This window comes from Hordeum vulgare, chromosome 5H (genome assembly GCF_904849725.1).
Source record: "Hordeum vulgare subsp. vulgare chromosome 5H, MorexV3_pseudomolecules_assembly, whole genome shotgun sequence".
Taxonomy (NCBI): Eukaryota; Viridiplantae; Streptophyta; class Magnoliopsida; order Poales; family Poaceae; genus Hordeum; species Hordeum vulgare.
Window position 1 is genome coordinate 280909701 of NC_058522.1, and position 72089 is coordinate 280981789.

General features: G+C 48.2%; 1 protein-coding gene across 3 annotated transcripts; it reads right to left on the reverse strand.

Moving 5' to 3' along the window:
• Positions 1 to 6498: 6498 nt before the first annotated feature.
• On the reverse strand, positions 6499 to 42814 carry LOC123395782 (tryptophan decarboxylase 2). 3 transcript variants are annotated; one of them, XM_045090812.1, is made up of 13 exons: positions 42626 to 42809; positions 42380 to 42533; positions 29052 to 29124; positions 28706 to 28936; positions 27387 to 27550; positions 27058 to 27198; positions 25168 to 25227; positions 24451 to 24615; positions 24267 to 24323; positions 19045 to 19109; positions 7249 to 7372; positions 6970 to 7107; positions 6499 to 6880 (listed from the first exon to the last, which is right to left on the reverse strand). In XM_045090812.1, coding segments are annotated over exons 1-13 (1497 nt in total). In that variant the 5' UTR covers positions 42628 to 42809; the 3' UTR covers positions 6499 to 6757. The 3 variants fall into 3 exon arrangements, with proteins under 3 accessions (XP_044946747.1, XP_044946748.1, XP_044946749.1); XM_045090813.1 differs by lacking the exons at positions 42380 to 42533; positions 42626 to 42809 and adding an exon at positions 29588 to 29830; XM_045090814.1 differs by lacking the exons at positions 6499 to 6880; positions 6970 to 7107 and having other exon boundaries at positions 7259 to 7416; positions 42626 to 42814.
• Positions 42815 to 72089: the final 29275 nt, after the last annotated feature.

Consider the following 72089-nt stretch of genomic DNA (forward strand, 5'->3'; position numbering starts at 1 on the left):
AGCTCAAGAAACACATGCTTGAAGCCGTCCCTCCGAACGATCCTCCAGGGCATCTGCGAACTTATGATCTACGAAAGGAGTTTTGGCCTTAGATTTACCTTTTTTGTGGGAATAGCAGCAAATTGTATGGCTCTTTCAACATCAACCTGACAGTTGGTAGTAGCAGCAGCTTCCTCCAGGGTGCATCATAAGAGGCATCCAGCTGAGGCAACAAAAGCCTAGCAGTGGGCCTGCTAGAAGAATCTTCCCTCCAGTGGATCCAAGATAGAACCTGAATAGCATCAAATGCAAGTGCCCAGGTCCTTCTGGAAAGGATGACTGTGGACATAGGTTTAATGGACAAAGGCTTTGGCACTTCAAAAAACATCTCACCTTGAAGCAGTGTCTCAAACGTCCTCTTCCAAGCAAGTTGTGGTGGTAGTGGAGGCCCATAAACCAACCTGGCAGCTCCAACAAAGATTTGATGTTCATTAATCAGAGGCGATTGGTAGGGGACAATTGCCAACTGTTGTTCATCCTACAAATGCTCATCAAACTATTACACATCTTGAACTGGATCATCATGTACCTGATCATTCTGCGCTTGCTCCTCTTGCACTTGATCATTCGGAACTTGCAGATGATGCTCATTGAAGTTTTTCTCGAAAAGTGTGTCACATGGTTGATCAATCACTATCGACTCTTGGTCCTGAATAGGATGATCCTGTTCCTGTGGGTGTTGAGGTTCCTCAATTTCCGCATTGCCCCAGTGGCCATGACCCCAGTTGTTAGGATCAACCTGATGGTTCATGGGTGGTGGGACTGGGGGAAGATCATCCCATCCCAATGCAGTGTAAGGGGGAAGAGCAAAGTTGTGGTGCTCTGCAAACGTCACTCCTGGCAGGGAATGCGGGTTACCATTCACACGCATTGGATCTTCATCCTCAGGCATCTGATTGGCAAAGGTTGCCCCCAAGATATAACATGGGACAGTCCAACAGACTCTTGCTCCTCCTCTGGTAGCATAGTCACTAAGAACCACATAGCTAGGAACCAGAATATCCTCAGGAAATGAAGCAAAAAACAATGGTTCTGGCAAGGTATGGATCATCATTAACCCAATAGTAAAACATTCCAAAAGTGCTAACTACCGCATGCAGATGTTCAGTCGTGCGCAAATCAAGTGGTACTCCTAGGAACATCAGACAACCATCACGAAAGCCATGAGCCCCTCGGTATCCCTCTCCCTCGTCATGCTTCATGAACCTCACAAATTTGTCATCCCCCATAGCAAAAGGAGGGAGAGTTGAAGCAGAGTAAAACGCACTCCTGCATCGCGCAATCTAAACAAACCAACACCAGATATACATCGCTGTGCTGACATGACCTGGACACCCGTGTGCTCCAGCAACTGAACCACCGCTTCCCTCGAAAAACCTATCTCGTTTGGCGCAGGAAGCGGCATTAGCTCGGCAATGATGAACTCATGCCGCTGCTGAACTCCACATGGGAGCGTGACGAAGGTCAAAGAGAGTCTGAGGTCACCACCATTTGCTCTGGATGTTTTTCTGGCGACGGAGGAGGGGGGGTCTTCGGCGGAGGGCAAGATGGTGGTTGTGGCAGGCCAATGATGGGACTAGACGGGAAGAGCATGAAGCATCGCGAAGATGCCTTGTTGGAGTAATGGAAGTGGTCCCGCAAAATCTGGCTCCGGCGGTTTCTCCCTCCAAACAAGACCCAAGTCCCTAGCACGCGCCGCGCAACCCTTCCAATGGGGGCCTTCCTTCGAGCATGCCATGCAAATCAAAGTTGTAGAGCAATTACTTGCGAAGTGTCCCTCCTTGGAACAAACCTGACACGTTAAAACTTTGGAAGCCATATCAAAAATCAAATTATTAAAAGAATCCTCTGCTTCCTGGGTGTACGCAATAAAAACATCGTCAATAACAGATGTTTGGGCCGATTCAGAAGACCCAGACCCATCCTGGGGCCCAGTTCCCATTCGATGATTTAAAAATCCAACATTCCCGCCGAAGAAATCGGGCGTCACAGGTGCCACAAGATCCGGACCTACCAAAACCAGGGACGACATAGATCTCATCGCCACTGAACTCATCGGAGAGGCCACCGTCGCTAGAGATGCCACCGGCGCCGGAGAAGGCATCATAGGAGGGGAAACCGATCCAAACACGATATGTGGGTGGGAGATTGTCCAATTGATAGCTGGAGGAGGAGGACGAATTATCACCCATTCAATAGCAGATAAAGAATAGAATGCATCCTTAGAAAGAACATCAATTTCATTCTGAGTCGTCGCATATCTATAACCTCGGCAGACAGGATAATTATGAATGGTAGCGAACGATAACTTTTAATTCACAGAATCCAGCTTCTTAAAAGATGAATGCACCACAGGTTTATGCATAGCCAATAATCCCATAGCTGCACGTCGCTTGGAAGGACTTATGAAGATCCATTCGGCGTCACATTCTTTCTTCCAAATGCGGAATTCTCTGGCCGAATTAGGACCTCCATTCCCCCACAGATGAAAAAAAAACATTTGAAATCCGAACAAGAATATGAACACAGCCTAACAATTAGAAATCCAACCTGCTTGAAGGAGACATTAAATGAGAAGACTTTATCATGCACCTCTAGCACTCCAAGATTAATGGTCGAACCACCAATGGCTGATTCAAGAGCAACAAACATTGAGGCTTCGTTCAATCTGAAAGTGTGTCTACTGAAGGAGACGATCAATGTGAATGATCCAAAACCCTCCATATGATGCACGGAGAACCCAATAGATTTGTAGATCTCATCTGCAAAAGCCAACCCCTTGGAGAATTCCAAGCCAAGGGTAGAGCTGCCAGGAGAACCCATTGGAGATGGGTGAATCCAGAATCCCAAGAAGATGCCTCAGAAGATGATCGGAGCGGTGACCCTAGTTGATGGTCAGATCAGTAGATCGTCGGTAGGTGGTGGAGGCGGAGGTGGGAGGTGGGAGGTGGCCACATTACTACAGTTGTGAGTGACAATGTTATACTCCTTATACTCTAATATAGTCTGAATATCTTTATTTAATCCACCCATAAAACGTGTAAGCATAGCTTCATTTTCCTCAACAATACCACATCTAATCATGTTAGTTTGTAATTTCTGATAATATTCTTCTACGGAATTCTTTCCTTGTCTTAAACGCTGTAATTTTTGAAGTAATTCACGTTGATGGTGGAAACCAACGAATATGCATAGCAGTTTTCAAAGCAGCCCAAGTAGTTGGAATATAAGCATGATGTATTCTACAATGTTCAGAGCACCAAACACAAGCAAAACTAGTGAATGCACAAACAACAACAACACATATATCCGCAGGAAATTGTAAGCATGTAAAACGTTGTTCTGTTTCTAACTCCCAAGTAAGGTATATATCAGGAACATATCTACCATCAAATGTCGGAATATTCAATTTAAGTTTAGGGATATAGTCATGATCTCGTACCTAAGGGGGTGGAGGAGCCCTACCGTTGGGATTGTACCCATGTGGACAACCCGGTGCTTGTGGTGGTGGTTGCCCTTAGTGCTAATTTGGAGCAACCTCTCCCTCGTCATCGTAATAACCATCATAATCTTCATTCTGCTCAATAACAGTAGCAGCAACAGCCACAGAAGCCGTATCAGTAGCAACTACACCAGAATTGTGCCCTTGGTCGAGAGGTACACGTTGTGCTCGTTCCACGAAATTCGCGCGTTGTTGATGTTGATGTTGTTGTTGGAGAGGAACCGTAGCTGCAGCTGGTGGTGGTAGACTGTGAAGCGGCTCATTGAACTTGACGTCCATCTTGATGTCGAATGTCTTCTCCAAATCATCTAGCTTCTACATGGCCTCTCCAAGGCTGGTTACGAAGTCTTGTACCTGGTCAGCCATCATTTGCAGAAATTTATCATGGAGCTCCTTGATGGTCATACCCTCCCAGTCGATCTCGTCAGCTTGTAATCCTGGTATGGTTAGCAGCAATAGGAACAGACAAGAATATGAACCTACAGACTACTAGGAAGTTGTGGTGGTGGTGGTGGTGGTGAGGATGTGTCACAAATTTGTCAAGCAAATCTCAAATTCTTACCAGTTCTTATTCAACAACAGGCGGTAGTCGACAACCATTGTAGTCAAAACTCCCAAAGCATGGATAGAGTGATTGCGAGGTGGTACCAAACACACGACATAGATGTATGTGGAGCTGGGAAGGCTTATAATATGATGGCAAAAAGGATCAGCAATAATAAGCTTAGAGATGCAAAGTTGAAAAGACGCTCAATGAAGGTACCGTGCTGGTCCTAGGCTAGATCGTACTAGACACGAGAGCCTAGAACACCAACAAAATCACGACGCTACACGTAATCAAGGGAAAAGCACACTCTGGAAAAAATCTCTTTTTTGGCGCCTCTTTTTTTGCACTTTTTTTCTTCAGGAAATCACTATAATAACGAGTGTCTTAGAACTCTTCCCAAGGCATATAAACGGGATAGGCATAAAAAGATGACTAATTTTATTTTTATTTTTTAGAATGGTTCGGGCTGCGACGACCAAAAATTGCGACAAAAAATCATTATGGTGACGAGTGTCTCAAAACGCTCTGCAAAGCCTAAAAACGGGATGGGGAAAAAATATTTTCACCCACCAAATTTTTGACTGAAAAACTGTTCGGGGGTCTCGAGACCTTTTTTCAAATCCTACTCAGGCAAGGAAACACGAACATGAAAACAAGTGTATCTCAAAAACAAACCTGATATGGGATGTACTCGAATTGGTGACGAATATAAGGTGGTGATATATGGCAGGGGTGATGATGATGGTGGGTAATGCAGCGGTGATGACGATGATGGCTATGGCAGCGGTGTTGATGATGGTGGATATGACAGCGGTGTTGATGATGATGGTGGGTATGGCAGCGGTGATGATGATGGTGGTGGGTATGGTAGCGATGCTGCTGATGATGGTGGGTATGGCAATGGTGATGATAATGGTGGGTATGGCGGCATGACAACTTATGGAAAAAATCGAAACTCTAAAGGACTGGATGCTAAGAACAACAACTTGACACGACGATGCAACCGGAAGTTCAACAAAGCAAACATCAAACAGAAAATTGCAAAGGCTCAGATTGGTTCGGATATGAGGATCTAACCCTATTTTTTGTGTGTGGCTTTTCCATGGATTATAGGTATGAATAACAGATTCGATCTAAACTACGAAAATCTAGTAAAATCTCACCGAGCAACCTGGAAATTTGATACCACTTGATAGAGGGAAAGGCGACCGTCTTTCGATGAGATGGTGGCTATCGTTTATGATGGAGTAGACTATGACGATCCAACTACAAACGAGCGAGGACGTCGCGCCTTAGCAATCGCTAAACCAACTCCAAGAGGCTATTGGTCATGCCGGATCACAATCAACCTGACCACGAAGGTCTATTTCCTGCATGCAAACGAAGAACAAGCAAAAAAGATAAATATTGCAATCTGGATATTACGAATATAAGAGGAAAGCCTTATTGTTGAAAGTGGGGTTTTGTTAGATCTTAGTGTGGTCGTAGAACACAAACGAAGAACGTAAAGTTGCATCTATGGTAAACTTTTAATTTAAACAAAATCCGAGCCTAAACGACGGCCTAGGGGTTGTATATGTTGGGGAATAGAGGGCGAATTTGTGACCCCTTGGAGGAGGGGTCTGAAACCAACCCTAGCTCTGTTTTCCCACACATACGGACTCTAAAAACAGTCTATAAAGTGGTATTTCGAAATTACATGGGCCTGGCCCAAAAATAAGGTGTCACAACACCTATAATAGTCTATGGACGAAATTTATGAAGTGACAGCTTGTATATTTCGTCCAAGTCTTCATGCTCTTCTTATGGTGGCTTTAAAGTGCGAATATCACCACTGAAAACTCCATTGTTCTTTCCCGCGTGCGCACGTTCTCCTCCATGCTTGATCCCGCTCCAATGGTCATTCTTCTTGTTCATGATAGGTCCTTCATTCATAAATAGAACAAAAATATCTAATTTAGGCAGCATCATATGTTCATGAAACATTAGAAGGATTTCCAAGAAACGAAAGTACCGTATGTATTGCAATAGGGACTGTGGATGTCACAATGGTATTAATGTCCTCATCAGAACAAGGCCTTGGCCAAGCTTCTTGCTGATGAGAACAAGATCATGACTATGAACCACAATGAAATGAACGACATCACCAAAAAATGACATTGATATGACAAGGAGAGAAATCTTAAAGAGAAGGGTGATGGCCTCTAGGTCTGATGGCATTGGTGCCGATGGGGTAATGGATGGCGGTGGTGGAGAGTGATTACGTTGACAATGATAGTCACAGAGGTGATGGTGGCTTTTGCATGAGGTTCTTTTGCGATTGTGGACAGCAAGAACAATGACGAAGATAATGGTGAAGATGGTGGCAGATTTTGCATGACGTTTTTTCGCGTCTTGATAAAATCTATGGTTTAATTTGTGCGCAAACTGTGTTTGATTATTCAAATTTGCCGTCAATCATTGGAATTGATGTCAAATTGTCAAAAAAAAAATAGTATACGGGCTAGGGCCTGTGCAGCAGACCCCGCATCAGTAAAACCGAATATTCGCAAAATTTTCTATTTTACAGTTCTACAATGCGAGGTCTCTTTTGCCATGGCCTGCGCTAGCCCGTAAAAATCATTTTTTGCAACCCACGCGATATAAGGGTCTACTAGAGTTCTAATAGTCTACGCACTTCCTGAGAGCTTGGTGGCCTCATCTTGCAAGAGCTTCCAAGCGGCATCCACATGTTGCTCTTCTGTCAGCGGTGCTCCAACTGCAAATCGCAAGACAAATTTGCCAGCAAGAACCTGTTGAAATAGGAACCATAAAGAAAATCAGTGAATTATGCTTTCATGAATAGATATCCGGGTCATTGACAGATCTGCTAATAACCAACCGTATGTGAGATGAAGATCTTCCCACTTGAGTTAGCGGTGTCCATTAGGTCGTAGTTAAGTTGACGGCCACCGTCATGATCAGATGTTGGGGGCAGAAGGCGGAAACAAACAAGGGAAAAAATTCTCGGAGTCATAACCTGAATTAACAGTAAATAAGATATCTGTAAAATAAAGATTTCCATCTGAAGAGTAAAATATAATGTGCCTTCAAACTACAGCAGCAGAAAGTTTGATAATCTCATCAAATAGATATATTAATTGTTTTTTTCTTCTTTTACCTCAAATCTTGAGTCAGATAATACAAGTTGTTCAAAATGTTCAGCCAACTGTATGTGATTTCTGATATAACTCTGCAGATTTTCCACGCCATAAAGCCTCAAGACCATCCATAGCTTGAGTGATCTGAAACGAAATGTTCCACTTGGTAAGGAACTACCGCATATAACCTGAACAACAGTACGATGACTCATACTTGTTAGGAATAAGCAACTTGTATTCCCATGAGGCCATAGGCCGGTATATATACATGTACAGGTGATGGACTATATGCAGGAAACCCCTTATATATTTGGATAAATACAAAAGGGTACATGACTTATACTATAACTCTAACACCCCTTTCAAACTCATGGTGGATGAACAACACTGAGTTTGGAGAGATAAAGCCATGTTGTGCTCTAGTCTGGGCTTTCGTCAGGAATCCGCCAACTGTAACTCGGAAGGCACATACTGAAGAGCAACAACCTGATCCTGCACAGCAGCGCGCATATAGAAAGCATCAACACCAATATGCATGGTGAGCTCATGCTTCACAGGATCGCGTGCAATGCTAATAGTACCTGGACTGTCAGATAAGAGCAGAGTCGGTGTAGTGACAGAAACACCAAAATCCTGAAGTAACCACCGTAACCAAGTCACCTCTGCCGTCAAAAGAGCCATCGCTTGCAACTCAGCCTCTGCACTCGAACGGGAAACTGCAATTTGTTTCTTCGTCTTCCAGGCAATGAAAGAACCACCAAGAAAAACACAGTAAGCAGAAAGTGAACGGCGATCTGAAGGATCACTAGCCCACGTAGCATCCGAATAGGCCTGAAGCTGTAAAGAACTGGAGCGAGGATAGAATAGACGGTGAGAGATCGTGCCCCGAAGATATCGGAGAACACGGAGGAGATGACTATAGTGAACCGATGCGGGAGCAGAGACGAACTGACTCAGAATATGAACCGGATAAGAGATATCCGAACGAGTGACAGCTAGATAAACAAGACTGCCAACAAGTTGACGATAACGCGTCGAGTTAGGCAGGGGATCGCCATCAGTAGCAGAGAGGTGAACATTGAGCTCCATAGGAGTCTCAACAATGCGCTCATCAGTAAGAGCCGCACGAGCAAGAAGATCCTGGATGTACTTTTCCTGGGATATAAAGAAGCCATCAGAGGTAGAAGAGACTTCAATCCCAAGAAAGTAGCGAAGAGGTCCAAGATCAGACATAAGAAACTGCTCACTAAGGCGGGCCTTGACAAAGGCAATATACTCGGGGTCATCCCCAGTGATGACTATGTCATCAACATAGAGAAGAAGAAGAGTCCGACCACGAGGAGAAAGGTGAATAAACAATGCTGGATCATGAACACTGGGTGAAAAACCAGCGGCAGTCACCACAGAGGCAAAACGCTCAAACCATACGTGGGGGGCTTGCTTAAGGCCATAGAGAGAGCGACGAAGACGACATACCATGCCATCAGGAGCAGTATACCCAGGTGGTGGCTGCATGTACACCTCCTCACGCAGCTCACCATTAAGAAAAGCATTCTTAACATCAAGCTGAGAGATAGACCAGTGGCGTGTAGAGGCCACGACAAGAAGTGTACGAACAGTGGTCATATGAGCCACAGGAGCAAAAGTCTCGTCATAATCACGACCATGCTCCTGCTGAAAACCACGAGCCACAAGACGAGCTTTGTGACACTCAAGAGAACCATCAGAGCGAGTCTTAACCTTGTAGACCCACTTACAAGTGATGGGACGGACTCCGGGAGGAACGGAAACAAGATCCCACGTACCAGTACATTCAAGAGCAGCAATCTCCTCTGCCATCGCAAACTGCCATTCAGGATGGACAACAGCCTGATGATAAGTAGTCGGCTCGAGAACGGCAGCACCAGCGGTGGAAAATCCAAAGCGATCAACAGACGGACGATGACGAGAACGCAAGCCATAAGTAGGCTGAGACGAGGATGACGAGACATCCAGAGAGGCATCCACAGAACGTGAAAGACGAGTGTAACACTGAGGAAAAGATGGAACAATGGAAGGAGGAATCGCCAAGATAGAATCGGGGAGTGGCGACGAAGAAGTCACCGGAGATGAAGGTGTAGAATCTGGTGACATGCTAGGCGAGGAGACCGTGGAAGATGGTGGCGACAAATCGACTGGAGGTGGAGAAGCAGAGGGAGCGGAACGAAGAGGCAAAGGCTCGACGGGTGTGATAGGTGTGTCAGGAAAAGTGAGGAAAGAGATATCCTCCACTGAAAAAGTCGAGGAAGATGGGCGTGGATAGAAGGGGCGAGACTCATCAAAAGTCACATCCCGAGAGATACGCATCCGACGACCGATAGGATCCCAACAACGATAGCCCTTATGCTCATCACTATAGCCTAAGAAGACACACTCAACAGACTGAGCGGTCAGTTTGGTGCGTTCGCGGGGGCAAGAAGAACATAGCAAACACAACCAAACAAGTGAAGCATCGAATAATCGGGAGAACGATCAAAAAGACGCTCGAAAGGAACACCACCCTGTAGAGCAGCGAAAGGCTGGAAATTGATGAGATAGGTGGAGGTGGAGACGGCCTCAGCCCAAAAATGAGGCGGGAGAGAGGCAGCAATCATCAATGCACGAGCCGTCTCAAGAAGATGACGGTGCTTGCGCTCAGCCACGCCATTCTGAGCGTGAGCACCAGGACAAGAGAATTGAGAGAGAGTCCCTTGCTCAACAAGAACACCACGCAACATCTTAGAGATATACTCGCCAGCGGAGTCAGCACGGAACACACGAATGGGAGAAGAGAACTGAGTATGAACCATGGCAACAAAACGCTTATAAATGGACAACACCTCACTACGAGAAGTCATGAAATAAAGCCATGTGTAACGAGAGAAGTCATCTATGAAAATAATATAGTATTTATGACCCCCTTTTGAAGCGAAGGGAGCTGGACCCCATGCATCGGAATGAACTAAATCAAAAGGACGCTTAGACACTGACTCACTATGTGGATATGGTAACTGAATCTGCTTGCCAAGACGATAACCCTGTCACTCTAAAGAGGCATCTCCTGAGACAGACCCCAGAAGACCTCGACGAACTAACGACGACAAACGAGAACCACACAGATGACCAAGTCGATGATGCCACTGCTGGAAGGAACCAGTAGCCGAGGCGACCAAAGCGGAAGAACTGACGATAGAGTGGGCTATGGAAGGAACATGAAGCCAGTCCAACTCCCAAAGACCCTCAGAATCACGGCGGCAAGGACCAGCCCCAACCAGAGTATGCGTGCGACGGTCCTGACTGTGTAAAAGGTGGTTGCTCAGTGCGGGAAGCCTCAGTGACAGAACCAGCAGTACCCGTCGAGGAAGAACCTGAAGCAGCGAGCAGACGCTTAAGTCTCAGAATATCCTGCTCAGTCAAAGCGATGGCTGAAGCTGTCGAGGTAGATGACGAAGTCTCTGTAGATGATGATCGCGCCTTGCGCAAGTGTTTCTTCTTCGTGTAGAACTGGGACTCAATATGACCATCATTGTTGCAGTAGCCACAATGTGGACGGGGGCGACCTGAGCCTCCAGAAGGAGTGGGCAAGAGCAGCGGAGCACTCGAGCGAGAAGGTGTCGGTGCAGCAGGTGGCGTAGAAGGAGACCGAGCAGCGAGCACCGAGGGAACCTCCAGCAAACCAGCACCACGTAAGCGAGTCTCCTCGGCACGAATCTCAGAAAGCGCCTCCATGAGAGAAATACGGCCACGAGCAAACAACTGAGCACGCCGGGGCTCAAACTCCTTACGGAGCCGAGAGAGGAACTCGTAGACGCGATGAAACTCCAAGTTAGCCTGGACAGCCTGGCAACAGGGGCAAGTACGACAACCAACAGTGCGGAGAGAATCGAGCTGGCGCCAGATAGCAGAACTCTGTGCATAGAAGTCATCAACAGTAGAGTCACCCTGCTGAAGAGCATGCTCCTGACGAATCACGGAGAGGTATAAGGCATCACCAGAGGGCTGATAGCGCTGACGAAGGCGGGTCCACATCTCAGATACAGTAGGAAGGTCCAGAAACTCAGAAGCAAACTGAGGCAGAACACTAGCATTGAGAACAGCTGCAGCACGGGCATCATCATCAAGCCACTGGGTGTAAACAGTCAGAGCACCACGATACACCTCAAGAGCCTCCTCATAAGCCAAGACCTTCTCATCATAAGCACTCACAGCGGCCTCATCAGCAAGCTTAGCCGCATCCTTTGCGGTCTGAGGAGCATCCGCAGGAAGAGCCGGTGGGGTCGGCGGAGTGGGAGCCACGGGAGGAACCGGACATGACGGACAGCAGACCTCACCAGAAAGAACACCCCATAGACGGATGCCACGCATGTGAATGCGCATGAAGCCAATGAACTCGGTGTAGTTAGTGTCATCAAAGATCACTGGACAACGAGGAACGACAACGTAGCCGGATGCAGCAGACTTTTTTTTATCACGTCGAGACAGAAGAATCCGGTGAAATCCGACGAAGTCAGCAGCCGGGGGGCAACGAGATCGGGAGCTGGTGGCGACGGGAGCTAGCAGGCAGTAGTTTTATAGAACCGGCGGAGACCCAGGTGCTGTGAGCCGAGCCGGATGAGCTGACTGGTTTGACTCCAGATCAGGATTTAATCCAGCGGCGCAAGAGCTGACTGGTTTGACTCCAGATCGGGACAAAATCCAGCAACGGTGACCGAGTAAGCGATGGGGACGGGACCCACCAGGAAGCCTCGATCAGGAGCAACGCGGCCAGGAGCGTCTTCGGCCAGGAGCGGATCAGGGGTTGTCTCGATTTGGAGCAACGTGGCCAGGAACGTCTTCGGCCAGGAGCGGATCAGGGGTTGCCTCGATCTGGCAGGCAGCAAGGAGAGGTGGTAGCTGAATCCAGGCAGCCAGGAGCAACGCGGCGTTGAAGCGAGCGGCAGCCTCAGACGCCAGATGCGGACGAGACGGATGGCGACTACGGGGAGGCGAGATTGGATCGAAGCATGAGGTGCGCATGCGAGAAAAAACCCTAAGGCTCTAATACCATGTTAGGAATAAGCAACTTGTATTCCCATGAGGCCATAGGCCGGTATATATACATGTACAGGTGATGGACTATATGCAGGAAACCCCTTATATATTGGAATAAATACAAAAGGGTACATGACTTATATTATAACTCTAACAATACTGTCATAGTGACTGCATTTAGAAAGTCGAAGGTTAACCATATTGATATATGGTGTCGAACAACATAAATTGTAAGATTCTTCTTTCTATAACAGCCATATTGGTTCATGTTCTTTTGATAATATAGCCATATTGGATCGGCTTAGTGAACAAGTTGGATTGTTAATCATTAGAATGCATCCATGTTATGTCAGTTATGCATTTCCAGCATTATTTTAGTTACTAAAAATAAATGGCTTGGTCAGAGAAAAGATCTTGGTCAGAGAAAAGATCATGTATGACAACTCAATCCAATGACGTTAATACCATGGGATACCAATGAGAAAGCAATTGGATAAGATGCATAATTAGTTCAATTCGATTGCATAGATTAGAGTAAAATGCATCGGAGGTCCTAAAAGTATTTGAGTTGTTTTAGTTGCGTCCCATAAGTATGAGAATGCACATCTAGGTCCTAAATGTGGATAAGTGGTTCATCTCAGGTCCTATCCAGCTATGGCTTGCCTACATGCTATTAGAATTAATCCAAGTTACCCACTTGATCTAACGATCAAACGCACGAGACAAGACACCAAGATTCATTAACGAGGTCCATCAAATTCGGCTACATCCCTGGGGCGTGACTATGGATGCTCCTTCCCATGACACACCGTACCCCAGTCATCCGGGCGCCGGCACATGCCACCGGCTCCTCCTGCGTGCATGTGCTATTATGTTGGTACAGATTATATCATGTGTTCCCGCGTAGCATCCCAGGCGACTCGGGGTGAAAACCCTAGCCGCTGCAACTCTCATTCCCTCTTCCTCCTTGTCTCGCCGCCACCGGAGGGTGCCTCCTGGCAAAGCTCGGGCCGACCTCAAGGAAGGTGGCGGCGGGGCTCCGGTTTCCTCTTGCGCGTCGCGGTCTCGGCTTGGCGGTAGCATGGAGCGGCAGGCGTCGGCGCGCTCCTGGCGCGGGTCGGCGCGGCGGGGCTCGCTGGGGCGTTGCGGTGGTACGCAGGCGCGTCGCTGCCAGCGCATGGAGGTTCCTGGGGACGACAACATGTGGAGAGCTGTGGGCGGGCCCGATCTAGGCCGTAGCGGGCCGCAACTGGTCGTCGTCGCCCTGGAACGCTGCCGTGCTGTCGGCCAGGCGCTGGGGAGAGGGCCAGCATGAATCTACTGCGCCGTTGCCTCGCGTTGGCGCGGTGGCCGCCGTGGGCGCGTGGATCAGATCTGGGCCGTTGCTTGGGTCAGATCTCGACAGACGCAGGTTGGGGACTGGCGCTTGGAGGGTGCGTGTCAGTCCGGTGAAGGCTCAGTCAATGACTTGGCTGCAAGCGGGTGCATGGGTCTCCCAGACGGGATGGCGGACTGCGATGGTGCTGCTTGGGCAGGTCCTACGGATGTTCCTCGGCGTGCATCATCAGTAGTTCTCCAATCAACTACACGGTGCAGTGTGTGGTAGGTGTTGGCCCCGGTTCGATGGTGGTGTGCTAGAGATGTTGCCCCGGGCACAGATGTTCGGATATTCAGATGAAAGTCCGGCTCGACTTCGGTCCAGTTGGTGACGAACAACGCCTTCGGGTGTGGTTTTTTTGTTGGAGGCGTCATCGAAGAGATCCGACCCCTCCCTCGACCTCAAGCTTTCTACCGGTGAAAACCGTGTGTAATGGTGGCATCCATGATGTCATTACTTTGTTGAAAGAATTGCCTTGGAGTCATGTCTTGCGATGGGAGCACCGGGTTGCCGGTGATGTGGCTGATTAGGAGAGGGCAGTAATTTGGAGAGCTGGGAGTTGTTTTGGCGGTGCATCCGTCTGGGGTTGGTCGCTCGACCGACGTAGTCAGCAATACGAACACCCCCCACATGCAAGGAGCGCCAGGCAAGCTATGTTAGCCATTCTCGGAGGATCAGACGGAATAGGTTCGCTCTATCGGACATATCGTTCCTCTCCAATGTTGTCGAGAGCTGCTAATATGCTCGTGGCAGTCTGGATAATACGACGGTTTTCGGTGTGTACTCTGGTAGCGGCGGAAGCGCTCGAGTGCCCGGCCATGCGTGCTGTGGGGTGTTGGCCTTCTGGCGCCTTGTATGTGTTGTGGTGCTTTAGTCCTAGCCTAGCTAGGCGTTGCTTAGGTTTTTGCCCGGTTTTTCTTGAATAAACTGAGTTTTCCTTTCTTCTTTTTTGGCACTCGTCCTTTTGGGGTGCATTCCTTCTTGGAGGTGTTCTTGTAATACCTCTTTCTAATCAATGAATTTGACAGCTCTCCTACCAACATTCAAAAAAAAGATTATATCATGTGTTTACCCCTACATCAGATAGGAGGCATAGGATACAAATGTCCTACAAAGACACGATACCTTGTCTACACACCGTACGGTTCAAAGTCCAACTATAACCTACCTTGTACAAAATATTCAACACAACTCCAACAAACTCCATCAGGGTGAATATTCTCGCCATCTTGAATTCATGAATGTGTCAAACTTCCATGTACATTGGACTAGAGCTTATCACATGAGCATCGCTGCTACTCTCAGACTCCACATGACTCTACGTACTACTATAGTCTTCTCTTTTCTTGATCACAGCCAACACTCGAGTGAAAATTAAGTTTCTCTTTACTTTAGTTTGCTCTCCCAACTTCTAGAGTATGCGCTCAACGTCATCACACACTGATTGCAGATCTGCATGGAAGTGAACAACTGATATACTAGACCACACTGGACCACGTATAAGAGTTCCGCAAACTCAACATCCTCACTCTTCCATCGCCGTCTATCTGAAACTTGATGGAATTTCATCGTCATCATGTGTCGCCCTGAGTCAAATTCGCAGTCATTCCTACTTCTTTTCCATATAGTCTTTTAGATGTCCCACAACTAAAGCGCTCTGCCTCCTTCTGTGTTTGTCATCCACACTTCAGCATGTCTACTAAACACCACAGAATATACAACCATGCTCTCTTCAAGGTTTTGACATTTCATACTTTCCACCAGTTTCTCATATTCTTCATGGTTAACTCTGTTAGGGCATATTTATGCCTAAGTAATTTTGGTGATTGATGACAGTACCTTAAAGGACTAATCGCGTGCATTAAGCTTTCAGTTAATACATAACAACGGCACAAGACGATTCGGCACCCTCCGCGGAACAGAAGCACGGTGTCCTCTACGATTCTCTTTGGTGGTTTTTGAGTCGTAGGAACGCCGTACTATTAAGAGGGGATCCGTAGTGGAAAGGTTCGGATAGAATCAATTTTGCACGCACACACTTTATCTCCATCCCCTTTTCCTGCAACTTTGGAGCTGTTCCCATCTCTGGTTTATCTCATCTTGCAAAAAGGTCTCCTAGCGGTAGTACCGCTGGGCCTCGCGGTAGTACCGCTAGAGCCGGCGGTAGTACCGCTAGCCCTAGCGGTAGTACCGCTAGAGCTGGCAGTAGTACCGCTGGGCTAGCGGTAGTACCGCCCCTGGCCAGTGGTAGTACCGCTCCAGGACTTTAGTATCGCCTTCCTTGCGGCTGTACTTCGTCGGACTTTTTGTGAAGACTTTTTTGGCGGTGGTTGGCCCGGTAGTGTCTTTGCACTACCATGGGCTCAGCGGTAGTACCGCTGCAGCCAGCGGTAGTATCACTGGAGTGCTAGCGGTAGTACCTCTGCAGCCAGTGGTAGTACCGCTGGAGTGGCAGCGGTAGTACCACTGCAGCCAGCGGTAGTACCGTTGGGCTCGTGCTGTGAGTGGGAAAACGGTTGGATTTTTCCCCCCACTATATAAAGGGTTCTTCTTGCTCAAGAACCCTACCTTTGACCCTCCCAAGCTCCATTGTTGCTCCCTAAGCTCAAAAGTGCCCGATCTCTCTCCCTAGCCAATCAAACTTGTTGATTTCCTAGGGATTGGTTGAGAAGGCCTAGATCTACACTTCCACCAAGAGAAAATTGATTCCCCCCACTAATCCCTTGCGGATCTTGTTACTCTTGGGTGCTTGAGCACCCTAGACGGTTGAGGTCACCTCGGAGCCACATTCTATTGTGGTGAAGCTCCGTGGCCTTGTTGGGAGCCTCCAAGCTTTGTGTGCAGTTTGCCCCAACCTTGTTTGTAAAGGTTCGGTCGCCGCCTTCAAGGACACCTATAGTGGAATCACGGTACCTTGCATTGTGTGAGGGCGTGAGGAGAATACGGTGGCCCTAGTGGCTTATTGGGGAGCATTGTGCCTCCACACCGCTCCAACGGAGACGTACTTCCTGTCAAAGGGAAGGAACTTCGGTAACACATCCTCGTCTTCATTGGTTCCACTTGCGGTTATCTCTAACCTTTACATTGTGTATGCTTTTGTTGTTGACTATCTCTTACTTGCCTTAGTGCTTATAGTTGGTAGCATCATATAGGTTCACCTCTTGTTGTCATTTTAGAGAACCTTTATGTTGCTAACCCTAACTTGCTAAAATAAATTAAAAAGTGGTCGTTGCCTATTCAACCCCTCCCCCCCCTCTAGTCAACCATATCGATCCTTTCAAACTCCCATCCATCTCCTATTACCGATAGACCCAGTCACCAAACTGAATTTGGTATGTCGTTGTGTCCTGTACTTGCCGCACATCTCGCTGCTATCACTGCATTGAGACTACTGTCCCGATCGAGTCTCCTGGGTAGCTAGCACACACCACCTCAACCCTCACTACAGAGAATCACCGATCATCATCGACCAATGTCGAGTTTCACGTATTCCTCGGACCACTGAGCTCCGGCCTGAACAATATGTTGCTCACTTTTCTCACTGATATAGGCTTCGACCCTCCGTCAACTTACGCCATATCACCTCCTTAGCAACAATCGAAGTCGTCCCTAAGACTCCAGCTTCACCTCCAACATGACTCCATGGTGAATGATCAGTCCACCCTCACACCTCTGTCAACTCCAAGTTGTCAACTCCAAGCTCTCATGTGTACACCGTCTTCAATCAACCCCGCACGCTGACTATGTCAAAGCACATCAGCCCTCGGTCCTACGCCACGTGTTTTCATGCCTAAAAGTCGACCACCATCAACATCACGCTCCCATGTCATCGTCGCCGATATCACCATCGTGTTATTCCAACTGACATCCTATCGATCCGCCATACCATCAAGGCGGTCCGCCTTATGTGTCTAACCGCAGCCGAACTTGTGCGACTGCAATCATGCTTCATCACATGTCATGTCAGCCAATCATATTCATGCATTGCTCGACGCCGCTACAGAACATGATCCTCATGACGCGCTTGCACCTCCGCTGCCTGTCCACGTGTTTCAAGCTCTCAGCAAATTGACCCCCAAAAAATGGCGCAAGCTGCACAATATTATTTTCTTGTTTCTATTTGTTGTTGTAGCTTCTCCGTGCACTTTGTAGCAGAAAAGGAGCAAAATTGATCCAACCAAACTGCTCCTGTACACACACGTGGCCCTAGCTAAGCTCGGACATAAGAACCAAAGACCAAAGACAAGGCCCATAAATACCGGTCTTCATCTCCGGATGACCAAATAAACCAGATAAACCGAATTAGCACAACTTTCTACTCATGTTTATGGCACAATTAGGGCCAGTTCTTTTCCAGCTTATTGTCAAAATAAGCCAAAAGCCCAAAGAACTCGATTTGTATAAGCTAGCTTAACTTAATTTTTATAGAGTTCCCTTTGCAATGGAAAAAAGCTGGGGGTGAGAAACTTCCCGCAGAAGCTCACTTAGAAGCCAAGCGGGTATAGCCCATTGCCCCTGGTTTTCGCACTTATTACAATCAGTTTGCCACCGAGCCCAACCCCTCCGTCACACAGAAAACCGAATCGAGCCGCCCCTAGTCACCAGCCCCGGTCCTTCCGTCCGCCGCCGCCGCCCTTCCCTCCGCGCCGCCGCTCCCGGTCCTTCCCTCCACCGCCGCCCTTCCATCCGCCGCCGCCACTGCCGGCCCTTCTCTCTGCCGCCGCCGCTCCCGACCCTTCTCTCCATCGTTGCCGCTCCCGGCCCTTCCCTCGGTCGCCCTCGATTCTCCAGCTAGCCGCCGCCGTCGGGCCCCAGCTCCTCGACGCGGCCGTCTCCATTGACATGTCCGGCGGGTAGGCCTCCCACCGCTGCTCCTCTCCTCCCTCCGGCGCGACTCCGCCCTTCTCCGCGACTGATGCCACACATGCGCTATTTTGCAACAAAATTATCCACAAAATTATATCTTTGAATTTGAAGAAGCCTGGGGTCTCGTAAGTAGTAAGGAGGGAGCAGGCTGGCAACCTCATCCAGAGTGTGCAACAGAGGTAGCCGACCAGACACCGGTAGATACGTACAAGTACGCTGGTGTTGTGGTAAGCAGTGGGCGGCTGGGCCTTTAAAATTGGAATATAATATATATTTTCATGGTTTTTTTTTTTGGAAAACAGAGTGTATGTGGCCTCATTTTCATGCTTATAGGACCAAGCTGACACACCTCGAATACTCGGTTCTCTATGGAAAAAACAATTATAGCACAAATAACAAAAACATAGAAGTATGGTGAAATTAATTCCTTATCAAAATTGTAAGTACCAAACTATTAAATTTGTAAAAGAAAAACAGTACATTTAATAAACGGCGGTTATCAAAGTTGCCAAAAGGATTTCACCTAAAACGACGGCCAAGTGGAATTTGCCAATCCTTGAAATCAACAACAGAATTTGCTTGCGAAGCCTGAAAATGTAAAACAGTTATGTCACAATCGAAACATAATTTTACGTAAACTCATCAAAGCTGACTTATTTCCAAATTTAGAAACTCAGTAATGAGCTTTTCCATGTAATTATTTTGATCACACTGAAGGCATCAGACCATGTCATTTTCTTTCAACACAATCTTTTGTTCACTTGAAAATATATTCTTCAATTTGTCAAGTCAATCAATTAAAACTGCATCAGGTAATGTTTCTTCGTGGACTGAATACTCAAATGCTTTGCATAACATTGTTTGAAAAGAAACATCTTTTTTTAAAGGGGATTACCCCGGCCGTGCCAACTTTGTTACATCGTGGTTTGGGATAAAATGGCCAACCACACACCCGCACACGTAAACCTGAGAATAGTTTCATATTTAAACCATACTTGAACCATATCCATACATTTATCTCTCAAAACCATACGTAAACTATACCCGTTTGATGTCATTTTCAGCCCAACCAAAACTAAACCCATTATTTTTTCCACCCAAACCAATTTAAACCCAATACATAACCGTGGGTTTAAAACCAATACATAACTATGGGTTGCTTTAATGTACATATAATTACACAAATTGACAAGTTAAGAAGCAAATGAGATAGAAAAGGCATAAGTGCATCTACAACAGTTTGAGAACAAAGTTATCCTTGAGATACAATCAACACACAGCAAAAGGCAAAAAAAATGACCACGTCTGAATAGCTCACTAACAAGTGTATTAAAACAAAATTACTTAGTCAAAGCACAAGCAAACACTTCCGATTTTCATGTGGTATTTTCCCGTAATACATAATTACACGGTGCATTACAATATGCATGCGAATCAAAGATATTCGTTCTCGGTCATCGTTGGTTATTGCACATAACCAATGCCTAGAAACCGGTTTGGACCCATAGTTTATAACCGTTTATAACCAAACTGTTTAAACCCATAACCAACTATACCCAAACTGGTTTTTCCACATACCCAAACCAAAACCAAACTAAAAAAAGCTCAGCCCTCAGCCCAATAAACCTAAACCAGTCAAACCCAAAGTAATAACCGAACCGTTACACCCGGTTTTCTAATAACCATTCCCAGGTTTTTTACGCACACGGGGATAGGGTTTACTCTCTGGGAATAGCATCACCTAACACTTTGGCCGCTACCCTGGGTGATTCCCATCTGAAAGTGCATCTAGGCCACCAGGCTTTTGATATTTCATGACAACAAATAATTTACTCTAGCGATGATCAGCTTACATCCTAAAAGATGCTAGTTGGAAAATGGTTTTCGGCCCCTCAAAATCTTTGCAAAGAAATCAGCAAGATCAAGAACTTTTTAGACTTTTGTGATCCAGGATCACTTTGAGTCATTAATATGCCAATACTATCAAAAGGGGAATCTTGACCCTAGTGAGGAGAAGAAATTCTTGCTATGTCCTCAAACTCAAACCTTAAAAAACTCAATCAAATCTAAAAAATGCCATTCATAATATTCTTTGTGTTTTTCCTGATTGGAGCCACCAAGTGTTTTGTTCCTCCGAGTGAGTTCAGAGAGTTGCATCAGTGATACTATGTGCATTCGGAGATTCCAATCGAGGTGTTTGAACTAGCCAGGATGCCACGGAGGCTAATTTTTTTTCGAGAAAACGCAAAGACTCTACGTTTCATTTCATTGAAAAGGGAGATAGTTTAGCTATACATGCCTCCGAGCAGGAGGCTCACCGGGAAAAAAGAAAAACAGGAAACTAGTGAACATGTTAGCGGCAAGACCACCCCAAGTCCAACTGCCCCAGCCCTAGCCCAAAAGGCTGCCTCCTCTCTGATCCTAGTCGATAGCAGGGCAATGGAAGGCTACTCGCCGTCAAACACGCAAGAGTTGCGGTGCTTCCAGAGCATCCATGCCGTCAGGTGAGTGATCGTGGCCAACCCCTTGCGCATGGGCTTTGGCGTCTCCAGCTTGGTGTGCGTCCACCAGTCGTTCAGCGTGGCCTCCTGGTCCGGCGGCCGGCATGTCAACCGTAACCAAGCGAGTGTCTCATGCCACACCTGTCGCGAGAAGGGGCAGGTGACGAGCAGGTGGCGCATCGTCTCGGGCTCCTGGTCACAGAAGACGCAGCACGGGTGGTGTTGCAGGCCGCGACGGCGTAATCTGTCCGCTGTCCAGCACCTGTCCAGACTAACGAGCCAGAGGAAGAACTTCACGCGCGGCGGAGCCCAACTCCTCCATGTCAGTTGCCATGAGTCGCAGCTAGCGGAGCCGTGGAAGGTTGCCAAGTAGGCGCTGCGCGCAGAGTAAGATCCGCTCGAGGTCCATCTCCAGATAAGCTGGTCTGGCTGGTCGTTGAGGGCGACGCCTTCTGTTTCACGCCACAGCAGCAGGTATTGACCGATTTCGTGGATGCCCATGTCTCCGTGAATGTCTCGAGTCCATGCATAGTTCAGGAGGCCCTCCGCAATGGTGCGATGCTTGCGCCGGCGCTTGGGGATGCAAGCATAAAGCTGCGGTGCGATCTCTCTGATGGAGCGGCCATTGTTCCAGCGATCCTCCCAGAACTTGCCCGTTCTGCCGTCTCCCACGGTGAGCGAGGTGGAGGCGAAGAACAAGGCGTGCTCCTCCTTGGAGAACTGGAGGTCAAGGCCGTGCCAAGCACGACCCTCGTCGGTGCGGCTAAACCAGAGCCATCGCAGCCGCAGGGCGAGCCCAGCACGCTCCATGTCCTGGATTCCAAGGCCGCCAAGGGGAAGGGGCCGACAGATACGGCGCCAGTTGACGTGGCAGCTGCCTTCGTTAGCGGCGGCGCGACCTTCCCATAGGAATCCTCTCTCAATTTTCTCGATGAGCCTGATCGTCTTCTTCGGAGGGGCGAAGACGAGGATTTGGTGAATGGGGATGGCGTAGAGCACGGACCTGACAAGAGCTAGGCGGCCCGCTTTGTTCATGAGCCTGGACTTCTAGTTGGGTAGCATGCCGCCAACCGTGTCGACCAGGGGCTGCAGCTGGGCGCTCGTGGGCCGTCGAATGGTGAGAGGGATCCCAAGGTATGTGAGCGGCAGGTCCGTGATCTTGCACCCAAGGAGCTCCGAGATCAGCGCAGCGTCGCCCGGAGCGCAGTTGAGCATTGCGGCTGAGCTCTTGTCGTAGTTGACATGAAGGCCCGTGGCTTGCCCAAAGAGCTCCAGGATCGCCTTGATCGCGGCTAGGTCGCTCGGGGAGGGGTGGCAAAACAGCACCACGTCGTCCGCTTAGAGCGAGATGACCGGGATGGGGAGGCATGGGTGTAGGTGCTCCAGGATGCCCAGGGATTGCGATTGCAAAATGCATTATTTGAGGGCCGTCGATCACTGTCCACGGGCGCATCCACGGACGTATAGGGCTCCGGATTAGGCAATTCCGATTGTAGATGCTCTTAGGACTTAGATGTGCACACCACTTACCCACTTTTAGGACTTAGATGTGCATTTTCATACTTACATAACCTAGTTGACACACATCTGGAATACTTTTAGGAACTCCAATGCACTTAAGACGAAAAAGGCTTTCCCCCGCTTTATATTATAAAGCAACAACCAACAGATACAACCAGCTCGCTGGGGCCGCAGCACAAACAAGCCCAAAGAAAAAAAAAAGAAAGAGAAGAGAAAAAAATGCCAACGCCAGCAGCTCAACGAAGCGAGGATGACCGACAACCGCTGCACCCTCCGAAGAAGTACCACCGTATGCCAAGCACTTCGAAGCCTCGCGTACCAAGCAACACCTTCAGGAAGGAAAGTGATAACGACGCCGCTGCTGCCCAAACAAGTCCTAGGGTTTCCTCAGGTGCGCGGATGGCAGTGTGGAAGGGGTATCACCGACGCCCCACATGAAGGTTCAGCGACGCGCACGGGCGTAGCCGCGCCGATGGCGAACGAGCCGCCAGGGATTTCTCCCGCCCCGAAACCACCACCGCCGCCCCGGACAATCGGAAGTGCACCGCCCACCATGCCGCCCACCAGCCTATGCCACCACGGTCATCGCACCAACTTCACCGTCTCACTGAGGTCACCAACACAAGACCTGGAGGGAGGACGAGGAGATAACAGGCTCGGGGAAACCGCAACGTATCCGACTGGAGGGGACAACCTCCACCGCCGCGCGGAGCCGACCGGACGTAGCGATAGGGACTTGCCAGGCCATCACAGGCCCGGCCGAACCCCGACGGGTCCGGACAGTTCCAGCTGCCACGCTGCAGCAAGCCGGCCGCCGGAGCCATCACCACCGCAGCCACAGCCGCCTCGCCGCATCACCAGGGAGCCGCGTCGCCGCAACCCGAACCGCCGGCCCACCCCGACCTAGATGGGGCCCGAAAGGGCCCAGATCTGGGACGAGCGGGCACAGCGCTTTCTTGGTCAGGCATTGCACCGGATCTGAGGAGAAAAACGCCGGCCAGCCGCACACCGCACCGCCCCGCGACCAACGCCGCGCCGCCGAGTCAAGGGCGCCCATGACCCGCATGATCTCCACCGACGAGCCACACCGCCACCGTCAGAGGGCCCCCGCGCCTCCAGACACACGTGCGGGGAAAAGCCGACCCGCCGCCGCCGCATAGACAGGGCCGGGCGGACAACGCCGGAGGGAGGGGAGACCAGAGTCCGCCCGTCGCCCGCAGGGGGGGGGGGGGAGCGGACGGGACTTTTCGTAATGATCCCTTGCCAACTCCAGTGCATTTTACTAGCTCCCGGTAGAAAACAGGTTCAGTGATAACCAGCGGGGAAGCACTGGGATTTTGAAACTGGGGATCAGACAGTGGTGCAAAGTCCCAAAGGAGATTGCCTCAAGACGCTCGACCCCTGACCACTATAACAGCAGCAGTAGGGCAGTTGTACAGTTTTTTTATTTTTCGCTTGTTTCATTTGATTTCTACGTTTCTTTGCCTGGGTTTAGTTCTTTGTTAAATTTCGTTTTCTTTTTGTTGCTTTGAGTTATATAAGATGCGCATCGTTTCAACGCTTGCTCCTAATACAAAAAGACATGTGCTTTGATGCATGTACGAGAAAAAAAGATAAATGAACAAGCATTCATAATTCAGTTCAGAAAGTAGATTAAAGTCCACTTCCATGAAATGATGAAAATCTCCAAGAGAAAAACATAGGAAGGGAAGGAGATCTTAACCTTATTCTTAAGAAACTCTGGATATGTAGACAATGCTTCTACAAGATAACTCCTGTCCTGTTTGTTATGTGTGATGTCAGTTTGTGCATTACCAATATTGATATACTTAGAAAAAACAAGAAATCAACATTATTTAGATGCGCAAATCATGTTATCCCAATTGGAACATTATCACATGGCTTACCTTAACCCATAGCAAAGAACAGTCAAAGTTTGTGAGGAACCATTTGTGTGCATTCATATTGAATGAATCAGCTTTTTCCACTCCATCAAGGTGATGTCGATACTCTGGGCATATACAAGCACTTCCAGCATATGCAGCATCAATATGGAACCACATGTCATGGCCCTAACAAAAATTATAAACAGAAACAATTAGTGAAAGTACATTCATGAATAACAATATGTACAATTTGCAAAAGTCCTACGCAAACAAGGTTGCTAATGACAATGGGGATGCAACCAGCATCCCAAAACCATGCTCCAGAAAAATCCCAGACATAGGACAGTATAGGTTCCCACTAGAGAGCTGATAAATACTTAGTTTTAGCTCCACTGCAAATTTAGATTGATTAGGATTAACATATGGGGAAAAATCAATTTACAAGGATTATTTTTCAAGTTTCTGGTCCCATCTAAAATTTCTGGGAAACACTGTTACCGACCAGCTACCAGTTACTACCCATCAATGTGCAGACTTGTTCCTCAAAAGTGCACATAACTAGGTTCCAAACTAGCACCAACACAACTGTGTTCTATTCCTACCTGGCAGAAGATCGTCAATTTTTTGGAAAATACTTGCAGAAGATATAGCAAGAGAAAGTATCAAATACAGACAGATTAGATTACTTCATTATACAATTCTAATTTCCTAATTATCACAACCAATGGGCCTAAACACCTGTGCTATGTTTCCTAGTTCAGGCAAGGGGTCCACGGCAGATGAAGATGTTGTGCCTACCTGAAACAAATAAGAGCTGTCCTTAGAAAGTAAGCAAGGAGCAAAAATATGTGTTACCAGATAAAAAGCTAAGCTTATTACACACCAGAGAACACCATTCCAGTTTATCTTTTGTAACATCATCATGTAATCATGTTATAAAGAGTGGCTAGAGATAAGTATCTTAGTTACCTTTAGCAAGTAGGGATTTTACTATAATTAGTTTCCTGGTACGCAAGTTGGTAGTTCCTTAATTTTGTGGTAAAGCCGGGTACATAATGCTTTGGCTGTCTACCTAACAAATGTCAGCAAGAAGCCCAAATATATGTCTTCCTACTGTTCTGTTACGGCGTTATGCAGTTACCCATTCTATCAGCTCTGCTCTGGAGTGCCACGGTTAGAGTGATAGCCCCCATCAAGCAATCCGACAATTTGCAATCATGTTTAAGGTTCGTACTAGTTTAGTATCGGAGCCTGGCAATCTCCACCAGTGAGCATGATCCTGGAAGGATTCGTTGAGAACCTCCACGTCAAAACAAGGGCTTCACCTTCGGCGGCAAGGGGGTGCTTCTAAACGCGCTCCGCCCTCCCCTCCTACGCCATGGCTGCCCGGCAAGGCTGCAACTTTCGGAAGGGATGCACGCTGCGCTGGTGCGGCGCTGTCAGTCGTTCTTCCAGGCCAACACCGACGTGGTCACCGGCGCGGCGGCGCCCAATGCAAAATCGCATGGTCCGAGATTTGCCTCCCACGTGAGTTGGGAATATGCCCTAAAGGTAATAATAAATGTTATTATTTATTTTCACGTCTGTAAATAATTTTATTTTCTGTGCCAAAATTGCTATGGTTCTTGAATGTGATATTCAGAGCAGAACTCATAAGCATGTGTGTGGAAACATAAACACAAAAATAGGTTCCTAGTCTCACCTCTAAGACTAGCTCATGTGTTACATGATAATCTTGTTTTCTTGATCATAGGGCATCGTTTAAGTAACCAGTACATATGCAAATAGAAGCCTATGTAAAGGGGAAACTACACAGCTAACAAATGCACTGGACACATAAGTGGTAGTGGAATTATCTAATGTAAACAAACTGGCCCCACTGCCTTTAGGCTTGGTCAGTTACACCCCTTCTCAAAGGGACTGGAAAGGATTTGAGGGTATTTTGACTTGTAGAGGATTTAATCCCCCTCAATCCCTGCCAATCCCCTCGAATTCCCTGTTAACCGAATAAGGCCTTAAGAGTATGATGTTAAGCCTTTAAAGCAATATCTTTCGGGTGGAAATAACTGCAAACCTGATTCTGTGTGGGGGCAGTTCGTACATTGCAAACACCATAATTTTCATATCTATTACAATGGCTTATATGATCAGGATGGCCTGGTTGCAATCCTGGGACAATATGGTATAGAAGTTCCCAAAACTTCATATATAATCAGTAGGTATAGAAAAGGGATGTCCTATATCCAATGCAAAATGTAAGGATCAAATTCAATCTCATTTATGAGACACAAAAAGGACAACTGCTTAGTGACCATGCCATGGATACCAGTATATTAAAAATATACAAAACATTTTATATTTGTGAACGGAGGGAGTATATATTAACTCAAGTAGTTCACTAAAATAGTATATTAATCATGTTGAGATGTCAACAACTTGATCTGTTCCATGCGCTCAAGGCCATTATATATACATGTACTAGAGAGGAGATAAGTAGGAATCCTAATACAAACGGAAAACAACAATGCATATATCTCTAGCAATATCAATGTTGAAATTCAAATACAAGTTTTCCATTATCTAATTCAAAGAAGTTTGCATACGAAGAAAGCGTGGCTTATTGCTTACTGTTGCACAGATGAAGAATGGTATCAAACCAGATGACAAGTCAACGGAAATGGCCTCTGTCACTGCTTCAGGTGCAACAGCATAGTTCTTACTACAGTCAGCTTTGACAACTCTGAAGTTCTCTGGGAAAATTCCTGCAATCTTTAACAGAAGAATGTTACCTCAGGTCAACAGGAAATAAACAAAAAGAACATGAACATAATGCATATTAATCTAACTACCTAACTGTAATTCTTTGAAATAACTTCAAACTTGAAGAACAGAAAAGACGGGTATTTTATTCATAACAAATAATTGGAAACCATTCTAGTGGGACTCTGGTTGGATACCTGGCATGCCTTTTGCAGAGCAGAATGTGTCTGATCAGATGCATAAACTACTAATTTTTCAAGGGATTTTTTTCCATGCTTCTTTAAAGTTCTATCTCGTGCAGCCAATAGTACAACAAGAACTGCTTCACTGGCAGTACCCTGGATTACTCCTCCACCAGGTGCTGCAAAGAGGGATGCCATGGAGAAACTCAGAAGTATGACTTTAGCTAGGAACACAATTCCACAATTTTTACACTAAGGAAAAATATATACTCCCTCCGATTGGAAATAAGTGTCGTGCTTTTAGTTCAAATTTGAACTAAAACCATGACACTTATTTCCGATCGAAGGGAGTACGTGTACTATATAAAAAGATAGCAGTGAAGTAACATTCTGCTAAAACGGCATCTATAAAGTAGATATCTCAGATCAAGGATAGTCCAAATCACGGTCTGAATCACATGATCCTAGGATCGCATCAAATTATTTCGATTCCGATCCGCGTAGGAGGATAATCAAGTGGCAGTGCGTGCCTCTAAATGGGGCACATCCCCCACTTAGTCTTACAGCGTTGACGATGTCTACCGAGAAATCTATGCAAGGAGAGAGCACATGCATGCATGCATGAATCTCTCACCTCATGCTTACACCATCGCATTAATTGCGAAATTCTATTTTTTGAAAAATGATTTAAAACCATTAATCCGTCTTTACCGGCGAGTTCTCAACGAGGGTTTCAAAATAAGATCACATGTTGGCGCGTTTTCATAAAAAATTATCCGTCGCTACCATTTACCAGATTTTTAGTGTGTGGTCGCCAGATTGTTCATACTGAGTTACCCGATTATTTCACTGTATGATTAGTCAGTGTCATGTAATGGAGCCTGTGGAAACGAAAGAAACAACCACATGTTTTGATGGAGTAGCTTGAACAGGTAGTTAAGGATTCTATCGAAACTAGACCAGACACTCAATGTGTTAAGGAAGAAGGAAACAAGAAAGAGTAGTTGAATAAATACAGAATGGCAATGCGCGAAAAATGAATACTCCCTCCGTAAAGAAACACAATAGTGTTTAGATCACTACTTTAGTGATCTAAACGCTCTTATATTTCTTTACAGAGGGAGTACTGAATAACCAAGTATGCAAAATTTCATGCAGTATTTGTCAATCAGACATTCTATTTGTCAATCAAACATTCTCATTCGTTTTTTTACCTAGGCATGCCAATTAATTATGAGGTGCTACGTATTATAGAAGAACCAAATTGCAAAAAATAATGTTGAGATCAACAAACAATTTATGCATCAAACCAGAATATATGGTTGCACTCTTACCATCTGACAGAAATTGGCTTGGAAGCTTAAGCATTTTTGCAAACCAGTCTAAGACTATAACCTCTAGCTCAGTTGCAGCAGGAGAGGTTATCCAACTGAAGCCAACGATGTTAAAGGCAGCACTAAGCATCTCCCCCAGGAATCCAGCAGTGCTGCTATTTGAGGGATAGTATGCAAAATAACTTGGACTTTGCCAATGAGTGACTCCAGGTATGATCTTCTCACGAATATCTGGGCATCAGAAAAATTTGCTGAATGAATGAAGGTTTCTTTAGGCAAGCACATGGAATGCAATTGATAACCTAAGTTCCGATGTCACTTCAAAGTAGACTGGAAGGGAGATCACCATCAAAAAGGGTATCCAAAGTATCAGGTCGGTTAGGAGCTGAATCTGGAAGAAGTTCCTTTAGATATCCTGGCTGCAATGAAATGGATGCACAAATCTTAGTGAGTGCCAACGATACTCCTTAACACAATCCATCTTCTTTAGATAAAGAGTAGTAAATTTGACTGTTTTCTTAATTTTTTAATCGCAACATCATCACTTCACAACATGAAGGATGCAGAGTTTTGTAACCATTAAAATGTCATTAATTGAACTAGAAAAGGCATGAGGTCGGATTCTGGGTGAGCAAAAAATATGTCGAGTCTTCATTATCAATTTCCAAGAATCACCTAATGTGCTATAGCCATTGGACTAATAATTGTTATACTGCGTCATGTACGTGTATGCGATTAATACTTAGCCCGCAACTGCATTCCCTCAGTAGCACAATAAGTAGTACCATATTGCATTATCTCCTCTGTTAGCCATACCATCTCTTGTATGTAAATTTTGACACTTCCGAATTTCCATTCACTATATTCTCCGACACGCAATACCTTCTGAACCTCGGTCCCCGTTACGTATTGTCTTTGTGATCCTCGGTAGTCAGTCCTCCACTCCAACTTCCTCGTGTTCCCGGCAGCCATCACTTCTAATATTTTGTTACGGTGATTTGTAGCCTCCATACACATCTGAGATATAATATTCATAGATATACCTCTGTTCAAGCTCTGGTTTGTATGGTTTCCCGCTGCAAATCAGGCAACGGATTGTTGTGAAACAATGATTTGGTAGGACTGCACGACACCCAATACGGGGTGTGACTATCTCATATATATAAGGGGTATACAAGATACAGGAGTATACACGGAAGCTTTACAAATATACAGTCTAACACCCTCCCTCAATCTTAACTATGTCCTGAACTACAAAGTAAGTTAAGATTGCGCCTGCATCCCTCAAACTGAGGTTGTGGAAGTGACTTCGTGAAGATGTCAGGAAGTTGATCCTTGGAAGAGATGAACTTGATATGAAGAAGCTTCTGTGCAACACGTTCCATTACAAAGTGATAGTCAAATTCGATGTGCTTGGTACGAGCATGGAAGACTGGATTAGATGACAGATATGTTGCACCAATATTATCACACCAAAGAACGGGTGGCTGCTGTTGAGAGATACCTAACTCTCTTAACAGAGACTGTACCCAAATAAGCTCAGCCGTGGCATTGGCAACTGCCTTGTACTCTGCTTCAGTGCTACTCCGAGATATTGTGGCCTGCTTACGTGCACTCCAAACAATCAAGTTATCCCCATAAAAGACAGCATAGCCCCCCATTGATCGTTGGTCATCCGGACTCCCAGCCCAATCGGCATCAGAGAAGGCCGAGAGAGCACACGAAGGGGTAGACCGAAGATGCAAGCCATATGAGACAGTATGAGAGAGGTAACGCAAGATACGCTTCACAGCTGACCAGTGCGAAGTCCGAGGAGCATGTTTGCAGCGCAACATACCTGCACGGCGTAGCAGATCCAGAGAGTACTTATGTTGAGTGAGAGTCAGGCCAGCAGAAGACCGTGAAACCTTCAGGCCAAGAAAGTAATGGGGAGCCCCCAGATCCTTGACGGCAAAGTGACCACTGAAAACAGAAAGCAGGCGATCCGCAGCAGCCACGGACGAGCTAATAAGAATAATGTCATCAACGTAGACCAACAGGTACACAGTCACCTCAGGACGACGAAACAGGAACAGGGATGTGTCAGCAATGGACGGAGTAAACCCAAGCTGTCGAAGAACCAAGCCGAGTCGGGCATGCCATGCACGAGGAGCCTGCTTGAGTCCATAAAGCGCCTTAAGAAGACGACACAAATGATGTGGACGAGCTGGATCAAGAAAACCTGGAGGTTGCCGCATATAAACTTCTTCCTCCAAGACCCCATGAAGAAAGGCATTCTGGACATCAAGCTAGCGCAGAGACCACCCTTTGGCAATAGCCAAGGACAGAAGCAGACGAATAGTGGTAGGTTTAACAACTGGACTGAAAGTATCCTCATAATGAAGACCATACCGTTGCTTAAACCCTTTGGCCACCAACCGCGCCTTGTAGCGCTCGATAGAACCATCAGCATGCTTTTTTACCTTGAAGACCCACTTGGAATCAATGATGTTGACACCAGACCCAGGAGGAACCAGGCGCCAATTATTGTTCCTCTGTAGTGCCTGAAACTCATGTTCCATGGCAGCGCACCAATGAGGAATCCGAAGAGTTGCCTGAAAATGACGAGACTCGGACGTGGGATCAGCAGTCATCTGTGCCATGCACGCTGCAATCCATGCAAATGTGCCATCAGTACGTTCCTTCGGCCGAACAATACCACTCTGACTCCGCGTACGAGGACACAGAGGAGCAGCAGGTGGTGGAGGCGACGGCGAAGACTGGGGTGGCGAAGACGCCGGCTCCGAAGCCAGAGCGTAGCCCCAGCGGCAGAGGCAGATGTAGACGGCGAGGCCGGCTCAGGTGATGGTGTAAACGGCAACACGGGCGCGGCCGACTCAACCAGCGCAGCCGGCACAGCCCCAGGCGCAGCCGACGCAGGCGACGCAGCAGGCGCAACCGGCTGAGCCGCAGGTGGAAGAGAAGACGCAGCAGGCGGCTGCTCGTCTAGAAGCTCAAGGCGTGCTCCACGTCCAGTACCTGCACCATGGTTAGGTAGCAACAAAGGAGGATACGCAGCATCAACAAATTGACCAGGCAATGGTAAAGCGAGTGGCGCGGGTGCGGTGGGAGTGGTGGAGACGACTGGAGGTGCGGCAAAAGGAAAAACATTCTCATCAAACACCACATCACGAGCGAGTGGCGCAGGTGCGGTGAGAGACAACATGAAGACACTTGCACCCTTTATGAAGAGAACTATAGCCAAGAAACATGCACTGATTAGACCGAAACTCCAACTTGCATTGGTTATATGGACGAAGATGTGGCCAACAAGCGCACCCAATAACTTTGAAGAATGTATAATCAGGGATTTCATTCAACAAAAGTTCAAGAGGTTTTTCATTTGACGGAGTCGTGTAGGTAGTCGATTAATAAGAAAGCATGCGGTGAAAAACGCATCACTCCAAAACCGAAAAGGAACCGAGGCGTGAGCAAGCAAAGCAAGACCAGTCTCAACTATATGACCATGCTTACACTCAGCTACACCGTTTTGTTGATGTGTATGAGGACAAGACACACTATGAGTAATTCCAAGCTTAGTAAAGAACGCGTTGAGGTTGGGATACTCACGACACCAATCAGGTTGCACATGAATAATTTTGTGGCTAAGGAGACGCTCAATATGCGCTTGGAATTGTAAGAAAACATAAAACACATCGGACTTGCGCTTAAGAAGATAAAGCCAAGTGAACCGGCTACAAGCATCAATGAAACTGACATAATAGTTATGACCACTGATGGCCCCCTCCGACGACGGCCGCGACGCGTGCCGCCACCACCGCGAGGACCGCTGGAAGGATTCGGACAGCTCCTCCTCCGGCACGCGCTCCTACCGCGACGTCGCCCGCACCCCTCCTCCGCCGCCGCCGGCACGCCAGCCGCAGGCGGCTCCCGCTCCGCCCCTGAGCACCCCTGCATCGACCCGCCTGGGCCCCCGCTCGGAGGTCCACCGCGCGGAGGATGCGGCGACGGCCGCAGCGGACACTGGCGATGCCTGGGAGCTGCCGAGGAGCAGGAGACGCCGCCACACCTGCCGCGCGGACGCTCCCACGCCGCGCCTCCGCCGCAGCCCCACGCCGGAGGAGTCGACGGGCCTCTGCTTCCGCTGCCTCGACCCGGGCCACCCCGTCCGCAACTGCACGAACAGGCTCCGGTGCCGGCGCTGCCTTCTCCCTGGCCACGAGTCCAGGGACTGCACGCCTGCGCGTCGGGCCCGTGACTGTGCCCTGCAGGCGGCGCCCCCTCCGCCCCAGCGCCGCGCAACCCCGACGCCGCCTCCCCCGCCGCCGCGCGCCACGGCGCCTGCTGTCGACCCCTCGGGTCCGGTGCGCGTCCTCATCCCACGCTCCGTCGAAATCAAGGAGGCTGAGGAGGTGCTGCAACGCGGGATGGTGGCCATCATCACAGGCTCCAGGCCACCCGTCACTGCCGACGAGGTCGCAGACGCGCTCTTCTACAACCTCAAGCTGCTCCCCGGCGATTTCTCGGTCCACCTCCACCACCCTGAGGATTTCCTCATCATCTGCGCCTCGCAGGCCATCAAGGACTGGATCTACGGCGATCACCACATCGAAGGCCCCTCCTTCTCGTTGTCCCTCTGCCCTTGGAGCAAGCTCGCCCACGCCGGCTGAGATAGCCTGGATCACCGCGTCGAGCTCGAGCTCCACGGAGTCCCGGCGCAGGCCTGGAACCTGAACACCGTTGAGCGCCTCCTTGGCGACTCCTGTTGGGTGGAGCGCCTCCATCCGGAGACACGGTCCAGGGCTGACCTCGCCACTTTCCGGCTCTCCGGGCGCGCCCACGACCCGGCGTCCATCCGTCGCCATGTCGTCCTCGAGATCGTCGAGTTTATCCCGTCGCGCGTCCCCTCCCAGGCGCCCACGGTGTGCACCCTGACATACCAAGTATCCATCAGGGTGGTGCGCGAGAAGCTGGGTCAGGCCAGCGCCGCCGCTGGAGAACCACGCTGACGGCCACAGTGGCACCGGTGGCGCTCCCCCTTCTGGGCGCAACGATGGTCGCGGCCCAGGCCGTCGCCGTGGCCGCAAGCACCGCGGCACCAACGCGTCTGCCGCGCCCGCTGGCCGCGCCGACGACGCGACACTCGACGCCCTGACCTGGTCCGCCGCAGGAGGTTCGCGCCGTACCGACGGTGTCGCCATGGAAGCCATCTGGCGCTCCGCTGATCCCCACTTCCGTACGGCGCCGCCGCCACCGCCGTTGGAGGCCACTGCCAGCGCGTGGGGGGTGTCGCCGTGGCCAGGGCAGGCCGGGGCCCATCACCATCGTCACCGTCCCAAAAGAGGAAAGCAGGTCTGGCAAAAGAAGGGCCGACAGCCTGACCCTGCAGGAGTTGGGCCCTCCACGGTCCAAGATGCGATCGGGTTGCTTTTGGCAGGGACAGCTGGCGCCACCCGATTGCCCAGCCGCCCTTCCTCGCCAAGCACAGGGCCCGCCACTCACCAGACGCGATTGTCGCCTTCCGCGCACGAGCAGGATCCGTCCTGCTCCTCGCCAGGCACGCCCGACGCGCTGATCCCCTCGACCCCAGATCCGAGGCGGGACAGTTGCGAGGCAGCCCCTGATTCGCTGCAGGACAGCGAGATGGTCCCTGACTCGCAGCCTCTGCTGCCTGCGGTACTCGAGGAGGATCCTTTGTCGGGGCAAAGCATGGCTTTGGCGGCGTCACCTGCTGACAGCCCGCGTTTGGACCGGTCTGTGGTCCAGCGAGCCCGCACTTTCGACTCGGAGCCTGATTCAAATCCCGCCGCTTTTGGGTTGGGCCTCGGGGTAAGCCCATCGCCACTGCCCCTCGAGACGCCCACCCCCCTCGGGCTGGGCCTAGGCAGCCTCTCGGCTGGGATGGCCTTTGGCGCCACCATCGAGCCTCGCTCCGAACAGAGGCCGACCAGCCCCTCCACCGCGGAAACGGCCCGCCCCACCGCATGCCGTTTCGCCTCGCCTCCAATTACGCTAAGGAGATCGCGCCCGAGAACAGAAGCACGTCCAACTTCATGGACGCTGGGAGATTTTCTCGCGGTAGGCACCGGCCAGCTTCGGGCTGCCCTGCCGGCCCCGGAGAAGCGCCCTCGTCGCCAGACCATATGCTTCTCGCCGCACGGTGGCCGCTCTGCTACATCGAAGGTCGCGGCCTCGATGCCCCCCACCACGGAGCGGCGGGCTCGCGTGCAGGTCCTGCGCACCCTGGGTATCGTCGGCGCCAACCAGACGATCACAACTGATGCGATGAAGGCTTACGACGGGGTGTTTGCGACGGAAATCTCGGTTGACGTGCTCACAGCCATCGCCAAACTGGTCGATCGCGAGCTGCCCGCGAACACTGTCTCGGCTCCATACACGCTTGTGCCTGCTGGCTGCCTCGCGGGGGTTTAGCCCGCTGTTGTAGTCCGATCATCGAACTACTTGTTTTATGGCTTACAACCTCAAGTTTGTGATCTGGAACGTACGCGGCCTGAACGCGTGTGCGCGACGCCTGGCGATTCGCTCGCTCATTGTTACGGCCGACGCGTCGGTAGTATGCCTGCAGTAAACGAAGATGGAACTTATGTGTCCCTCGATCGTCTTGGAGGCCCTGGGTCGTGACTATATCTGACCCAATGTTCACCACCAATGCCCTCGCCGCTAGGGTCGCCACGTCTGAGGGCACTCCGTGGTGGATCTCCATAGTCCATGGCCCCTAGGATGATGACGACAAGGTTGCGTTCCTCCAGGAGATTCGGGACGTGTGTCGCGACTTCACGGGCCCGTGGATGATTTGTGGAGACTTTAATCTGATCCTGCGCGACGAGGACAAAAACAACGATAACTTAAACCGGAGGATGATGGGCCGCTTCCGGCGCTGCGTTAACGACCTCGCTCTGAGAGAGGTGTATCTCAACGGTCGCCGGTACACGTGGTCTAACACGCAATCCCCGCCCACGCTGGTTCGCCTTGACCGTGTCCTCTGCACGTCGGACTTGGAGGACGTCGGCGGCAAGTGCCACCTGCATTGCCTCGCTTATGTGGTTTCCGACCACAGCCCCCTCCTGCTGGACTGCTCCCCCACGCCCCACGCCCACCGTCGATTCCGCTTCGAGGAGTTTTGGCTGCGCCTTGACGGATTCCAGGAGACGGTTGCGCAGGCCTGGGCGTCAGTGGATGATGCCGACCCTTTCTGTCGCCTTCTGCTATGCTTGCAGGCCACCGCCAGGAAGCTCACCAGCTAGGGTGTGAAATCTGTTGGCAGCGTCAAGCACAAGCTCGCGCTTTGCAGGGTGCTCATCCTCAGTTTTGACAAAGCCCAGGAGGATCGGACGTTGTCGCCGCATGAAGCATGGCTGCACAGAAGCCTGAAGCTCGCCTTCTTGGGCTTCGCATCGCTGGAGCGTACCATCGCCCGACAGCGGGCGCGCATCGCCTCGCTGAAGGATGGGGACGCCAATACCGCTTTCTTCCACCGGCAATGCTCCTATCGACGGCAAAAGAACACGATCTTCAGCCTGTCCACGGGGGATCAGATCCTCACCGAGCAGAGCGAGATGGCCGAGGCTGCATTCGTGCACTTCAACGACCTCATTGGCACGGCTCCCGACCGCGAGTGCACGCTCAACCTGGAGCACCTAATCGACCCCGCCGATGACCTCCAGGACCTCGACGCTCCATTCACGGAGGAGGAAATCCGGGGCACGATCACGCGCATGCCAGCGCGCAAGGCGCCGGGGCCGGATGGCTTCACCGCGGAGTTTCTCCGTGCCTGTTGGGGCACCATTAAGCACGACGCCGTCGCTGTCTTCCATCAGCTGTATCAGCTAAGGGGCAGAGGATTTCACCGCCTCAACCAGGCCCTACTCTCCCTCCTTCCCAAGCGCTCGGATGCCCAAGCCGTCGGCGACTACCGACCCATCAGCCTCATCCACCTAGTCGCCAAGGTGTTTGCCAAGACGCTCTCCCTGCGCTTGGCACCGAAGCTGGACAGGTTGGTCAGCAAGAACCAGAACACCTTCATCGCCGGTCGTTCCCTCCACGACAATTTTGTTCTCATCCGACAATCGATATGCCTCCTGCACCAGCTGCGCGCGCACCGGGTCTTGCTCAAACTCAACCTCGCGCGCGCCTTCGACACCATCTCGTGGCCCTTCCTGTTCAAGGCACTCCGTCAGTATGGCTTCGGGAGCAGATTCCTTGACTGGCTGGCCATCTTGCTGTCGTCCGCTTGCTCGCGGGTGCTGATCAACGGCGAGCCGGGTCGCCCTATTTGGCATCGCCGGGGGCTGCGGCAGGGCGGCCCTCTGTCGCCCCAACTTTTCGTCCTCGTCGTGGACACGCTAGGACGCCTCTTTCGACAGGCCATATCCCTGGGCATCTTGGAGCAGCTACACCCCCGCCGCCCCATCCCGGTCATCTCGCTCTACGCAGACGATGTGGTACTGTTTTGCCACCCCTCCCCGAGCGACCTCGCCGCGATCAAGGCAATCCTGGAGCTTTTCGGGCAAGCCACGGGACTCCACATCAACTACAACAAGAGCTCCGCCACCATGCTCAACTGCGCACCGGGAGACAGGGCGCTGATCACGGAGCTCCTTGGGTGCAAGATCGCGGACCTGCCGCTCACGTACCTAGGGATCCCTCTCACCATTCGGCGACCCACTAGCGCCCAGCTGCAGCCCTTGGTCGACACGGTTGGCGGCATGCTCCCTAACTGGACGTCCAGGCTCATGAACAAAGCGGGCCGCCTAGCACTTGTCAAGTCTGTGCTCTGCGCCATCTCTATCCACCAAATCCTCGTCTTCGCCCCTCCAAAGAAAACGATCAGGCTCATTGAGAAAATCGAGAGAGGATTCCTATGGGAGGGCCGCGCCGCCGCAAACGGCGGCAGCTGCCACGTCAACTGGCGTCGTATCTGCCAGCCCTCCCCCTTGGCGGCCTCGGCGTCCAGGACATGGAGCGTGCTGGGCTCGCCCTACGGCTGCGGTGGCTCTGGTTCAGTCGCACTAACGAGGGTCGTGCTTGGCATGGCCTCGACCTCCAGTTCTCCAAGGAGGAGCACGCCCTGTTCTTCGCCTCCACCTCACTCGCCGTGGGAGACGGCAGAACGGGCAAATTTTGGGAGGACCACTGGATCAATGGCCGCTCCATCGGCGAGATCGCGCCACAACTCTATGATTGCATCCCCAAGCACCGGCGCAAGCAGCGCACCATCGCGGAGGGCCTCCTGAACTATGCGTGGACACAAGATATTCACGGAGACATGGGCATCCACGATATCGGTCAATACCTGTTGTTGTGGCGTGAAACCGAAGGCACTGCCCTCAACGACCAGCCAGACCAGCTTATCTGGAGGTGGACCTCGAGCGGCTCCTACTCTGCGCGCAGCGCCTACCTGGCAACCTTCCACGGCTCCGCTAGCTGCGACGCATGGAAGCTGACATGGAGGAGCTGGGCCCCGCCACGCTTTAAATTCTTCTTCTGGCTCGTCAGTCTGGACAGGTGCTGGACCGCAGACAGATTGCGCCGCCACGGCCTTCAACACCATCCGCGCTGCGTCTTGTGTGACCAGGAGCCTGAAACGATGCGCCACCTGCTCGTCACCTGCCCCTGCTCGTCACCTGCCCCTTCTCGCGACAGGTTTGGCATGAGACGCTCTCTTGGCTACGGCTGACCTGCCGACCGCCAGACCAAGAGGTCACACTGAACGACTGGTGGATGCACGCCAAGCTGGAGACCCAAAACCCATGCGCAAGGGACTAGCCACGACTACTCACCTGACGGCATGGATGCTCTGGAAGCACCGCAACTCCTGTGTGTTCGACGGCGAGCAGCCATCCACCGCCCTGCTCGCGACTAGGATCAGAGAGGAGGCATCCCTTTGGGTTAGGGCTGGGGTTGCTAGCCTTGGGGTGATCATGCCGCTAACCTGGGACGTTCACTAGTTCTTGTACTTTTGTTTTTGCACCCCGATGAGCCTCCTCCTCGGAGGCGTGTACTGCTAAACTATCTCCCTTTTCAATGAAATGAAACGCAGTCTTTGCGTTTTCTCAAAAAAAAAGTTATGACCACTAACAGAGGTTTGGGCATGACCCCATACATCCGAAAACACAAGCTCAAGCGGTTTAGTGACTACACGACTCGACTCAGAAAAAGGAAGTTGATGACTCTTGCCTTGCTGACAGGCATCACAAACTGCATCAACATGCTTATTGGACACAACTGGAAGCTCATGACGATGAAGAACATGGCGAACAATGAGACTGGCAGGATGACCAAGACGCGCATGTCAATGTGATGGAGACACACGAACGCCGCTGAAAGCACGAGGAGCGGGTGGCACATCAAGTGCATAGAGGCCATTATTGCGCAGGCAACCTCTAAGGAGTACGTCCCTCGTGTCCCGGTCCTTAACAAAAAAATGAAAGGATGAAACTCAGCAAGAACATTATTATCACGAGTAAGCTCAAGAACAGACAACAAACTACATGAAACAGAAGGAACTCGAAGGACATTAAGAAGACGTAATTGGGTGGATCGACGAGTAAGAAGAGATGCCTGACCAATATGTGAGATGTGCATACCTTCCCCGATTGCAGTATGAACCTGATCATGTCCATAGTACGGCTCCTGTGTGGAGAGCTTTCCCATATCGCTCGTCTAGTGGTTGGTAGCTCCCATATCCATGTACCAGGACGCATTAACCGGATAGGAAGGAGTGTGACCATGCTCATGACTCGCCAAGGCAGACTACTTCTCATTCCCTTTAACATTGTTCCCGATGCCCAGAAAGTCCTTCTTGAAGCGACAGTGACAGCGGGAAGCAAGGTGGCCATCAAGACCACAAAGCTGGCAAGGGACTTGAGCCCCACACGAAGGACAGGAGGCGCGGACACGACCACCTGTGGTGGTAGTGTTGTTCCACGGGGCAGAAGTGGTCGGCGTTTGCCACCAGCTGGCGGCGGCCTGCCCTTGCCGCGCACGGCGGCGTTGGTAGCCTGGAAGGTCGGTGCAGATCGGCGAGCCTGGATGCGCTGCTCCGTGGCAAGGAGGCGCGCATACAACTCATGCGGCTGGATGGGAGTGTCACGACCATTGATATTTTCCACCAGATTATCATAGTCGTCACTCGGCCTGTTCACCACATAGGAGGTGAACTCCTTCGACCCAAGAACCTTGCCAATAGAGGCAAGTGTATCTGCCATGCCCGTCACCTTGTTGAAGTAGTCGGTGACGGTGAGACCATTAAGCTTCACCTCCCCAAGCGCAGTGCGAATAGCATGAGCCCGTGCCTGACACTGCGAAGCAAAACTGGTATGAAGAGTCATCCATGCATCCCGAGACGTGGCGGCAAAGATGACCAACGACGAGACCTCCTCCATAAGAGAGGACTGGATGGCGGAGAGGATGGCTTGATCTTGAGCCACCCACGCATGATGCCCCGGGTGATACGGCGGAGGACACGCCAGAGTTCCATCAACAAAGCCCTCCAGGTAGCGGCTGCGGAGAAGTGGCAAGACCTGAGCACGCCACGATAGGTAGTTCTCAGTCGTCAACTTCACCGGTATGAGATGCGCGAAGTAGAACGGCGCAGCAGGGGCACCCTGATCATAAGATGGCAGAGGGGCATAGCCGCCCGAGGGTGGAACCACGAGATCCGCCGATGGACTGCCATACGGTGCCGCGTATGGTCCAAAAGGCAGCACTGCAGCCGAGACAGCAGATGGGCAGAGGCCACCGGAGCCGGGGGGCGTAGGGCGTACTCGGCCATGGGTTGGCAGGAGCAACGCCATAGGAACCAGCCCCCAGCGACTGCAGGTGTGAAGCATCCACGAGCGAGGAGCCCGCCGGCATATGCGGGTACGCCCACCACGACGTAGCAGGCCCAGGCGGGGCAGAAGCAGGAGCGACAGGAGCAGGGCCCTCATACGCCTGCGGGGCAGGAGCAGGAGCGACAGGAGCAAGGCCCCCGTATGACTGCGGGGTCGGTGGGTAGGCGGCACCAGAGGCCGCAGCCATGGGCGGGGCAGAACCCCTGTACGCCTACGGGTAGACGACACCAGAGGCCGCCAGCGGGACAGCATCGGGGCGACCGGGAGGCAGAGAGACGCTCATGTCGTGGATGATCTGGGACGGCGGCGGGGCGGCCATGGAGACGCCAGACAAGGAGACCAGCGGCCAGGACGCCAAAAATGGAGAAGTCGGGACGGCCGAAGCGGCACGGGCCAGACAAACAACAGGTGGGGCGGCCGGGCCCGGATGCAGGTGGGGCGGCCGGGCCGGTGGAGTTCGCGGCGCCCGACGCAGAAGCCATGAGGCGGCGGCGACGGAAGCGAAGAAACCGATCTAACCTAATCTGACACCATGTAAAACAATGATTTGGTAGGACTACACGACACCCAATACGGGGTGTGGAAGCTTTACAAATATACAGTCTAACAATTGTAAGAGCAAGTCTAGTAGAACCCTCAAACCCTCAAACCCTTAAAAATAACCGCTTTTTTATAGTTTTCGTCGACAAAACGACGTAGACTAGAACCCTTAAACCCTTAAACCCGTAAAAAAATTTAAAGGTCCAAACCGCAAACCCCTTCCCAGCCTGTAAAAGTAAGGGTTGGGAGGGAAAACTGCCCCCAACCCGTACTCCACTTTCCACCTCGCGCGGGAGGCAGTTGGTTCCCCGCGCGCGCGAGGAAGTTGCCTCGGCCGCCGCCGCCCTGCCTCCCCCCGCGCTCCGGCCGCCGCCACGCCTCCCCCCGCGCTCTGGCCGTCGCCACGCGCTCCCTCCGCGCCCCGGCCGTCGCGCCCCCGCGCCCGCCCCGGCCGCCGTCGCGCCCCGCCCGCCCAGGCCGCCGTCGCGCCCCGCCCGCCGCGCCAGCCGCCCCGCACGCCCCGGCCGCCGCCGCGCCCACCGCGCCCGCCCCCCGCGCCCGCCCCGCCCCGCCCGCCCCGGCCGCCGCGCCAGCCGCCCCTCCCCTTCCCTCTCCCTTCCGCAGAAGGAGCTCGCCGCGGCGGCGCCGCAGCAGCAGCGCGCGAGCGCCAGCAGCCGGCGCGCGCGGTCCTGGCTGTATTCCGATTTTGAGGGTTGGGTTTGAGAGTACTAGTCTTTGCCTCTGTTTTTCAACCCTTAAAAGTGTCAAAAATGTGCAATTCTCAACCCTTAAAACTGGTTTTTGTTTTAAGGGTTTGAGGGTTCTACTAGACATGCTCTAACTGTATTCTCTGCCTCTCCCCAACACTGTAGGCTCTGATTCCATGGTAGAACCGTATATGTTCACAATTGCGCATCTTATTCTTAAATCATTATTATTAGTAGCGGAGTTATATACTCCATACCAGAGAGTTGTTTACATAACACATGTATTAAACCTAGTAGATGGATCAATCAATAGGCCAAGTCATAATATACTCCCTCCGTTCCTAAATATAAGTCTTTGTAGGGATTTTACTAGTGGACTGCATATGGATGTATATAGACATACTTTAAAATGTACATTCAATCATTTTGCTTCGCATGTAGACATCTAGTGAAATCGTTTAAAAGAATTATATTTAGGAACGGAGAGAGTAGGCGATAAAGGTGAGGAAGCAGCATGTGAACAAATTGTACATTTGTACTGCAGGATTTGCCGAGAAGGAGAGTGGTCGTGCCTGGACTTGGCTGAGGACGGGAAATCTCTCGATGGATTTGTAGTAATCGGCGATGAAATCCACCATCCGGTGCCCGCACTCCCGTAGCTGCTCCGCGTCCATCGGCCGGAGCGACCCGCCGTCGTCCCCGCCATAGCTGGTACCGCCCCCTTCCCTTAATTGACAACAACAAAAACAACATAAAAGTTTAGCGCAGGGCATTGCACCACATGGAAGTGCGTACATGAGGATCGACGAGATGCTCACATGATTGTGAGGGTTTGCAACGCGATGGCAGGAGGGAAAAGAAGAGGATACGGTGGTGGGGAGAGAGGCGCGAGACGTGGGAGGAAGGAGAGAAGGGAATGGATTTTCTCGGTTGGGGTTTAGAGCGGCTACAACCACAATCGCCTAATTTGCCCTTCTATTTGGCAAAATGGACGCGTCCGCGCGTATAGTTTAGACTCACCTCTCATATGTCTCTGTCCACAGTCGGTATTTTCCAAAAAAATTAAGGCCAGTACTCTGTGCCGCCGGCCGGCCGCACGCGGTCCGCACGATCCGTCAACCCCGCGCGTCCGCATCGTTAAATCTTCATGCAACATTTTTTTCTCGATAAGCAGATTTCGACGCGATGCAGCAATTTTCGTCAACGGTTGCAACAAAAAAAATTATAGCAAAAAAATATGTACGTAATCATAGAAAAAACAAAACTGATGGTGCTGGTAGCAAAAGTCAAACGCCGGTTGTAGTAAATATCTACGTGAACGTGATGCAACTTTTTTACTGAACAGTTGCAGCAAAAAATGATGTTGGTTGTAGCAAAAATTAACACGGTTGTAGCAAAAGTAAAAAACACCGATTGTAACGAAAAATCCGACGAACTGAAGTTGCAACCAAACGTATATGCAGTTTTTTTACTGGACAAATATAGCAAATAAAAAATGTTTGTAGCAAATATGAACGTTGGTTTGCAAAAAATTTAGACGAAAAAAGTTGCATGCTAAATCAGCGGGTCGCGCGCGACCGCGCGCGGCCGGCCGAATGGTTCTGCCGACGCATCGGCCAGAAACGTTTCCCAAAAATTAAACATCGATCACGTAGAACCAAATCCATACAAAGCATGTTGAGTATATATGAATAAATTATCATAAAATTTAATCCGAATAAACAGTTAATAAATCATGACGGCGATAGTAATCATACAAACTAGCATAATAGACGAATAGATTAAATCTATGATACAAACTAGACATAAAAATTCTAACATTATCTCAAACGAAGAGAACAAGATTGCATACGGTGCGGCAGGAGCGAACCGCCAGTGTTAGTATTGTCGGCTGTTGTTGATGAAGAGGTTGCCGAGATCGGCGAAGAAGTTTCGGAAAGTAGTTGCTGTTAGCAATTGCGCGAATGCGCTTCCTAAAAACTTGATCCCCCCTCTTCCGTATAGGATCATAAGAGGCAGGGTTCCAAAGGCATGTTGTTCCTTTTCATGGTCCACATTGAAAGGATGGATGAAGAAGACTTGGATGGCGGCGCAATGATGCGGAATGATGCGAAACCATATGTTGTGACGGTGGCTAGGGTTGGCACGGATCTCACGTATATATATAAGTTGGTGCAACTCTCTCCCAACTAACGATATATGACTAAACATTAGTCCCACTCACACCACATACACACCCAAGAAGAGTGAGCCGTGAGAATTTCAGATTTTAGTTGGACTTTGTCATACTAGCAAAAATCCAACAATCCCCCACAAAGTCTCGTTAGCACATCCCATCTCTTAGTTCCAAGACATTATTTATATTCTGGTGCTTAATGGAGACTGTTAAGATGAACTTTCATTTAGAATTTTATGCTACACTAGACCGCAACTTGAATAGTGGACTATGACTTGAACTACAAGCTTTCTATGGGACTAGTTTCACACAAATCATTGATCGATATTGGGCTACCGCAAGGCTTCCCTGCGGATGGAGCATATACGTCATACTTTAGTGTCTTTCATGAATTATTAGAGAACACCCAACTCTCATAGATTGCAACGTTTATCAGTCAAAATCATATATGTGTGTTCCTCACGAGATGCTTTGCAGGACAACATCTCTACTTACTCAAATAGTCCACTTGGAACACATGAAGATAAATATCAACCTGACATGCAGATTATGAGAGTATTGTATCTTCACGGCGCGGGATAAAAAATATAGGGATGCTCTCCTTCCAGTTTCCCAACAACTTGTCTCTTACTTCTACTTCACGGGATCTCCGATCGCATAGAGCGGGTTACCACTGTGGACAACTCATATGATGGGGCTCAAACCCATCTCCATCGATGCATGATCTATCACATTACGTCATAACCCCTTTGTGAAGGGATCTAGCAAGTTTTAGACGTTTGGATATAATCCAACGTAATAACTCCAGAGTTCTTCAATTTTCTGACATATTTCAATCTCCTATTCACATGCCTTGAGGACTTAATATTATCCTCAGAATTGTTTATCTTTATGATCACGGTTCATCCGGATAGCGGGTATTGTTTTTTCAACCATAGCTAAGTCCATCAAGGGCTAATGAAAGCCACTCTACTTCAACAGTGGTAGTGTCTAATGCTATGAGTTCTGCTTCCATAGTTGACCTTGTTAAGATGGAGTGCTTGCAAGACTTCCAGGAAACAACGTCACCACCAAATGTAAAAACATAACCACTTGTGGCCTTATTCTCATCAAGATCAGATATCCATTTGAGTCACTGTAACCCTCCAATACCATCGGGTACCCGGTGTAGTGAATCCCATAGCTCGTAGTGCCTTTCAAATAGCGCATAACTCTCTCAAGCGCATGCCAATGATCATCTCCCAGGTTTGATACAAACTTGCTTAGTTTTCTCACAACAAATGAGATGTGAGGCCCCATGGCACTAGTCAAATACATAAGCGAGCCAATAATCTGAGAATACCTCAGTTGATCTCTAGAAATCCGTTGATTCTTTCGAAGCAACACACTAGCATCATGTGAAGTTGGAGAAGGCTTGCAGTCGATGTACCCAAAGAAACTCAAAACCTTTTCCACATAGTGAGATTGAAGTAGTGTAATCCTGCCAATCTCATCTCTCGGCATCTTGATCTCCTAGATCCTTCATCTCAAAACAATGAGATAAGAAATCTTTAACCTCCTTAATTAAATCAAGTTTGGTTCCAAAGATCAGTATGTCATCAACATACAAACATAGAATAACTCCTTCTGCACCACCATGACGGTAGTACGCACACTTGTCAGCTTCGTCTACAACAAATCCTCCAACAGTTAATGTTCTTTCTAACTTCGTGTACCACTGCTTCTGAGCTTGTTTAAGGCCATATAAAGACTTCAATAACTTGCACACCTTTCCTTCCTAACCCGGTACTACAAAACCACCGGGGTGATCCATGTAATTTTCCTCATCAACTCTCCATTGAGGAAAGCCATCTTAACGCCCTTTTGATGAACTAGAAGACACGGTGAGGCGGCCAATGATAGTAGCACCCGAATTGTGTTCACTCTAGCCACAAGTGAGTAAGTATCAAAGAAGTCTTCACCTTCTTTCTAGGTACAACCCTTGGCCACAAGCTGTGTCTTGTACTTTTCAATTATACCATCAGGTCTAAGCTTTTTCTTAAACACCCACTTACATCCCACGGGTTTGCACCCATAAGGATGATCAGCTACTTCCCAGGTTCCATAAGCTAAGATGAAATCCATCTCAGTAGAGACAACTTCCTTCCAAATGTCAACACTAGAAGATGCATAAGCTTTTCAAAGAGTCATGGGTGTGTCATCCACGAGGTACACAATGAAATCACCACCAAAGGACTTTGCAGTCCTTCATCTCTTACTCCTTACAGAAGTTTCATTGTCATCCTCCTCGGGATTTTCAACGTGTTCCATCGTAATGGTGGGTTCAGGAATTACAGACAATTCCTGACTAGATAGAGTAGGTATCTCCTGATTTGACGAGCTGGGCATATGCTTCATGGAAAATATGTCCTAAAAGAAAGTCGGATCATTCCACTCCATAATTGTACCAACATGCATGTCAGATACCTCAGATTTTATTATAAAAATCTATAGCCAATGATATGGAAAACACAGCCGAGAAGAACACAATCCAGATTTTTTGGTCCAAGCTTGCGCTTCTTGGGAATTGGTATATAGACCTTTGCCAAACAAAGTACATAGATAAGAGAGTTCTCGCCTTTTCCTTTCCCATTCCTCAAATGGAGTAATGGTTTTATGCTTTGTGGAAACACGGTTTAGGGCATGTCATGTAGTCATTAGTGCCTCCCCCACCATTCCTCGAAGAGGCCCGATGTGTCTAACATGGCGTTAACCAAATTAGTTAGAGTTTGGTTCTTTCTTTCGGCCACACTATTTGACTAAGGTGAGTAGGAAGGCGTCCTCTCATGAATTATACCATGTTCTGCACAAAACGAATCAAATTCATTGGAAAAATACTCTCCATCACGATCTAACCTAAGCCGATTAATTTTGTGATCAAGTTGGTTCTCTCCTTCAGCTTTATAGTTTTTGAAGAAGTTTAGAGCCTCATCTTTTGATTTCAAAAGATACACATAACAATACCTAGTGGAGTCATCAATCAGCGTCATGAATTTATTTCCACCTTTTGTCAACATGCCATTCATCTCACAAAGATCAGAATGTATAAGCTCTAGTGGCGCCAAGTCTCTCACTAGTGCAGTTTTATCAGACTTGCGAGGCTGTTTAGTTTGCACACACACACTTGGCACTTGGATCCTTTGACAATAGTGAATTTCGTAATTAAACTCATATTGGCTAGCTGCAACATGCAACCAAAGTTAATATGACAGAGTCGTGAATGCAAAATATTAGACTCATTATCGTGGCAAACATTATTAATAACTTTAGTGAAAATATCTAACAAAGACAGGCGGAACAAGCCTCCACACTCACACCCTTTTCCAAGAAATTGACCATACTTAGAAATTAAGACTTTATTAGACTCGAAAACCAACTTAAAACCATCTCGACACAAACGGGAACCGCTGACAAGATTTTTATTGATGGAGGGCACATGATGAACGTTCATGAGGCGCACAGTCTTCTCCAAAGTAAACTTTAGGTTGACCGTACCGACACCTCGAACAATGGCATGTGACCCGTTACCCATCAGCACGGGAGAAGTTCGTGTGACCTGATAAGAAGAAAACATGGAGGCATCAGCACAAACATGTACATTGGCACGGGTGTCAATTAGCCAATCAAGAGAATGACATACTAAATGGATGGTAGGAAAAATATTGTACCCGGATTCCTTCATGTCAGTATCACCGATGACAACATTAGCAGACTTGTCGCTCTTCTCAGGTTCACGCTCCTCATAGCGGTTTGGACATCTCGGAACCCAGTGATTAGGATCACAACAGACATGGTATAGTCCCTTCCCCTTCTTATTATAATTCTTATTGAAGTTGGTAGAGTGTGACGGCTTGTTCTTTGCAACAAACTTGCCTTTGCCCTGAGATTTGTTCTTGTTGTTTTAGGGCTTGTTGAGATGGAAGTTCTTCTTCTGTACCATGTGGTCACTAAAAGCTCCCTCAACATCTCGAGCACGTGTGTATTTTGCTCTCGCCTTCTCTTCAACATTAAGAGATCCAATGAGTTCCAAAATGAAAAATGAATGTCTCTTGTGTTTCAGAGAAGTAGAAAAATTATTCCATGAAGGTGGAAGCTTGGCAATGATGCCTCCGGCAACAAACTTGTCCACCAACACACACTTGAAGTACTCAAGCTCCTTCGTGAGTGACTATATGGCATGAGCTTGCTGAAGAACAAAACAGTCAACAATCATCTTGTAGTCATTGCTCCATGACGTACAACTCGCTGCCAACGTCCGAGGCTCCAAACTTGACCTCGAGTGCAGCCCACATGTCCTTGCCATTGTCAAACGACATATACGAATCCACATTGAAATCATCAAGAACACTCATAAGGGTTCCCTTAAAAATGTTATCAATCTTCTCAAAAGCTTCCGGATCACGAGTGGAGTGGAGTGGCGAGCGAGGAGGAGGAGCACGTGTGTAGGTCTCCTCTTCTCATGCGTGTACACGTGCTAGAAGAGCTCACCTTATAAGGTGGTGTAAATATCTCCCAACTATCGGTATAGGACTAAACGTTAGTCCCACTCACACCATACACACAGTAAGAAAGAACGAACCATGAGAATTTTAGATTTTAGTTGGGTTTTTGGACCAGGCCTACTAGCAAAAATCAACAAAGCATACATACAACTCGGCATGCATTGCACCGGGCAATCAAAAAGGACATCACACAATTCTTCATCACACAATAAAAGGGACGGCTAGCTCATCACCTCATTCTACTACTAGATATATTGTTGATTTAACTAAGATGACAAGATTCACTGTTTTTACCTTGCCCTTCCCTTTTTCATCTCTGTAGCGGTAGTAGTACATGGCGAAGACCACATAGGGATCATCATCTCGGAGGCCGTTGTAGCCGGAGGAGCTATTGCAGGAGAAGGAGGAGGAGGAGGAGCAAGAGAGCCCGATGAGACGTCTGGTAGTGCGGGCCTGCTTCTCAACGAGGCCGTGGGATTTGGGGGTGACCGTCGCTTTCTCAACCACAACAACTCGAAGGCCCTGATACCCTCCGAGGAGGCCTTCATGTTTTTGCCGCGGCAACACGCGTCCGTCTCAGCAAGGGTCAATGATTGGCGTAGGACCCCACAGAGGAGGTGGTCGTCGTAGGAGTCGGGCAGGCGGGCGATCGGACCGTGTCGCACTAACAAGGTTTGGCCCTATCTCGGGCACTCTCTCTGACCCGCCTCGAACTCTTAAGAGCTACTTCAACGGGATGACCTATTTCTTCCGCAGCTATCGTGTTTGGGTGCGCGCGAACAAAAGTGATGACCCAACGCGCAGACCCATTGCCAAAATGGCATGTTGCGGTTGGCCAACAAGTTCAACAATATTTAGAAGAACACGATATGTGGTAGCCCCCGAGACTTAGGTCGGGTGGATGCGACCAACCCGAGGATCAAAATATTCCTTGTTAGGGTCTTCATATTGCTAAGTAAAAAAAGACGATGATCCAGTAGCCCCCGAGACTCGGATCGACTTGCATAAATCAACCTAAGGATTGATCCCATACTTGGGAACACACTTAGAAAACAACAGATGTGCATAGCCCCCAAGACTTAGGTCAGGCGCACGCGATAGACCTGAGGATCGAATACTCCTAGGAAACCTTGTAGAACTTAGGAACTGTTATTAGAAACATGTAGGTAGTAGCAACGAAGGCCGAGGTCACCTCAAAGGGTGACCTCGTGATCGAATCAAGTTGGGTCACTTATCACTGATCAAATTATCTGATTGTCGACATCTGCAGAAAGCTGCCCAGGAGAACCAACTCCTCAACGCAAAATTGGTGAGGGTGAAGGACTACTTAGGCAATTAGAGCTCAAGGGGAGACATCTTGAATAGAGCACAAGAACCATCGTAGGTATCACTACAGGAATCAGCTTCTTTGCCGCCTGCCATCACAGACGGCAAAGACTAAATCCCGGACGGCAAAGAGAATACCATAGACGACAAAGAATCTCACGGTCGGCAAAATTTCTGCGTCAGCCTACGACGGCATCGTACCTTCTTTGTCGTCTGTCCCCACAAAGCGGACGGCAAAGCTCTTTGCCGTCAGCTTTCCATAGGAGTAGTCGGCAAAGTGCTCAAGACGGCAGCCTACAGGTGTTGCCTCCGTTAGGGGTTAACGGAGGCTTTGCCGTCTGCCTCCCCCTTATTCTTTGACGTCTGCCTCCCCCTTATTCTTTGTCGTCTGCCTCCCCCTTATTCTATGTCGTCTGCCTCCTCCTTCTCCCCCCTCCACTCTTTGCCGTCTGCCTCCTCCTCCCCCCTCCTCTGTGCCCTCTTCTTTGCCGTCTTCCCACCCTGGAGGCAGACGGCAAAGAGCCTATATAGACACCCCAGGATGCACAGCTGGGTGCCATGTGGCACCTTTGCCATCTGCCAGCTGATGGCACAGGTCTTTGCCATCAGCTGGCAGACGACAAAGAGCCCATATAGTACCTGTTTTTTTGTTTTATATTATTTCACAGCACATATATATATATATATATATATATATTTGACAGCACATTTATATAATTCACCACACATATATGATATATAGTTCACCACACATATACTTGCCAACACATATATATAATTCACCACACATATATGATATACATATAAATCAATGTACATCCCCATATATCGAAAGAACCAACATACAAAGTATTGCACTATTTATCCATATATACATATACATATAGTTCGACATTGTTCATCAACTCAAATGAAAACTAGATGATATACATATAAAGTTCATCCATCGACATTGTTCAACTCCATGAATGCCAACTTCCATGCATGTAGTATATCCAATCTGCAAAAATGTGAATAAGAAAGTCAGAAGAAGAACAAAATATGATGTTTTTGAGCTAATTATGTCATTTTTAGCGGAAAACAAGCTAAGAATGTAATATTCATGAGCTAACCAAGGTTCTTATGCCATTTTTAGCTTATTATGGCATTTTGGAGCTAAATGGATTAATTATGTCATTGTTGGGGAAATTAAAGAAAGGATAATATGAAATAGGAGAAGAAATAGGAGGAGGATGAGAATAAGAAGAAATCAAGAAGAAGGAGGAGAAGGAGGAGGAGGAGGAGGAGAAGGACTAGAAGGTCCTTGGCCTTCTCCTCCTCCTCCTCCTCCCTCTCCTTCTTCTCTTCTTCTTATTCTTTCTTTCTTTCTTTTCATTTTTCCTATTTATTCTCCTCTTCTCCTCTTGTTGGAGCTAAATTACCTAATTATGTCTTTTTGGAGCTATATGGGCTAATTATCCCATTTTAGAGGAAAACAAGCTAAGAATATAATATTCATGAGCTAACCAAGGTTCTTATGCCATTTTGAGCTTATTATGGCATTTTGGAGCTAAATGGGCTAATTATGTCATTGTTGGGGGAAATTAAAGCAAGGATAATATGAAAGAGGAGAATAAAGAGGAGGAGGAGGAGAAGAAGAAGAAATCAAGAAGAAGGAGGAGGAGGAGAAGGACTAGAAGGTCCTTGGCCTTCTCCTCCTCCTCCTCTTCTTCTTCTTCTTCTTCTTCTTCTTTCTTTTAATTTTGCCTATTTCTTCTCCTCTTATCCTCTTATTGGAGCTAAATTACCTAATTATGTCTTTTTTGAGCTAGATGGGTTAATTATCCCATTTTAGAGGAAAGCAAGCTAAGTATATAATATTCATGAGCTAACCAAGGTTCTTATGCCATTTTGAGCTTATTATGGTTTTTTGGAGCTAAATGGGCTAATTATGTCATTGTTGGAAAATTAAAGCAAGGATAATATGAAAGATGAGAAGAAAGAGGAGGAGGAGGAGAAGAAGAAGAAATCAAGAAGAAGGAGGAGAAGGAGGAGAAGGAGGAGGAGGAGAAGGACTAGAAGGTCCTTGGCCTTCTCCTTCTCCTCCTACTCCTCCTCCTTCTCCTTCTTCTCTTCTTCTTCTTCTTCTTCTTCTTCTTATTTCTTTTCATTTTTCCTATTTATTCTCCTCTTCTCCTCTTGTTGGAGCTAAATTACCTAATTATGTCTTTTTGGAGCTAAATGGGCCAATTATCCCATTTTAGAGGAAAACAAGCTAAGTATATAATATTCATGAGCTAACCAAAGTTCTTATGCCATTTTGAGCTTATTATGGTATTTTGGAGCTAAATGGGCTAATTATGTCATTGTTGGGGAAATTAAAGCAAGGATAATATGAAAGAGGAGGATAAAGAGGAGGAGGAGGAGAAAAAGAAGAAATCAAGAAGAAGGAGGAGAAGGAGGAGAAGGAGGAGGAGGAGAAGGACTAGAAGGTCCTTGGCCTTCTCCTTCTCCTCCTACTCCTCCTCCTTCTCCTTCTTCTCTTCTTCTTCTTCTTCTTCTTATTTATTTTCATTTTTCCTATTTCTTCTCCTCTTCTCCTCTTGTTGGAGCTAAATTACCTAATTATGTCTTTTTGGAGCTAAATGGGCCAATTATCCCATTTTAGAGGAAAACAAGCTAAGTATATAATATTCATGAGCTAACCAAAGTTCTTATGCCATTTTGAGCTTATTATGGTATTTTGGAGCTAAATGGGCTAATTATGTCATTGTTGGGGAAATTAAAGCAAGGATAATATGAAAGAGGAGAAGAAAGAGGAGGGGGAGGAGAAGAAGAAGAAATCAAGAAGAAGGAAGATAAGGAGGAGAAGGAGTAGGAGGAGAAGGACTAGAAGGTCCTTGGCCTTCTCCTCCTCCTCCTCCTCCTTCTCCTTCTTCTCTTCTTCTTCTTCTTATTCTTATTCTTTCTTTTCATTTTTCCTATTTATTCTCCTCTTCTCCTCTTGTTGGAGCTAAATTACCTAATTATGTCTTTTTGGAGCTAAATGGGCTAATTATCCCATTTTAGAGGAAAACAAGCTAAGTATATAATATTCATGAGCTAACCAAGGTTCTTATGCCATTTTGAGCTTATTATGGCATTTTGGAGCTAAATGGGCTAATTATGTCATTGTTGGGGAAATTAAAGAAAGGATAATATGAAAGAGGAGAAGAAAGAGGAGGAGGAGGAGAAGAAGAAGAAATCAAGAAGAAGGAGGAGAAGGAGGAGGAGGAGAAGGACTAGAAGGTCCTTGGCCTTCTCCTCCTCCTCCTTCTTCTCTTCTTCTTCTTCTTCTTCTTCTTATTTCTTTTCATTTTTCCTGTTTCTTCTCCTCTTCTCCTTTTGTTGGAGCTAAATTACCTAATTATGTCTTTTTGGAGCTAAATGGGCTAATTATCCAATTTTAGAGGAAAACAAGCTAAGTACATAATATTCATGAGCTAACCATGGTTCTTATGCCATTTTGAGCTTATTATGGCATTTTGGAGCTAAATGGGCTAATAATGTCATTGTTGGGGAAATTAAAGCAAGTATAATATGAAAGAGGAGAATAAAGAGGAGGAGGAGGAGAAGAAGAAGAAATCAAGAAGAAGGAGGGCCTTCTCCTCCTCCTCCTCCTCCTCCTTCTCCTTCTTCTCTTTTTCTTCTTCTTCTTCTTTGTTTTCATTTTTCCTATTTCTTCTCCTATTCTTGGAGCTAAATTACCTAAGTATGTCTTTTTGGAGCTAAATGGGCTAATTATCTCATTTTAGAGGAAAACAAGCTAAGTATATAATATTCATGAGCTAACCAAGGTTCTTATGCCATTTTGAGGTTATTATGGCATTTTGGAGCTAAATGGGCTAATTATGTCTTTTTGGGAAATGAAAGAAAGGATAATATGAAATAGGAGAAGAAATAGGAGGAGGAGGATAAGAAGAAGAAATCAAGAAGGAGGAGAAAGAGGAGAAGGAGGAGGAGGAGAAGGACTAGAAGGTCCTTGGCCTTCTCCTCCTCCTCCTCCTTCTTCTCCTCTTCTCTTCTTCTTCTTTTTATTTCTTTTCATTTTTCCTATTTATTCTCCTCTTCTTGGAGCTAAATTATCTAACTATGTCTTTTTGGAGCTAAATGGGCTAATTATCTCATTTTAGAGGAAAACAAGCTAAGTATATAATATTCATGAGCTAACCAAGGTTCTTATGCCATTTTGAGGTTATTATGGCATTTTGGAGCTAAATGGGCTAATTATGTCTTTTTGGGGAAATTAAAGCAAGGATAATATGAAAGAGGAGAAGAAAGAGGAGGAGGAGGAGAAGAGGAAGAAATCAATAAGAAGGAGGAGAAGGAGAAGGACTAGAAGGTCCTTGGCCTTCTCCTCCGTCTCCTCCTCCTCCTCCTCCTCCTCCTTCTCCTTCTTCTCTTCTTCTTCTTATTATTTCTTTTCATTTTTCCTATTTCTTCTCCTCTTGTTGGATCTAAATTACCTAATTATGTCTTTTTGGAGCTAAATGGGCTAATTTTCTCATTTTAGAGGAAAACAAGCTAAGTATATAATATTAATGAGCTAACCAAGGTTCTTATGCCATTTTGAGGTTATTATGGCATTTTGGGGTTAAATGGGCTAATTATGTATTTTTGGAGCTAAATGGGCTAACCATGTCATTGTTGGGGAAATTAAGGCAAGGAGAATATGAAAGAGGAGAAGAGAAACTTGCCGTAGTGGTCATCAAGGAGGAGAAACACGTGGAGAAGGGTCGTGCGATGCCGCTCGGGAGTTATTCTGCAGAATAGATATTTCGCAATGTCTTAGTTAGCATGATGACACTCAATTATTAATACTAGTTTATAATGAAACTCACCGTGCCAATCGAAGAGAAGACGAGCATCGGCGGAGGGACTTGACCGCTCTTCTCGTACAGACCCTGAAGAGTGGGTCGTATTAGTTAGTAATGAAACACACATTACACACATGATTTGGCTAATGTGAAAAAAAAAACTTACCACAAAAAGCTCGTACAGGGCCCGTTGACCCGCCTCATTCCGGGACCTCTCCTCCTCAATCAATCGTGCCGTGGTCTGGTCCCTCTCATCAAGAGCAACCTGACTTGCCAATCTCTCTTTCTCAAGGGCAGCCTCAAGAGCAGCCTGGCTTGCCAATCTCTCTTTCTCAAGAGCAGCCTAGTTTGCCAATCTCTCTTTCTGAAGAGCAGCCTGAAACACCATTCCTCGTTACCACGGTAATGATCTATGGTGACACACATAATGAAATGGATGAAAGTGTTCTTAGTCCGTACAACTAACCTCAATGGCAAGTTCGACTGGCCGTGGACGACGCATTATCTCAGGACAGCTGCTCGACTGGCATGCCTTGATCTCCGGAAGAGTGAGTGGACAACGTATTATCCCATCTCCAATGGCTATCGAGTCATGGGGCCTCCCGCCACCACATATCATCACCAGCTCTGGATCCAAAGGTTCCTGGCTAGGGTTAAAGTCATCCCCTTTCGTAGCCTTCCCCGCGTCCTTGTATGCCACGAGCTTCTCGTGGGATCATATGTTGGTGAAGTTATTGGGATCATCCAGGTCAGACTCAGAGAATGCCTTCGCCTTCTTGTACAAGGCAGTATGGGCCATGCCATAAAGGTCGTACAAGTGTGGCATCTCCGTCTTATTGTGATGCGCCTAAAAGAGAGGAACAAAATATTAGCATCAAGAATGAATTGCATGAATCATGAAGCAAATCACATACCCAGTTTCGTCCAAACTGAAGTAAGTTGGCGCTGCCTTGATGGTGTGGCACACCAACCATTTGGCTACGCCGATCCTTCGCATTCCCGTGGACGGCTCGCCAGCTTCCTGTGCACCACTCATCAACGAACGCCTCCCAACAATCCATCTTATCCGTTGTTGGGGCATAGTTTATGCCTAAGTAATTTTGGTGATTGATGACAGTACCGTACAGGACTAACCGTGTGTGTTAAGGTTTCAGATAACACACGTCAACGGCACAAGACGACACGTCTCCTCATACATGGAACGGAAGCACGACGCTCTCTACGATTCTCTTTATTTGAGTCATAGGAAAGCCGTACTATTAAGAGGGGATCCGTAGTGGAAAGGTTTGGGTGGAATCTATCTTTGCACGCGCACACTTCACATTCTCCCTTTCCTTCATCTTTGGAGCGGCCCCCGCCACTTTGTTTCTCGCATCTTTGCAAAATGGTCCCCAGCGGTAGTACCGCTGGCTCTAGCGGTAGTACCGCTGGATTGCTAGCGGTAGTACCGCTACAGCCAGCGGTAGTACCGCTAGCTCGCGGTAGTACCGCCCCTGGTTAGCGGTAGTACCGCTCTAGGAGCTTTGTTCCACCTGCCTAGTGGTAGTTCGTGGACGGACCTTTTTGCGAAGACTTTCTTGGCGGTAGTAGTGCTTTTGCACTACCAAGGGGCCAGCGGGTAGTACCGCTGGAGTGCCAGCGGTAGTACCGCCAGGCGGCGGTAGTACCGCTGCATCCAGCGGTAGTACCGCTGGAGTGCCAGCAGTAGTACCGTTGCAGCCAGCGGTAGTACCGCTGGAGCTCGGGCAGAGAGTGGGAAAACGGTCTGATTTTTCCCCCACTATATAAAGGGTTCTTCTAGCTGAGGAACCCTATCTCTTACCTCTCTAAGCTCCATTGTTGCGCCCCAAGCTCAAAAGTGCCCGATCTCTTTCCCTAGCCAATCAAACTTGTTGATTCTTTAGGGATTGGTTGAGAAGGCCTAGATCCACACTTCCACCAAGAGAAAAGTTGATTCCCCCACCAATCCCTTGCGGATCTTGTTACTCTTGGGTGTTTGAGCATCCTAGACGGTTGAGGTCACCTCGAAGCCATATTCCATTATGGTGAAGCTTCGTGGTCTAGTTGGGAGCCTCCAAGCTTTGTGTGGAGTTGCCCCAACCTTGTTTGTAAAGGTTCGGTCGCCGCCTTCAAGGGCACCTATAGTGGAATCACGGTACCTTGCATCGTGCGAGGGCGTGAGGAGAATACGGTGGCCTTAGTGGCTTTTTGGGGAGCATTGTGCCTCCACACCGCTCCAACGGAGACATACTTCCTGTCAAAGGGAAGGAACTTCGGTAACACATCCTCGTCTCCATCGGTTCCACTTGTGGTTATCTCTATCCTTTACTTTGTATTTGCTTATGCTTGTGACTATATCTTACTTGTCTTAATAACTCTCGTTGTTAGCTTCTTTAGGGTTCACCTCATTGTCGTATTATTTGTGAACCCGTATGTTGTTTACCTTAACTTGCTAAGATTATTTAAAAGTGGTCGTTGTCTATTCACCCCCCTCTAGCCAACCATATCGATCCTTTCAATTGGTATCAGAGCCACGTCTCTTTATTAAGGGTTTAACCACCCGAAGAGTATGGAAGGCGAAGAGGGAATTAATCATGGGCAACCCGAGGCCATGGACTTGACTCCGGTCACAAGGGACGACTTGAATACGGCTATGGCCGCTCTCAAGACGTCCTTGACAAACGAGGTCAAGTCATGCTTAAAGAGTTAATTGAGGGATTTAAAAGTTCACCCGAACCGGCTATAGTGGTTAAACCCACCGTTTCCGATTCGGAGGCCAACTCCTCTAAGGAAGCGGCTAAAGGTATGCAACCTCCCTCGTCTCACGAAAAGGATGGGACTTGAACATATGTCTCAGTTCCACCCCCATGGTCTATGGAGGATCCGTTCCCGCACCACGTCTTAATCCTGTTGGTCCTCCTCCTAAGCTTGTGAAAGGTGACTTTGCTAACTGGGTATTTTCTATTAAGTCTCATTTGAATCACAGCTCAACAAATTTGTGGAGAATCATTGAGCAAGGATATTATCCCCATGATCCAAGCAACCTCACTCCGAGAGAAGATGCAGACAATCAATACAATCATTGTGCTTTGTTTATTCTCCAGTCTGCAGTGCCACCTGAAGATCTTCCTCACTTGCGTCCCTTCACTTTGGCCAAGGATTGTTGGGAGCATATTATGGTGTTGTACAAGGGAAGCTCAAGCATTCAACGATCCAACTATGAAGTGATACTTGATAAGGCCGATGAGTTTGTGATGAAGGAAGACGAGGACCCTCGTGATCTCTATCAGAGGGTGACTGCTATTGTTGTGGCACTCAAGGATCATGGGAGCAAGGATGTGGATGACACATGGGTCAAACGCAAGTTCCTTAAAGTCATTCGTCAGCGGCCAGACTTTCACTCCTTGTCTTCCGGTGAGGTGTTGGATGAATTCATTGCAATGTCAATCATGAACGAAACAGCCGACAATGCACTTGCTCGTGTTCGATCAAAGACAACTTCACCCAACCATGCGTTGAAAGCAAAAGCAATGCTTGAAGAAGAAGAAGAAGATGAGGAAGAGGAGGGCTGCCCTGAGGACACAAAGTATGCCTATCATGAGCACATGGCTCTTGCATCAAGGCAGTTCTGGGGCAACAAGAGGAACTCAAGACCCACTTTCACCAAGAACAACTCAAGTGGATTCAAACCCAAACAACAAGTAAGGACATGCTATAACTGTGGTAACGTGAGTCACTTCGTGGCCGAATGTCCCTATGAGAAAAGGGAAGACAACGGAGGCAAGCTCATTCGCAAAGACAAAACCAAATCATTTCCAATCAAGAACAACTTTGTGAAGAAACCTCACCCAAAAGGGATGGTGGCACTTGAAGAGTATCCTTCAGATGATGATGATGATGATGATACAGTGGCAACGACAACTGTTGCTATTGCCACTACCTCTCCCCAGAAGGTGTCTCTCTTCAACGCCCCCAACGAGAACCACATCACCAAGTGCCTCATGGCAAAAGGTATCAATCAGGTAACTCCCATCATTAAGACCAACATTGCTTCTGCTCCTTCATTGTTAAATTGTGTTGAAGATAGTGGTGTTGGGGAACTTAATGAGCATGATCTTGACAAGTTTCTGTGCACTATTAAGGGAGAACCCAAGAAGCACTTTGTTGCTCTCTTGGAACAACCGGGTGAGGCCACTTACCTCATTGAGTCTCATGAGGAGACCATCTCTGAGCTTCAGGGACATAGTCGTGACTATGCCGATGAAATTGTCGAATTATCTAGTGCTCTAGAAGAGGAGCGCACTCTTCCTTTGGCTCTTGAGGAGTCATATAACGATGACTGCGCTAAAATGCAAAAGAAACTAGATCATGATGTTGTTCTTACTCGTATGCTTAAATCTGAAAAGTATGCTCTTGAGGTTGGCCATGACAGACTCAAAAAGGAGTTTGACATAATTGACAAGGCCCACAAAGCCTTGAAAGGTGCCCATTTCTCTCTAAAAGAGTCTCATGATCAACTCCAAGCAAAGCTTACCAAGGAGATCTCTACTTGTCCTCCCTTTGTGTTAATTGATAATGCTTGTGCAACTAACCCCTGTTGTGAGCATGTACATCTTGTGGAGGAAAATGCCAAGTTAAAGGAGAAACTTGAGAAGGGTCTTGAGGCATGCATACAAGGTGAGAAGAGTCTGAACGATCTCTTGAGCACTCAAAAGGGTGTTGTAGGAAAGGAAGGACTTGGACTTACCTCCAAGTCAAAAGGTAAAAGGAAGAACTGGATCAAACGATCTCTCACCCTCATGGACATCTTTGTCAATGAGGGTGAGGGGACTCAGAAGGTGAACAGGAACAAGGTGGACTATGGGAACCCCAAGAAGGGCAAAACCGTTCCTACTAACACAACCGGCAAACTCAATTCTTCTTATGTTTTGTGTTGTGCTAGTGATGGGCATGTTTATGCCAGATTTGTTGGTTCCTACGATGAGGATATTGAATGGGCTATCTGGGTTCCTAAGACCCTTGTCTCTAACATGAAAGGACCCATTAAAAAATGGGTACCTGAAACCAAACCTTGATCTATTGCAGGAGTTTGCTTCCGGTGGGGTGTCATGGTTGCTCGATAGTGGAGCAACAAATCATATGACCGGAAGCAAGGACTTAGTGGTGGATGTGTGTCGTTCTCCATCTATGCCCACCCATGTCCAATTCGCCGATGCATCCTCTTCATAGGTATTGGGATTTGGTAAGGTGGTCGTCTCTCAAGATTTATCTATTGAGAAGGTCATGCTTGTCGAGTCACTTGCCTACAATTTACTTTCGGTTCGTCAACTTGCAATTATGGGTTTTTCCACATTCTTTAATATTGACACTATGGTCCTCCTGAGGAGCAAGACTCTTAAAGTAGCCTATGTTGGACATGTCGAAAATGGTCTTTATGTGGTGAACTTCTCAAAGCGACCCACTAAGACTGCGACATGTTTAATGGCTAAAGTTGACGTGGGCTGGCTTTGGCATCGCCGTTTAGCTCATGTCAATATGAGATCTTTGCAAAGTCTCCTGACAGGGGACCATGTTCGAGGACTAACAAATGTGAGCTTTGCTAAAGATCGTGTTTGCAGTGCCTGCATTGAAGGAAAGATTCATGAAACTGCTCATCGTCCAACGACTCTTATCTACACTAAGAGGCCATTGGAACTTCTCCATATGGATCTGTTTGGTCCTCCATCATTTGATAGTCTTGGAGGCAGAAAGTATTGCTTAGTGATTGTTGATGACTACTCAAGATATACCTGGGTATACTTCTTTAGAAAGAAGAGTGAGACTCAGCCAACGGTCATCAACTTTGCTAATGAAGCGCAACGTCAACATGAAGCAAAGATCTTGATGATTAGGAGTGACAACGGCACAGAGTTCAAGAACTACACCTTAGATGAGTTTCTAGGTGATGAGGGAATAAAGCACCAATATTCTGCACCATATACCCCTCAGCAAAATGGCGTGGCAGAAAGGAAGAACCGGACCTTGATAGACGCTGCAAGGACAATGATGGCAGAATTCAAATCTCCATATAACTTCTGGGCAGAGGCCATCAACACAGCATGTCATGCATCCGATCGGCTCTACATCCGCAAAGGCTTGAACAAGACTCTGTATGAGATTTTAACTGGAAACAAACCCAATCTCAAGTACTTCCGGGTATTCGGTTGTAAGTGTTTTATTCTCAAGAAAGGAGCACGGCTAGCTAAATTTGATTCTAGAGCTCATGAGGGTATCTTTGTTGGTTATGCTACAAACTCTCATGCTTACCGTGTCCTCAACAAGTCCACCGGACTAATTGAGGAGACGTGTAACGTAGAGTTTGATGAAAATAATGGCTCCCAAGTGGAGCAAAGTGGTCTTTGTGATGTAGGTGATGAAATTCCTCCCCAAGCCATAAGAAGAATGGGGATTGGTCAAATACTCCCCATTGAGGAACCCCTTGTGGCCGAAGGAGAAGGACAATGCTCTACTCAAGTGGAGCCATCACCCCCACAAGCCCCACACGCTTCCGATGAACAAAGAGAAGACTCTCAACAAGTTGAACAAGCTCAAGGTCAAGATCAATTGCCCAACAATGGTGATGTGTCCCATGATGTTCAAGCACTACCCCAAGACTCCGAACCGGCTCATGATCAAGATCAAGTGCAACCCCGAGATTCAGACCAAGTAGAAGCACAAGATCAAGATCAAGAGCAACCACTAATACAAGAACAAACTAGTGAACCTACTCAAGTCGAAGGACAAGATGATCAGGAGACTGTCTCACAATTCCCGTCTGGAGCTCCAACAACCGGCTCAAGACGCAAGGGCAAGCAAAGGAAACAAGTCGATGCTCCCCCGTTATCCAATCAAGAACACTTGGAGCGTCGAGCAGCCAAGAATGCGAACAAGCTGAGAGTCAAGTCACATCTTATGAAGAATGTACTTGGCAGTTTAAAAAAGGGAGTATCCACCCGTCCACAGCTTTGGAATTATTGTGAGCATCACGCGTTTGTCTCGTATTGTGAACCTCAACAGGTACAGGAAGCGCTCGATGATGAGGATTGGCTTATGGCCATGAACGAAGAACTTAACAACTTCGAGCGCAACCAAGTCTGGGATTTAGTGCCTCGGCCAACGGAGGAACATAATGTCATCGGGACCAAATGGATATTCAAGAACAAGCAAGATGCAAATGGAATTGTGATTCGAAACAAGGCAAGATTGGTGGCTCAAGGCTACTCCCAAGTAGAGGGTATCGACTACGGTGAAACCTTTGCCCCTGTTGCTCGTCTAGAATCTATTCGCATGTTACTTGCATTTGCTTCTCATCATAACTTCAAATTACAGCAAATGGATGTGAAAAGTGCCTTTCTTAATTGTCCTTTGAATGAGTTGGTCTATGTCAAACAACCCTCGGGATTCGAACATCCCAAGCTCCCCAATCATGTGTACAAACTTAATAAGGCACTCTATGGCCTTAAACAAGCCCCATGCGCGTGGTATGAGTATCTTACTGAGTTGTTACAAGATCGTGGGTTTGAAATTGGGAAGATAGATCCCACTCTTTTTACTAAGAGTGTTAAAGGGGATTTGTTCATATGCCAACTATATGTTGATGATATTATCTTTGGCTCTCCTAACATTTCATTCAATGAAGAATTTGCTGCACTAATGACTGAGAAGTTTGAGATGTCCATGATGGGAGAGTTGAAGTTCTTCCTCGGGTTCGAGATTAGACAAGGTCTAGAAGGGACATTCATCAAACAAGCCAAGTACACTCAAGACATGCTCAAACGGTTCGAGCTCGAAGATGTCAAACCGGTCAAGTTCCCCATGCCAACAAGATGCAAGCTTGACAGTGATCCCAATGGTAAAGCAGTGGATCAAAAGGTATACCGCTCCATGATTGGATCCCTCCTTTACCTTTGTGCATCTAGACCGGATATTATGTTGAGTGTAGGGATATGTGCACGGTTTCAATCCGCACCAAAAGAAAGTCATTACATGGCTGTTAAGCGAATCTTTCGATATTTGGTCCATACCCCAAACTTTGGCCTCTGGTATCCCAAAGGAGCAAACTTCAATCTAGTTGGCTATTCTGACTCAGATTGGGCAGGAGATTGTGTGGAAAGGAAGTCAACGTCTGGAGGATGCCAATTCCTTGGTCGCTCTTTGGTAAGTTGGTCTTCAAAGAAGCAGAATTGCGTCTCCTTATCATCCACCGAAGCTGAGTATGTGGCAGCTGCAAGTTGTTGTGCACAATTGCTATGGATGAGGCAGACTTTAAAGAATTATGGTGTCACTTGTGACAAAGTGCCTCTTCTATGTGACAATCAAAGCGCTATCAAGATTTCCCTCAACCCAGTGCAACATAGCAAAACCAAACATATTGATATACGTCATCACTTCATTCGTGAACATATCAAGCTAGGTGATATTGAGGTTCACTTCATCCACACTGAAGAGCAACTTGCAGATATTTTCACTAAGCCTCTAGATGAAGCAAGGTTCCGGGAGTTAAGGCATGAGCTAAATATCATTGATTCAAGTAACGTGGATTGAAAATAGGCATATTGCACCTCACTTTGCATTCCATCTTGGTCTAGATGTAGGCATGGACATAGGGGGAGTGTTGTTCTCTCAATGAACTTTCCCTCCCCCCATTATGCATAAATCAATCTAGTCTTTCACTTTAGCCATTGACAAATGGCACTTGTGCTTCAAAGACGAGCATTGGTCATGAACCCAAGGATAATTCTTCGCGGTGTCATACCATTGTCTCAAACATAGGTGGCCTCGGCCACCGCCCCTTCATCCTTTCTTTTTTTATAGAAGAAAGGATATACAATGACAAGTCAGTACATTTTTCTGGTTGCTATCTCATCTTTTACTTACTTGTCATGAGCCCAAGTTCCTCTCTTTTCCGAAGCCGCGTTGCGACATTTGCAGCGGTACTACCGCCAGTGTAGAGGTACTACCGCCAGGACCCCAGCGGTACTACCGCCAGGGGTAGCGGTACTACCGACAGGACCCCAGCGGTACTACCGCCAGGTATGGCGGTACTACCGCCAGGATTCCCATCTAACACAACCGGCTAGGAAATTTTTAGGGCTGCCTCAAGGGGGAGCCGTACTACCGCCAGTACCCTAGTGGTACTACCGCTGCATCTGGCGGTACTACCGCTAGGTCCTCAGCGGTACTACCGCTGGCCCGTACCCCTTGGGCTATATAAAGGAGGGGGAGCCCGTTTTTCTCTACCTGTTTCTTCTTCCTCGCGGCTCCTCCCTCCCTAGCCCGAAATCTCCCTGTTTGGATCTCGTTTCGTGGAGCTCCTTCTCCCCGTTGGATTGGAAGGGTTGCTCCACCTCTCCTTCCTCCTCCAAGAGCCATGAATCCCGGTAAAGCTCCTCCCTTCTTCTATTTGGTTGATGTTCTTGTTCTAGGGATAGGAGCATTGGGGATTGGATCCATGTCTTTGATCTTGTGGCTAGTTCTTGGATGGCATGAAGGAGATATTTGAGGGGAGTGTAGGTCCTATGGATTGTTGTTGTTTATGTTGCCATGCCCTAGGATTTTCTTGTTTTGGATCTAGCACTTGAACTATGTTTGGATTAGATCTAAAACTTGCTCTCTCTTGCCTAGGCATGTACTTATTTCGGTGTTACTAGTGATCCTCATGTAAAGTAGGGCTGGGGTGGAGTTCTTAGTGTTCATATACAGCCCATGCCCTCGTAACGATTTTTATCTGTCAGATCTGAAAGTCAAACCCCTGCGGTACTACCGCCAGGGGTAGCGGTACTACCGCTAGGACCCCAGCGGTACTACCGCCAGGGGTAGCGGTACTACCGCTATGACCCCCAGCGGTACTACCGCCAGGGGTAGCGGTACTACCGCTAGGACCCCCAGCTGTACTACCGCCAGGGGTAGCGGTACTACCGCTAGGCCCAAGCGGTACTACCGCCAGGGGTAGCGGTACTACCGCCAGGAGCATTCACTGTGTATTCTTTTTATGTGCTTAGTAATGAGTGTTTATTTTTTCTGCATTTTCAAGATTCATTGCCTTGACTCTTTTTGTCGCCTCTTTTCGCTGTGTGTTCTGTGTCACAGGTGGCTCTCGCCGTTTGAACCCCCCATGTGACACGCAGTCCAAGCAGTATCGCAACCAAGAGGCTCCCGAGGGGTCTGCCACCTCAGGTCTGCAACCCAAAAGGCAGTCCTTCAAGAAGGTCGCGCACAAGGAGAAGAGGGTCAATGTCCGAACAATGTCCCCCAAGGACTTTCTACAGTTTTGCACTCAGAACCACTATCTCAACGAGAGGGCTGTGATCAAGGATGTTGACCATGTCTGGGCAAGGGATCAGTGCAGGATCTACCGTGATGTTGTCGCGCATTTCAAGAAAAACTATGTCTCCGTTCAGTGGATTGACCTAGCTCATATTCAGCGGAACCTGGACTATTTTGGTGATGCCCTCTCTCTGATTGACAAACTGGGCATCAAGGACATCATCACTTACAAGACAGATTTTGATCCCACTGCTGTTGCTCAGTTCTATGTCACGGTCCACTTCTCTCCTGATGCAGAGCGCTCTATGGTATGGATGACTGGGACTCAGAAGATGACCGGTACCTGGCATGAGTTCATGCAATTCCTCAACATTGACTTCCAGGGAGCTGACACTCCACTTGGGCTGCGTCCTCATGCTGCAGCCCCCACCGATAGGGCCCCCGCAAAGGACAGATTGCAGAAGCTCTATGTGAGGAAGGGTGTGCTCCCCAAGCATCTGGACATCATGCACCGGATCCTTCGCAACACCCTCTTCCCTCGCATTGGTAACTTCGACGAGGTTCATGGCTCCTTGGCTGAGATGCTGCTGCTTTGTGAGGAGGCTATGTCTCAGGAGTCTGCCCCTCTGGATATTTCTGATGTGATGTTCACGGAGCTCTGGAACTGCATCATCATGCGTAAGGTTCCCATCTACGGGCCCTATCTGTTCGCATATATTCGCCATAAGTGGCAAGAGGCTTTTCCGAAGGAGGTGCTCTACGCTCAGTCAGACTACATTGTGCACGACCCGATCAAGCTTCGAGTCAAGGACAAATGGGCCAACCCATCCACTTCCTCTCAGCACATGGATACTGACACTGAGACTGCTGCTGACAGAGGAACCGCCTCTCAATCCCGCTCTTTTGCCATGCCATCTTGGGCCATCAAACTGCAGGACAAGATGAAGACTCTATTCTGTATGCAGGCTAAGGGTCAGTATCAGACGCACGTGGCTCAGAAGGAGAGCCGCCAGAGGCACAAGCGTGTTCTCAGGACTCTTGATGTGGACATCTCCAGCGGTTCAGAGGATGACATCACTCCAGAGGCTACTTGGATGCAGGCTCAAGGATACCAGTGGTCTGGCGATGAGGCGGAAGAGGAGAAGCAGGACGATCAGGAGGGTACCGACGAGTCTGGCGATGCTGAGGATGAGGAGTAGCTACCTATGGCATTAGGTGTGCCCCTTTTTGGTGTCTTGTGCCAAAGGGGGAGAGAGTCTAGGAGCTGGATTTGCTTTCAAATTTGCTTTGCTTTGCTTTCTTTCATGTGGTTTGCTTCGAACTTGGTTTGCTTAGTTTGCTATCATTTGTGAGACATGAACTTATGTGAGATTTATTTCCATCATATGCTGTGAGTCATATGCCCCGTATTGTCATATATCTCTATCTTTTTGTTCTCATATTATTCTCTGTGCAAATCCGGTATTGTCATCAATCCACCAAAAAGGGGGAGATTGTTGGGGCATAGTTTATGCCTAAGTAATTTTGGTGATTGATGACAGTACCGTACAGGACTAACCGTGTGTGTTAAGGTTTTAGATAACACACGTCAACGGCACAAGACGACACGTCTCCTCATACATGGAACGGAAGCACGACGCTCTCTACGATTCTCTTTATTTGAGTCATAGGAAAGCCGTACTATTAAGAGGGGATCCGTAGTGGAAAGGTTTGGGTGGAATCTATCTTTGCACGCGCACACTTCACATTCTCCCTTTCCTTCATCTTTGGAGCGGCCCCCGCCACTTTGTTTCTCGCATCTTTGCAAAATGGTCCCCAGCGGTAGTACCGCTGGCTCTAGCGGTAGTACCGCTGGATTGCTAGCGGTAGTACCACTGCAGCCAGCGGTAGTACCGCCCCTGGTCAGCGGTAGTACCGCTCCAGGAGCTTTGTTCCACCTGCCTAGCGATAGTTCGTGGACGGACCTTTTTGCGAAGACTTTCTTGGCGGTAGTAGTGCTTTTGCACTACCAAGGGGCAAACGGTAGTACCACTGGTGTCAGCGGTAGTACCGCTGCATCCAGCGGTAGTACCGCCAGGCGGCGGTAGTACCGCCCCTGTTCAGCGGTACTACCGCTGGAGTGCCAGCGGTAGTACCGCTGCAGCCAGCGGTAGTACCGCTGGAGCTCGGGCAGAGAGTGGGAAAACGGTCTGATTTCCCCCTCCCCCCCACTATATAAAGGGTTCTTCTAGCTGAGGAACCCTATCTCTTACCTCTCTAAGCTCCATTGTTGCGCCCCAAGCTCAAAAGTGCCCGATCTCTTTCCCTAGCCAATCAAACTTGTTGATTCTTTAGGGATTGGTTGAGAAGGCCTAGATCCACACTTCCACCAAGAGAAAAGTTGATCCCCACCAATCCCTTGCGGATCTTGTTACTCTTGGGTGTTTGAGCATCCTAGACGGTTGAGGTCACCTCGAAGCCATAGTCCATTGTGGTGAAGCTTCGTGGTCTAGTTGGGAGCCTCCAAGCTTTGTGTGGAGTTGCCCCAATCTTGTTTGTAAAGGTTCGGTCGCCGCCTTCAAGGGCACCTATAGTGGAATCACGGTACCTTGCATCGTGCGAGGGCGTGAGGAGAATACGGTGGCCTTAGTGGCTTTTTGGGGAGCATTGTGCCTCCACACCGCTCCAATGGAGACATACTTCCTGTCAAAGGGAAGGAACTTCGGTAACACATCCTCGTCTCCATCGGTTCCACTTGTGGTTATCTCTATCCTTTACTTTGTATTTGCTTATGCTTGTGACTATATCTTACTTGTCTTAATAACTCTCGTTGTTAGCTTCTTTAGGGTTCACCTCATTGTCGTATTATTTGTGAACCCGTATGTTGTTTACCTTAACTTGCTAAGATTATTTAAAAGTGGTCGTTGTCTATTCACCCCCTCTCTAGCCAACCATATCGATCCTTTCATCCGCACACCATCTCGGGGGCACCTGTAAGTTATTAGAAAGAATTTTCACCGCTACGCCTATGAATGAAATCAAGAAAACTACGTAGAAGGACTTAAGAATTGGTAATTACCTTCATGTATTGCTCCTTCTTCAGAAACTTTCCGCGGCAATCCTTCTTCTGCTTCTTAATACCACGCGTGGCGTAGTAATCTTGAATAGCCTGCGGCCGAGCCTCGTGGCGCAAGTTCTGTAGTAACCGCCTACACTCGGCCTCGAGAACCCTGGCCGCCTCCTCCTCATATCCATCCTCACACCTATAGAAGGTCTGCAATCAAACGTGAAAACACCGATTAGTGCAATAATTAGCTATATTGTTAATTTTAGATTCTGTAAAAGGATAATTTACCCAAAAGCTCTTGATCACCATCTCGGCCCTCGTGTGGCACAAGACACCATCTATAATCTCCTCTGGCGGGGCCTGTGCAGCCTGGTAGTGCTCCCAGGAAAATCCTAGTGTAGGAACCTGACCCTCACCAGGCAACGTGACAAACCCCGGGAAATTTGTCCGGCAAAGCACACCAAGGACGGAGTTCGGCCTGCGGACTCCAAGAGGGTGTACCCACCCCGTGCAGTATGATAAGGTCAACGCATTAGATATTTGAACAAACTTGAAAGCAAAAGCTAAAAAAAGAGTAAATGTACTTACCTATCTCCTTCAGGTTTAATCACCGGCCTCTGCTCGCGGGTAGCCGGCGCGACCGGGAGTCGTGTACTACCATGCTTGTACACGGTAGCCCCGTCCACCTGCACATCGCCCTCACTATCCGTAAGCTCATCCCCGCCATCCCCGCCCCCTGAGCCACCCGGACCCTCGGTCCAATCCAGCAACTCGGTACGATCCGGCCAGGTCTCCCATCCGGGCCTCTCCACGTCGGGTGAAGCCTCCGGAACCGTAGTCTCCTCCGGCTGCTCCTGGGCCAAATGCACCTCGACCCGAGGCTGCTCCTAGACCGGAGTCTCATGGGACGAATTCCCATCAACAACAGGCTCCTGGAATGGAGTCCCCGTAGCCTCCTCCGCAAACGGGTCAACCATAGTTGTCCTATGCTCGGGCGAATGAGATGGTGGTGGTGGCGAGGACGGCTCAACAGTCCTCCTGGATCTTCCGCGGCCACCACCTCTCCCTGTACCCTTCCCCTTCTTCCCTACCCGACCAACACCTCTCCCAGTGGGCAATGCCGCCGACGAAGAAGAACCCACGGGTGGTGTCGACAGACTGTTTGCCAAGGCTCTACGGAGAGATAGGGGTGGAAGGGAAGTACCACCCCTCGTGCGGGGCGCCTGGGAAGAACCCGTAGAGCGATCTAGACCAGCGCCCACCATCTTTCCACACCTGGTGACCTGCCATGATAAAGATTAAAAGAAATTAGTACAACATAAACAATTTGAATAACTGAAATGAATAATAATATGTACATGAATAATAAAGATTAAAATATATATAATTTAAGTTGTGAATCTTACAAACTAATAATCATCATCAATAAATGCATCATCATCATCACTATCACGCATGTCTTCATGAATGACGTGCTCGTCAGGTTCAACGGCGTGAAGTTGTGAAAGGCCTTCCTTTAATCGTTGAAGCATTGACAAGTCATCCGCATCAGTAACCTCTACGAGTTCCAGGTCTTCTGGTTCCGGCTCAGGGCTGGAGTCGGATTCATTGTCGCTGTCTACTTCCATGTTCTTGGGTGAAGCACGGCGGTTCTTGAAACGTTTCTTGGAAAGACGTGTTTCTTGGAAGAATTCTCCATCATATGTGTTTGGGTTAATGTGAGGTTCATAATCCTGCTCATTTGGGATAGGTGGTCTGACATGTGGCGGCACTTCATAAACAACATACCAACCTTCCAGATTCTTATCCGTTTGGCATGCCCACGGTAGATAGAAAACTTGGGTCGCCCGTTGAGCCGTAATATAGACATCGGGAACATCTAAATGGGTGTTTGGATTGATTTCTACTAGTCCTATATGTTCATGAGTCCTTCTAGTCTTTTTCGGCTGGAACCAATAACATTTGAAGACTACGACGTTTGGTGGGTTTTCACCATAGAATTGAAGTTCGTAAATTGCTTCAACTCTTCCATAATACTCGATAACACCTTCGCCGATAGCAGAGACACCACAATTTGTAGATTTCTGGTCGGGCATAGATAGCTCTTTGCCAAAGGTACGAAAGAGATACCCGTTGATGTTGTATTTCTCAAATGAACGGACCTTATAGTCAAAACCATTAGCGACTTGTCTCAATTCGGCGTCCATAGACTCTGAATTAGCCTACAAGTTTAATACGAAACGGTTGTTGCATTAGCCGCAAGTTAGACCAAGAATGAAATGGTCCATTATTGATAATTACCGTTTGTTTGAACCAAGAGATGAAACCAGGATAGCCGCCTCCTGTCTTTGACAAAAGCTCATACTCTTCGATGGAATCATTTTCGATCACCGCTCCATCCGACAATTTGGCGATGTAACGGCTGTTTGAAATATCCGGGAATAAGAGCAGTTCAAATGAATTAGAAGTTACGGGAAAATGTGCCGAGAACTCACTCGATGTACGGCCGCACTTCTGTTAGGTTGTTGAAGATATACAACGAAATGTTCCGCCATTCTTCGACATCCAATGTTATTGGTTTCGAAGCACCGACTGGTGCGAGCTTCCCTTTGAATAGGCTGAGGTTGGACCCACCTTTTTTAGGGTCTGCATCATTGTGCCGAGGCTTCGGATTATGCAAATGATGATTTTTGGCTTCGTAGTGTGCTGTCACAAAGTTTGCCACCTCCTCAGTAATGAATGCCTCAGCCATCGATGCTTCAATTCTATGCTTATTTTTACATTTAGCTCGAAGGGTATTCTGCATCCTCTCAGTTGCATAGCACCAACGATCTTGCACGGGCCCACCCAATCTTGCCTCGGTCGGTAGATGTAAAATCAAATGCTGCATTGGATTAAAGAAGCCCGGTGGAAAGATCTTCTCTAACTTGCACAACAACTCCGGTGCAAACTCCTCCATGTTTTCTACCACGCCAGGTGACAATTCTTTCGCACAAAGAACACATAAGAAATAGCTCAGCTCCGCCAGTACTAGCCATTCATCCTCAGGACTAAAGCCACGTAACATCACCGGCATTACCCGCTCTAGCCATATGTGCCAATCATGACTCTTGAGACCAAATATTTTTAATTTTTCAAGACTCGCTCCCCTCTTTAGATTCGCTGCATACCCATCGGGAAACATCAAGTGCATTTTGACCCACAAGATAATTTCCCTCATAGCTGGCCTTCCAAGATTGAACCAGGCCTTTGGCTTCGACCACTTCTGCTTTCCTTTGCCTTATCGCATGTTTTGTAACGGTCTATGACATAGTGTCTCTTGATCGACTCTAGCCTTAATATTATCCTTTGTCTTCCCATCTATGTCGAACAATGTACCAAAAATAGCCTCTCCGATATTCTTTTCAGTGTGCATCATGTCAATATTGTGTGGAAGAAGGAGGTCTTTGAAGTAAGGCAGATCCCAGAAGCATGGCTTGTGAGTCCAGGAGTGTTTTGAATTATACCCCTTGAAATACCCTGGACGCTCTGGATCAGGCTCGAGGGCGTTTAACTGATCCAGGATCTGTTGGCCTGTGAACGCAAGTGGTGCCAAGTTTTTGACAACTTTACCTTTGGTAAAGTTCTTCTTGTCTTTTCTGAACTGATGGTCAGGATCCAGGAACTGTCTATGCAAGTCAAATCAAGAATACTTCCGACCCTCCTGCAACCAATGAAACTGAAGAGCTGCCTTGCATTGGGGGCATGGGAACCTTCCATGCACACACCATCCAGAGAATAGCGCATACGCTGGCAAGTCATGCATAGAGTACATGTACCACACATGCATTTTGAAGTTTTCTTTTCTAGCGGCATCGTATGTCTTGACCCCATTATCCCAAGCTTCTTCCAATTCATCCTTAAGTGGTTGCAGGTACACATTCATATTCTTCCCCGGATAATTGGGCCCTGGAATTATCAACGTGAGAAATATGTTCTTTCTTTGCATAATCTGCCCGGGGGGGGGGGATTGAGTGGAATGACAAATACAGGCCAACAACTGTATTGGGTTGC

What these genes read in the sequence shown, in the direction of transcription:
- LOC123395782 (XM_045090812.1), bottom strand. An exon ending in CATTCTTCATCTGTGCAACA is followed by an intron (nt 25,228 to 27,057) that starts GTAAGCAATAAG and finishes TATTTGTTTCAG; the next exon opens with GTAGGCACAACATCTTCATC. An exon ending in CCACTTGGCCGTCGTTTTAG is followed by an intron (nt 7,373 to 19,044) that starts GTGAAATCCTTT and finishes ATTTCGTTTCAG; the next exon opens with ATCACTCAAGCTATGGATGG.